This window comes from Cariama cristata, unplaced genomic scaffold (genome assembly GCF_000690535.1).
Source record: "Cariama cristata isolate BGI_N322 unplaced genomic scaffold, ASM69053v1 scaffold31800, whole genome shotgun sequence".
NCBI classification, from domain to species: Eukaryota; Metazoa; Chordata; class Aves; order Cariamiformes; family Cariamidae; genus Cariama; species Cariama cristata.
Window position 1 is genome coordinate 1 of NW_009595838.1, and position 71,313 is coordinate 71,313.

The 71,313-nt window shown below is 39.1% G+C and overlaps 1 protein-coding gene across 1 annotated transcript; it reads right to left on the reverse strand.

The window, feature by feature from the left end:
- Positions 1-14,086: 14,086 nt before the first annotated feature.
- On the reverse strand, positions 14,087-53,733 carry TRIQK (triple QxxK/R motif containing). The gene is made up of 3 exons (XM_009703607.1): positions 53,656-53,733; positions 24,419-24,504; positions 14,087-14,636 (listed from the first exon to the last, which is right to left on the reverse strand). The coding sequence occupies exons 1-3, from the start codon at positions 53,714-53,716 to the stop codon at positions 14,523-14,525; spliced, it is 261 nt and encodes an 86-aa protein (XP_009701909.1). The 5' UTR covers positions 53,717-53,733; the 3' UTR covers positions 14,087-14,522.
- Between the last annotated feature and the right edge of the window lie 17,580 nt (positions 53,734-71,313).

The window sequence follows — 71,313 nt, forward strand, 5'->3', positions numbered from 1 at the left end:
CCTCTCCCTGCATTTGGCTTGCGGCACCACTGGGGCTCTCGGGCCAGGAAACCCCAGCGGGGCCATCCAAAGCCCACTGACGTCAGTGGAAAGACTCCCACTGACTTCAGGGGCTGCATCAGGCCCAGGTTGAAGCAGAGCCATCTTTCCTTCAAAGCTTTTACTTGACAGTTCATAGGCTGGCACTGGCCACGCATGAAGACTTTGGGGACTTGCTACAGTGCCTGCAAGGCGAGCGCTGACACCACTGCTGGATCACTCCTTTCCTCTGATGCCGCAGATAAGAGTGCGTCTCACAGCTTCCCTTTCCCCTCCAAATCAAAGGCAGCGACTGCAGCTGCACAGACCGGTGAGTCTGTTTAGTTTCTGTGGGCCAACAGCCACCAGCTGTAGAGGCTGCTGTGCTTTTTGCTGGATGGGAGCTTTTAAATCCAATAGACAATGTGTACAAATATTTCCCATATCAAAATTGTTCCATATCTTCCTAAGTTAATTAAATGCTAATTTTCTAATGAGGTGACAACAATGGCAACAACCTGTTATCAGCATGCTAGCTAGTGCCCGTAACCCGAACACAGAACTCTTGTGCTGTTATTAAACTGCATTCCTATATTAATTAATTACTTTTGCAGCTGTATTATTCTGAAGCTGGACAGAAATGTGGATAGTAATTAAATGAAAAAAACCCCATTTACATTATTTGGAGATTGTGGAGTTGCTTTGTGGCATTCATTATTTTGCTGTGTTATAGAAATCCCTCATGTGTTTTCATGCCCACTGCATGCTAGTTTAGCAAGAAATGGTAGAAAGAAAACTCAGGATAAAAGTGCTGTTCAATATACATTGAGCATAAATTAAGGTATAAAAGCTTCCTGAGTTGTGCAATAAGAATGAAAAAGCCATCAGAGTTCAGACTGAAGGGTGGCCATATATCTGTCACATCTTCTTACTCAGAAAAGGACTTAGGCGCTTAAAACCTGGCAGAGGTGAAATTTATGTGCTTACATCCAAAACGGAGATTCAGCTGTCTACTTCAGGAGGTTTCCAAACTGTCTCTGACTTCAGTTGCCAGTACAAAATGTCCCCAGACATCTTGAATTCTGGTCATACCGAAGAGCTCCTCAGTCTTAAAAAGGTCAAGTTGCCCAACATCCAGTTCAGGCAGCAGCTTAGCTGGGACCAAAAATATGTTCCTCTGTTTATCTTGCCCCAGGGCTGGTTTGAGTGCCCTGAAAATTCCTATTGAAAACAACTCTGAAATTGAATTTTTCATAAAACACAATGGCAGCTATCAATTTCCTTTGAAATATGGCCACTAAGCTTCTGCAGTATTTGAATGGGATATGAGAGAGACAGTTCAATGCCTCACTCTGCCTGGTCAGAGCTTATTCCTTCTGTGATACACTTTAGTCAGGAGCCTTCATCTCCCTGGAAGTCAGCGTGAGATTTTGTCACCCCATCTCAGAGAAAAGGAGTGGTAACTTTCATCAGAACTGTGATTTAGAGATGCGATGGCGGCTCCATCTTTGACAGAGATGGTTTAGGCACCTGCCATCAAGAGAGCATTCAGATGGTGGGGAAAGGGACAAGTCTGGATGATGGCCCAGAAATTCAAAACCCTTTTAAAAACCCATACAAAAGTGGGGGAAGGGCATGGAATGTCAGACAGGCTCCTGACTTCCCTATCTCCATGTCCTGTGATCAAGTTAAGGCAGCATGCTCCACCATCAGGCACCTCCAGGTGCTATTCATGGACTCTGGGCACCCAACTAAGGATCAGGGACTGAGAAATTGCATACTGCAATGGTAGAGTGTTGTGATGGGTAAAACCTTCATTGGTCTTGAATTCTTTTTAAGCCTAGGGTTTCTGTTTGGGAACCTCCCAATATTTTTCCACATCAGCTACCATGCTTCAGAGGTACAAGGGACAGATTTTTCCCCACTGTTGGAGAACAGGCTATGTTAACAAAGATTGATCCAGATTTTATTAGGAATTAATTGTACAAACCATGTTTAGATAATCAGGTAGCAGATTTCCATGTAGAACATTTTACAGCCATTCTTTCAATGGTATGAATCTTGTCACAATGAGCAACAGGTGAGATGCACCTGTAAACCATTTCTCTGAGTGCTTCACACAGTCAGTGTAATGATGTCCTACAACGGAATAATAAAGCCTGCCAGGAAAATGAAGCCATAATGTGAAATTCATGTTCAAAACTGTTTAAAACAATTTGTTTACTGAATTTAGACAAATACCTCCAAACTGTTTTCATTACATTTAGTGCTAGCTGAGTCAAGGCAAAAAATACAAGGCTGATAATAAACTATAAGTCCATTCACATTAAGCAATAGGTAGACAAATACCTTTGCTGTATTCCTCTGTGTGCTTCTTTCTACTCCAAACGTTGATAAATAAATTCTTATTATTCACTGCTAGTAGTTGACAATGATGATAATAATAATAATGACAATAGCAAAATAATTTACATTTAAATAGAGTGTTTCCTCTCAAATCATTCTACAAACTTTGCAAAATGATGCGGTGGGACAACTTTACCCAGTTGCTGAAATGCAGCCACCCCTGGAGTGAACCACAGTATCTGGTTAAACACAGATAATGTCAATGCTGTGTGACAGATTAGGATTGGGAGAAGGGAGAAGTACTATAACAAAGTAATAATGAAAGGGAAATTATTTGAGTTGAGGTTTGTAGGAAGACCACAGCTAAAACCCCTTAGCTTTGGAGAAAAGTTCTGTGGGGTGTTTAGTAATTATTAGGTTTTCGAGATTTGCCTCATCCTAATAGCAAAATCTTAAGCTGTACAGCTCTCCCAACACCATACTGGAGGAAGGAAAAACCTGGCTGTGACGGACCAGTACTGCAGCTTCCCTATGGCTATGAAACGTGTTCTGAGCAAGTCTCGGGATGAAGCCTGCCGGCACCATGCAGCAAGCAAAGTGAACTGTTTTTTAAGATGCCTATTTTCATCCCAACCTATCACATTTATCTTAATGAATTTGGTATTATTCAATGTGGTGGATTTAATTAAAATATTTAAAGTATTTAAATTATTCATTATTTAATAATTAGCAATAAGTATTTTAATCCATGACTGAATAATGCATACAACTATTCAATTCCTTTTCGGAAATAAAAGTCTAAGTTTATTCTTTTCCCTATATTTTCAATTCAGAACTATTCAGAAGTCACAATTCTGCCATACTGGCTTTCTGCAAAATACAGTGGGTGCAAAACATCTTTAATGCAGCCCAAGAAAACACACACGTGTGTGGGAGACAGAAAGTGACACAGTCTCTTAAAGTTCTGCTGAAATCTCAGTGGTAGCTGGAGATACAGCTGTGTGAAAAACATCAGGGAAAAAAAAGTCACAAGTCATAAACAAACAGGATTTAATTATGCCAGAGCAAATTTAGAACCTTTACACCAAAACTTGAATTACTTTGGATATGCCCACAGAGTCTTTCTCAACGCAATATTCATGCATATTTACCCTTCCCTACAGGCAACAAACATGGGCTACCCTGGGAGCAGCTGAGGACAGCTCTGCGCCACAGACCCGAACACAGCCCAGAAGTAAATTTAATATTGCCATGGTGTGAAGTGGGTCAGTGTCTCACCAGACAGGTTGTTGCAAAAGTCACCTGTGGTACCATTGAGGATGGGGAGCAGACAGCCTGGAGGGCAGCAGCCCTTCAGAGGCATGTTCACACATCTGCAATTCCAACTGCCTTCTGCTCTCTGGGACTTCTGGTGTGGGCAGTCCTTCACTGTAGGTTCAGGATCAGCTGTGAATCAACCCTAAACCTCTAAATTCCCTTCATGTCTGACTGGAGCTGGATTTAGACACCATCCTGCTGACAAGTTGGCGTATAAGATCTGTGGCCCTGGGGCTTCAGCTCATCCTCCCATGTGCATTCAGGTTTTGCCTCCAGGGCATTGCTTGCTCAGGTCTACGGCACAGATAAGCCCTGTCAATACCTAAACTGCTGGGAAGGCTGATGCAGCAGCAGGGAGCACCGTCAGCCGCTCTGGCCCTGCAGGGACTCAGGACTCCCAGAGCAGGCAATACCACTGGGAGAAGTGCATCCTGAGGACATAGCCATGAACAGACTCCTGCCTTCTCCAAAACAAGCTGCCCTGCCGAAGGGGCTGCACCCATCCCTGTAAGCAAGGGCCACCTGTGCCAGCAGCAATGAATCAAGCCAAAAACCAAGTCATTAGGAACATTACAGCATTAGTCAAATCAACTTTGTTTTTCAGAGGGATGAAAGCCAGCAATAAATTTCACAAATAGTGGGTGTTGGTGGGTGGTAGTATTACGCAGAGGTTTGCAAGCTCTTTTCTCTTGTGTGAGCAAATTTTCATTCTTGAAGAGACATCCTGTGTGATTCCTGTTGAAGGGTCACACAGGGTTTGTTTTTCCCAAGCTCCCAGGCGAAGTGAACTGGCTTGCGGCTTGGGCTTCAGATGGAGAGGCACTGCTGTGGATTCAAGGCTCTGGAAGAAGGGGCTGCTCTGCTTGCTGGTTGCTGTCCTCATTTCAGGACCACTCTCACAGCCTTCCACATCCCTGATTATTCCTCCACTGGGACATAGATGGTCCAAAGCTTTTTCCACTGTGTTTTTCAAAGAGAACCAACAGTCTTTCCCAGAGTACTTTATCCCAGTTCCACCTCCAAAGATGGCTGTGGTCTGCCTCTAAATGATTAAGACTAGGATATAGCAGAGGTTTTGCAGAATATCTTCTTCCTCCTCCTCATTAGTGTGCCAACTTCAGCTCTCAGCCTATGCTAAGGTCAAGGAACACCTTGTGGGAAGAGCAACATAAGACAAAATCTCTAACACATGTGACAGGCTCTGTATTCCTCAAGACTTCTGAGACACAGGAGAACTTGGTAGTGCGTGAACGTGTTGCTGGTGGATCTGTTTTTGATATTTGGCTGTGAGGCATGTAATAGCGGGGTATCTATATAAGCTATAATTTAATGAACTGAGAGCTTTATTTCTGCAGCTCTCTAAACGGGCAGTTAGGTAGCCTGGTGTTTTGTAATCCTGTTTTACTTAATTAAAGTATTCCTGTCGGCTGGGTGGAAAGATGTGTTACCCTGTTACTAGCACATGATGAAAGGAGACAGACATCATTAGTGTACATGACTCCTTCCTCAGACTCCATCAGAGCTAGAGTGTCTGTAGTTCCTCTGGAACAGAATTAACATTTTTCTCATTGAAATGTTTTTTTTCTCTCATGTTCAGCTGCATAGATTTCTCCATTAAAGTATTAAACTGTTTGGTTATCTGTACTGTGCCTAGACTTTTGTGAAGGTTCATTTACAAATGAACCCCTGCTGTTAGGTTAAAGAAGGTTGATTTTAGCACTTGCAGTTCCTATAATCCTGAGTTGTTAATGAATCGACCAACTTTTTGTCATCCTTAGCATGAGAGATACTTTTCATGATCTTGACTCTTACTCCTGAAGAGCAAGATTGCACTGGAGTCCTCTCCTAAGTTTTCTTGGGTTTGTGCCATTGGAGGAGGGAGTGCATAAGAAGCAGCATCTGGCAGTACATCTGCATCGAGTCCCTGCTGACATCCTGAGATCTGTCTGCCCGGGCGCACTCCTCCTTTCATACGGAGCTTGACATATCTGGTACCCCACTGCCAGACAACCTCAGCAAAAACTTCTCTCTCCAAGGGAGGCTGAGTCACTTTTTCAGTGTCTTCATCTTGTGTTATCTCACTGCTAACCTGATGGAAGAGTATGCAGTCTCTTTTCAAACTGCTCACAGCTCTGTGGAAGTAATCTGCCAAAGAACCTTGATATGAGCAAGCTGGAAGGCCTGATCTAGGTGCAAAGATCAAACCCAGCCTTCTCCAGACCAATGACCCTGAAATTTTAATTCTTTACAAAGGACACGAAAACTAAGATGGTAACTGAGATAAATGTTGATGAGTGGATGTGACAGATCTGTTCCTCAAGGCTTTGCAAGGAAGTAGCAAGGAAGCGCTGAAAGCCTCCAGGCCAGCTCCATAGTTAGCTGATCGGTTGAAAGTCAGTTATGATTTTTTTCTGTTACTCTACATCACTTTGTGTTACACATTACTGTACATACCCTCTGGTAGACCGTTTCAAAGCAACTGAATAACTCACTGCTTAGCAAGGATACTTCAGTTTTCTTGTTTAAGTTCTGGGAAATACAAGATCATTTTTCTTTCTGAGTTGGCAATGACGATCCCCAACCTAGTGGTGGAATAGGGGGAATAACAGGAGCGTTCTGGAAGTTACTCTAGAGGTCTGTACTGTAAAGAATGATGAATATAGAATCATAGAATCATAGAATCATTATGGTTGGAAGAGACCTCAAAGATCATCAAGTCCAACCGTACACCTGATGCCACCCTGTCCACTAAACCATGTCTTGAAGTGCCACATCTAAACGTTTTTTGAACATCTCCAGGGACGATGACTCCACCACCTCCCTAGGGAGCCTGTTCCAATGCCTAACGACTCTAACAGTGAAGAAGTTCTTTCTAATGTCCAGCCTGAACCTCCCCTGGCGCAACTTGAGACCATTTCCTCTCGTCCTATCGCTAATTACCAGGGAGAAGAGCCCAATCCCCACCTCACTACAACCTCCTTTCAGGTAGTTGTAGAGGGCGATCAGAGGAGTGAGATGACAGAGGAGTGAGACCTACTTTTATCCTTTATAAGTGTGCAGTGTAATGAAAACTTCCCTTCTGTATTTCTATTATCTTTTAAATTTAACATGTTTTATGCCTATGCACAACTCCTGTGCTGCAGGAATGATTCTTGTTTCCAAATGCTCACAGGGAGCATTTTTTCTTCCTTCTATCTGTATATTTTACATGAAGATATACAAAACAGAAGTTATCTTCTTCTGAACATAGGAATTCATTTAGCAAGAGATATCTCTTCTGTGTATAAGAGCATAACATAGTGCAGCAGAAACACTTGCCCTGTGAGTTTGAGGGTGCAACAATCACAAGAAAGTAGATTGTCTCAGATGCATTGCCTCTCCATCACCCCGTAACGCTGACATAGTCCAGTCACAGCAGTGTGTATATGAGAGGTTGAATAATGCATGTAAGAGTCTCTTAAGCATTAATTTTGTTCTTTCAGTTGTCCTTCAGGCATTACCCACTCCATCATGATATCAACTTGAAAATTTCCTGATACAGAAAGTAAAACTTGTTGACAAGGAAAAATTTCAAAACCATTGCTCTTGTTAGAGTCATAGATCTGATATTTCTGTGGAGAATTTACCAAATTTCAGCATCACAGTCTTTGGAAAAAGTCATACATATTACAAGTAATTCTTATTTTGAGGCAACTCAACCAAAGGGAGGTAATTATAATTCTGTAACATTACAAATGAGAAGATACATTTGACCAAACTATATCACCCACAAACAAAATATTCAGACATATTCTCATGAATAACACAATCATGTTTACAACTTGTCTTATTTTAACATGAACTCACAAGGCTTCATGTGTAAGGGCAAGGAATGTCAAATGGCATTCACAAGAATGGAGCTGGTTTTAAAGGGCTGCACTTCAAGATAAAAAACTATACAGTGCACTGGGAAAATTTCCCCCACATATATTGCCTAACTTTAAATGAATTTGTGGCTTTGGTAATGATCTGAAGAAGTTGCTCTACTCTCTTCTCTGTTCAGCACATCCTGTTATTAGTGGAGTAACAGAGACACAGTGGCACAAAGGTAAAGTACTGCCTGAGAAGAGCAGCTCGAGAATCGCTACGATTAATGAACAGATAAACACAAATATGATTGTCTGCCTTTTAAGAAGGAACAGTCACGAGCTCATTAGGGCAGTGAGAACCCATGATATCGTTGTTAAAACAGCCTTGCTTTAAGTAGACAACCATAGCACCTTAGGTCATCTTTTAAATTAGAAGCTGAAGGAAGCCATCAAAAGGGAAGCAAGCAAAAACCTTACTTTGACTGTGCGGGCTGCTCTGAAGGCTCCTCAGGCAAGAAAGCCTAAATAAAGCTGCCCTGAATTCAGAATTTGCTGTCCCTCCCAAACCAGAGCAAGTCCTTCTCCATTACACAGTAATAGATACTTGAAGCCTCTCCAGCTTCAGCCGGGCGAGAGCAGGGGAGATGGCAGGTCACTCCCCAGCCCCTCCTTGCAAAAGGATAATGTCTACAGCATTCCTACCAAAAGCAGTAGGCATGAGCGTGGCATTCTTTGATGGGAAAGCGGTCCCACAGACACTAAGGGAAACAACTATGCAGAAACAAATTTCAAAAGGACAACAAAAGACAATTTTTCTGGCATCTCCCTGAGAACCTAATAAATAAAAGTAAAAAGCCTGAACATCTCAGCTTCTATTTATTTGTGGTAACAAATCAGGCACCAGTGATGGTAAGAGACTCACCCTGTAGGTTAAGCTCCACTCTGTTCTTTTTTGTAGCCTGTCCAAAGCAATCCAGGACCACAGTCCTACTCTAAACACCAGCAGCTCCCCACTGAGCAGGGGTGATGCTTTAGGAGTGCAGAATCAGCAAAAGGGCTCCCCTGCCATTTCCCTCCCTGTCCCTCCTCTCTGCTGACAGTACCACAGGAGAAGAAGGTGTCTCCAGAGAAATTGGGACATTGCCAGTATTAGTACATTTACATTTAACTCAAATAACAGACACAGAAAGCTACTCTGGCTTGGCATAATGTGATTTTTTTTTTTTTTTTTAATACAAGAAAGCAACAGCAACTAGCCTGACTTACATTTTGTATAAATCCCCCAAACTCTGTTTATTCCTTACTTAAATAAATGAACCATTTATCCAATAAGAGGCTGCTTCATTTCAGACATCTGTATCTCCTCCTGGCCCTTTTTTTTCCCTGTGAAGAATAAGAAGTTGAGGTAGCTCTGATTTGAAATCAGAATTAGCTTTTCTTCCACCGTTTTCTTCTTGAGCAACACGGTGAGTTGTGAGGTGGTTGTCTCCTGCAAGAATTGGCCATTTTACTTCGATTTTCTTCCAGTCTCATTCCCAGAGGAACTGCGATAGGAGAATGACATCAGTTTATCACCAAACTCCATACTCACCTCCTGTGGCTTCGCTCTTTAAAATTCCTACAATCTCTGTGAAATGGCAAACTCCCAAAGATCTATATGCTGCTCAGTTTTTCCAAGGTTCAGCAAAATGAAGCTCTTTGTAGCTCACATTTATAACTGAACTGAACAAACACCTTTTAGGGAGAACTTGGGCAAGGCATGAACTGTGCTGCAGGGCTGTCAGCTTTTATCTGCTTTTTTAGTGATTCAGAATAAGACAACAGAACCAAGTCTACTGTTTGACTACTCATGTATTTATTTGTGGTTTTAACATGCAAAACCAGTATAACAATTATAGAAATTAGAAAAAATATAGCACTGAAAAAAATATTCATGCAGAATGAGGGTTCTACTTGAACTATCCTCCACAATCACCAGTTAGTTGATTTGTCCCAATATTTATAGTTCATCATTACAACTGCCAAAACTGGCAACCACCAGGATTGTTGTCTCAATTAAGGACAGTAAACAGATTGTCCCATTTTTTTTTTAATGAAAAAATCTAAAATGTAATACTTCACAGTTTAACATGTTTAGTCATTTAAACAAGCTAAAAAATAGTGGTGTGACATCTGCTTGAGAGACACTGGTACCTAACATTTTGGCTGTCTCCCCACCAATTTGGTTGTGATTAAGGGGGATAAAAGGAAGAGCAGAGGATTCTGTCAATTAGATGCATTGATGAACTACAAAAAAGATTTTTCCACTCTTGGAAAAGTGTAGAAATACATCTACAAAAGAATGCATTACAGCAAACTAAGAGGATGATGGGGAAAAGTGTTGCAAAATATCTCCATCAGCTCTTTCAGGGAAAAAGATTGTAAGCATAAGATCACAATCTTTGCCAGTTTATTAATCTCATGGCTTCATTTCCCAAAGTGCAGGCATAATCCACTACAAAATCTTTTAAGAAGCAGTTCCAACTCACATTTCTGCTGTCTTATTGATGTGCCATATTGTTATTTTCTTAGTCATAAGCACCACTAATTATTATGCTACTACAAGTAAAACTTGAAATGCAATCAAGATCTGTAGTATCCTGTTTGTTGGCAGTCTAACTTGCCTAGTCTGCATTTCAAGCACAGGCCTTTACTGAGAATTGTCCTGAATGCATTTGACCTTCTCCAACTGGCTCAGTTATGTCTTACAGGCACAATTTCGTTTCAGAGTAAAATGAATCATCACTCTACCGGGAGCTGCTAGCAACATTTTCCTCCCTGAAAGGGCAGCATTCAAAACTTGGCCCTAAGTCAGCAGATAAGCCTCTTCCATGGTAGCAATTTTCATGGAAGTGGGATGAGTAGTTTTGTAGGGCTTTCACTGTGCCTTCATTTAGTAGGGTTGTTTAAAAACTGTTTTCAAACACACCTTTTAGGTCAACTGGCCTAGATGACACCTAAACGAACAGATGAGTTTGCTTGTGTTGCAGATGTTCGCAGTTACGTGCTGTGGCGTAATCTCGCAGTTTACACGTTGTCCCTGCTACAGCTGGTCTGATGCAAGGAAGGGGCCACGACTGATCCTGAATCATATGATGTCTATATGATATGCAACAGCAAACTTTAAACAAAGGGTTCTTCAAGAAAAGTTTAAATATATCTCTAGAGTCTATTAGGGAAATGCTTAACATGCCTCCTAAGCTTCCAGTAAAATATATTTATGGACTCTAGGAAGTCGAGTTAAAGCCTTTGCTTGGCAATGTTCACCAGCAGCACTAGTAAAACTACTATACTGCGGCTTCTGTCCTGAGATGGTCTACATCCTGGTTCTGCTTGTGTAGGGTGAAAGAGAAAAGCAAAACTGCTGAGGAAAGATTTACTGAGCAAAATCACTGCTGGAAGACTGTCGTGTCTTCCTAGCCAGAGACTCTTCCAGACAGGACATCCCCTCCCACCCACAGCATGAGGATCCAGTAAAGGCATCTCCTCCACAATCTCTGCTGGAAAGAAATTCAGTTGACTCCACAAGCAGAGGGCAACAACAATATTGATGTCTGCCCTTTCCCCAGAGGTGAATACCCTTCACAAAACCTGCCCCGTTAAGTCAGCCTGGCTGTGTAAATGGTGTGATCAGCAATCTCTCTTTGAAACAAGCGTATAAAAGTATTAGTTTTATAATAAAGTCAATCTGTCTGAAGTCGATGGAGCTACACAGAACAGCTTTGCCTGCAGAAAGAGATCTGCTCTATTGGTATTGAGGAGGATGCCAAGGGAAGTTCTCTTTATTGTCTTTTAAGTATTCATAGGCTACACTTAGTTTTAATACGAGTTTAGGGGCTAGAACTGCCTAGAATGATCCAGATACTCTAAAACTGGTGAGTATCACTGCTCATATTTGAACATTGTGCTGTTTAGATTGGTTTAATGTCCCTTCAAATGTATATATAATTCAGTGTGTCCAACATTAATAAGAGCACCAAAATAGTGAAAATACATTTATTAATAAAATAGACACCGAGCAACTCATACAAAGATAGGTGGTCCAAAAAGCAAGAGGCATATTTCAATCTCAGATAAAATTAAGGGCAAAATAAGCCACATGTTTGCAAGATTAAAATCAGTCTCTACTTTAAAATATCAGGCATGGACAACGTAGTGTTCCAGAAAGCATAAATAACTTCAGGTCGGATTCTGATTTCCCCTTGGAGTAAATCAGTTGTAATTTCAGTGAACTCAGGGGAATCATAAATTAGTAAACTCAGAATCAGACCTCATTGCTAATATTGTTATGCTTCTGCATTTTAGAAAACCAAGGATGAATAATTTGATGAGAAGTGGGAGTGTTTAGTTTTAAAAAACTATTGATGTAGTCCCATTAAAAATTATTGTGCTGATGAGAGAAAAAGGGTACTTGCTGCAATATTTACCATGTATTTCTATGTACACTGAACAGAAGTTTATCAAGTTTATCTAAGCAAAAGGAAATTTTCTGGTTACATGAGAATATTTTTCATCTAAATGAAAAGGCCTAACCTAAACGAAGCTTACAGACAAACTGCAAACTATGGCACTTGTGGGCAATATGGACTCATAAGCCACAAATCAGGGAAGCTGCTTCAGTCACACATACACATGCTTTGGATTTTTGTCTATGAGTCATAATTATGGGAAATGCAATCTTCCTGTTCTAGGAACTTCATGTTCATAAATGTGACAGTAAGAATAGCTTGCTTTTTAATGTAACTGATTCAGAAAGCAAGTTACGAGACAACCTGCATGAAGGGGATAACTACACATCTTTCTCAGGCCACACATCACCCAGATTACCACATGTAGACATTAAGAAAGCAATCCTTCCAGCATTTTGCGGAACAAGAAAATTGCTCATGCAAAGTAATAGAAGAGGTCTGCAGCTTCTGTGACATGTGGTGTGGCACTGGTGAAGTGAACGGCATGTCACATCCAAGGAGACAGCCTGTGATACGCTTTTCCCTCCACTGAAAGTCGGGCCATGTGTCAGACAATGCTTCACCATAAATGCAACATGTTGCTAAGTGTTTGGTCATGTGTGCGAGTATTAGCGGACTGCAAGTCATAAGAATGCATAAATGTTAGGATTTTGTGTCTGTAACAGTCATAATTAGAAAATGAGAGACATTTGCACATATATGTTTATGCTTCTCTTTCATATTCTTCTCGGAAGACTTGTGCTCTGAATTTCTAGAGGAGCTGCTTTGCATTGCACAAAGTGAATGAGGAGCATGACAGATAAGAAGTGGATCCTTAGAGACTCATAATGTATATGGTCATTGTTACTGTATGGTTTAAAAATTAACTGTATTGATCTAAGTTCCTTAAGTGGTGATAATGGGACTGTGTCAATTTAAAATAAATATATTTTCCATTATAAAATTTGCTACGATTTGTATCCCTTTGTCTTCAAAATCACTATAAGAAATCTTAGTCAGGCATTTCTGGAACAAGTCAGTAAATACCTCAGTTGCAACTAAACCTAACATTCATCCCTGAAATTGGTCCCAAAGACAAAGCCAAGCTAGTTCGCCAATAGAATTTCAGACTTATGATAACTTTTCAGGAAGTCAATCTGTGTAACCCTCTTGCCACATTCAGCACCAAGCGCTCTATGCTTTTCTTGGTATCAAAGCGAATCCAAACTAGAGAAAGACTGACCACATTTTTAAGAGGATCAAAACTGAACCTTCACAACCACGAGCTCAGTTATATGCCAAACTCGAAGTAGAACAGGATAAAGCCAGAATTTTACAGCTCCCTGCAGTTGCTTTGACATACTGACTTCTTCAAGTGGTTTGTGGTTACGAAAGGGATAAGAAATGTTATCTACAGTGCATATTCTGAAAGGTACTTTACAAGAACTGAAGGATGTCATGGAGCCAAGATTTTCCCAATTATTAGTATGCATGAAAAAAAAGGTTTCTTAATACTTATAACTTCTCACATTAGTTTGATGATTAAAATGATTGCATAACTGGAAAGCAATTTTTTTTTTACAATATCCCCTAACAGGTAGAGCAAATTCATACCACAACCAGCAGGAAGAGTATAATTAAAATACGATTTGGACTTCATATTAATAACAGAGCAATACACTAATTAAAAGCAACATCAACTGAACTTTCTATTTACACTAGTTCAGACAGCACAGGAGGCAAAGAACTTTGTTTCAGAGGCATATGTGAATGTTAGAGCTTCTGTCATCCAGGTGCCATTTCTGACAGAACACATGTGTGCTGAACAGTTGGCAAAAGAATGAAAAAGATTACTGCAGATATATGGGCACACAGAATCTGGGATGACATAAAATTAAGTCCATATAGGAGGTGACAGACTGCTTCTAAAAAGATTTTTTTCCCCCACAATTTCTTCCATCTTCGTGCATGTGTGTGTGCACACATGCACAAGAAAGATTAAAAGGGAGAGAAAGGATGAGGGTTTTTTTTGATATATTTTAAATACAAATCAAGACAAGACTTTTTATTTGGTATTTCTGCTTTCTTTTGGGAAAGGAAAAAGAAACTAATTTGGCTATTAGGAAGCTTTGATTCCTAAATTTAGTCAAGGCAGACTCTCCTCCTGTGAAGTCAGCATCAATACCCATGATAATAATAGCACCTGTCTTTTGACATCAAAGTTCTTTGCCTGAGAAAAAAATAATGTAAACAATAAACTTCATGTATTGTACTGATGCTCCTGGCTTTGATGTTAACCAAATACACTTGCTGGGCATGAGTGTTCTTCTCTTATTTTGGAGATCTGGAATGTAAAAGTGACTGACGTATTGCAAAACTTTCTTACGAATTTCGACTGCAAGAGATGGCATCATTTACTGTCTCACAGTGAAGGGACTGTGTGTTCCTATGTAGTCTTGTCGAAGCTGAAGAAATCTTGATGATAGATTCATTTTCATTGCATCTGCTAGTTTTCATCTGGATCCAGATCAAGGTCAACTTCATTGGAAATGTTAAGATAAAAGAAAGCATAGAAAGCCAACAAAAATACCAGTATAGCTGCAAGGACAAGGGCAACTTCCTATAGAAATAAGAGAAAAAAAAATAAAACAAAACCTGTTAGAAATAGTACCATATTTTCAGATAAATCAGGAATAAATATTATTTCCCTTCGATAATGCACATCAAAGTAACATCAGACAGATATAATTGCATCAGGCATTGACAGTTTAATGACTTCTTCTTTGTGATTACCATTTCAGAATGTTATAAAATCCATTCACTTAATAAAGACTTTGGTGAGTCTGATATACTGCCAGAAATAGGATATTTGGCTTAAAGATCTTCGGTCTGACCTAGAAACAGGAGCTTTATCTCCTTTTATTATGCTATACCTACTTTTTTAAAAGAAAAGAGAGAATTCATAAACCACAGTTTTGAACACAAATTTAAGTTATGAATTTACACTGTGAATTTTGATGTTTTCTAGCAATATGTTACTGCTTTTTGCCAACAAATTTGTAATTTTTTAATGAAGCAAACACAGTATGGTGGAAGTCAATGAAAATTGCTACCTCTACCTCCCAACCTCCTGGCATGCATTAGAATTTGGAGCTACAAAATCCTTCGGAATTGGATGGAACTTTTCTTCCTTCCCCTCTGCAATAAGGCAAAAAGCACAACAATTTGCACTTGCACTTGTCTCTCTTCCCATAAAATATTGCAACTTGCTGCATCTTCCTTAATTAACATAAAAGAGTCTTCCAAAGTATACATGATTTATAGCAGCTTTCAGAAGCAGAAAAATGTTTTTGTACTACACATCATACTCATTATGTGACTGCCTATCATCATATTCTATCTTAAGGCTGGACTCTGTTAAGCTCCAACTTTAGATCTCAAATATAATAAATCACAGTATGATCATCCTCTTTATAACACTACTTCTTTCAAAGTCACAGTATTTCACATTTTAAAGTTTTTATTTTCCTGGAAAGCATAGCACACTTCCACTTGACAATGAAACAAGAAATATAAATTTGAGAAAGATCCTTATGTTCCTTCAGTTCACAGAAAGTGCTACTTCCACAGCTAACAACATGCACTGCTTCATTCCTTATCATCATGATGTATTTTTAAAATCATGCACTGCAGTGCTCAAATGGAACAGGTTAGTTTGTACCCCCCCAAAACTGTTCTCCGTCTACAAAAAAAAGCAACAGCGTCCCCTCCAAATCTCAGCTTCATGTTAACCTACAAACCATGTACATCAGAATAATCCAGCTGTATACTTAAAAGGAGAGAAGAAAAACAGTTCAGTGACTTCATAACAACTAATCTGAATTGGTACAGAAGATGCCACATCAAACCTACTCTGCCATTGGGACTGAAAGGAGATGCCTACACCGCACCTAGACAGTCAGATACCCTTTACCATCCAAGGAGGGAATCTGACCCTCTTTGGCGTAAGATTCATTGTGTCCTCTAAAAGAAGTCAGGTGAATTCTCCCTAAAAATGCCTGTTTCTCCCCTTAGACTAGAAGGGGAGTGGAAATGATATCTCTGGTGGGGAGACCTGTACTGTAGGACAAATTCTATCCAGTATGTCTAGACTGGTGATGGATCTGTGACCAACTTTGTTTGCCCACTGCCATGAAGGAGTTAAAACTGTGTTAGCTTCATTTTTTTAAAGTCTAGCCCATAATCTGGCATTCTTCTATAGAACAGCATTTCATTTGCATTTACATGAATGCATTATATAGTTTATCAGAATGTTGGATCAATAATTCAACATATGCCATCTAATAAACTCTGAAATACTACCGCCTAGTTGGCATATGCTCTATAGGAGTCTTTGTTCTATAGAAACCTTTGCTTTACATTTTATACAGATGATTAATTGAGATGTACTTTAAATTTATTTTACCACATTAAAATTGCTCCTGTAAATTTGCTGAGGCTGTTTGCTGCAGATTTCAACTACATTTTCCTCTTAGAATTATATCATCCTCTGAACCTCATCCTCCTGATTTCATATGATTTGATTAAAAAAAAGAAAGTACATCTAATTCACTAATATATCAAAAGAAAGTGATTTTTGCTTTGTTGCAGTTGCAACACGTCAGTATCTCACAAAAGGGCATGGCAGCATCAGACAGGTTTCATTTATTTCCTTGTATCCACAGCTGTGCTCCCAGACCCATCTGGCCACACAGCTACTAATCTTAAGAGGATGTAATAAACAAGTGACATACAACTGCAAGCTCCATCTGCTCAGGAGAGTGGACAACAAAACCGTACAATGCAGGCACCATTCACACTTGACACAGAGAGCAAATTCATTCCAGTATTAAAAAGTTTTTTCCCTTGTTTGGATGCCATGCTTGCCACGCTTTCTGCTTTACAATAGGTTCACCTTTCTTCTCCCTCCTTCCCAGTCTCCCTTATGAAACGCTGTGGCAGCGGCAGGAAAATTTTGGGGAATGTTTGCATTAAAGATCTGTTTTCTAAGAAGTGGAACTGGGAAAGTCTTGATTTTTATTCTCAGCCTGCCCAGAAACTGCTTTGACGGGGGTAGTTCTTTAATTCCCCTGCCTAAGTTTTACAGTGAATAACACTGAGGTAACACTATTCCTTTCCTTACACAGGCATTAGGAACTGGGTGGCTGGATCAGTATTTATTAACTCTGGGAATGAAAAGCCTTATTGAAATTCCAGGTTTGAGAATTATGCAAGAACCTTAATTTTGCATTACCGAAGAAGGCAGAGTAAAAAAAATCTAAAATAAACAGACTAACAAAGGACACCTGGCTCTCAGCTAGGGATATGCAGTCTCTTAAGAATTGCATCCAGTTTATGAACTTTAAACATAAATTTTGCAATGTAAATAGCAAAGGAGATGCTACACCACTATACTGTCTTTGCAACAACAGTATATATTGTAATTTTAATTTGTTTTATACTTATCAGGCTTTGCTATTTGTATTTTAAGCCATGCATAGAAATGAAATGTTAAAATACTCCCCGCTCAGCATATACAGCTCCCTTTCTCTTGCACTTTGTGGATCATCCCCATCATCCCTCTGCGAAATCCATTTACTCAGAGGATTTCACCATGAATAATTAACCAATATACAGAAAGTCCTATAGAAATAAACTTAAAATGCTCACAGAGCTTTTTCTCCTTTTTTTCTTTTATAACGTGGTACAGTACGCTAAACATCCCTGCTCTCAAATCCCAAAGTACAGTCAAATAAGCCTTTAAAAGGAACAGAATTTTCTATTATATTCTCTTGTATTTAGAATAATGTCTGTAGAACTCTACTGATTTCAACTTGGTTAATTTTTTCAGTAACTTTTCCATAAAGGAAACACATGCCATTACAGCATAACATAGATTTAATTCTCCTATCATTTTTTGTCAGTTTTATGCCAAAATACTTGGATAATGTCCTCAGATTCACCCCGATGGAGCAAGTTGCAGAGTTGGGATCTAAACAAGATTAATCAGGAGATGAAAAAATAGGGGTGAGGAAAAAAAGTTGGCTATAACAACACAAATCCGGACACTGTGTATGGCAGCATCATATCCTACACACACAGAGAAATATCACACTTTCAGGAAATTTCGGATTTTTTTCTACATTTTTTATTGTCCTCCAAAGAGAATTGTACGTTTTTTGTCTGAAACCAGGTTAAAACTAGGTGAAAGAGTACCACAAATTGCTGTCTTTGAAATGGTAAACTATCCTTAGCTATTTCTGAAAAGAGATGAAAATCATGCTGACCAAGGATACCTGTAGAAATAAAACAAACATACATGGACTTGACAATCAACCTTTTTATCTCATATAATTTCTAACTGGAAGACTTTATCTGGACATTCACTGTGACCATTTTTTAGAGTTTCAACAAAATCATATTTAAAAATGGATGTTTACTTCCTTAATGCAGGACATTCTATGTCTAATACAAGGTAACAGAAGTAATTTATTAACTTTTATCAGTAATTTTTATGTTTTAGATTTTTTATTGTAAAAAAATTCAGATGGAATAAAGATCATTATTGTCTCAAATAATGAAAACAAGGTACTATTAGAGAGTCATCTAAAAGGCCTGGCTATATGATCACAAACCAACAGGATTCATTTTAATACAGCTAAATGCAAGATAATATATACAGGTATCAAAGATGGGGATAGTACTTACAAAGTGGAGGCCTCGGCCTTGAAAAGCTGTGACTCTAAAAAGGTCTCTGGATGTAGGGGGGTAACCACTCTCTCAGTGCGATCTCTGGATGTGCAAAGGCAGAGGGATTTCCAGTAGGGAGACAACTGGTATTTATTTTATCATAGAGAAGAATGAGAGGTAGTTTGGTTACAGCATATAACTATATATGCCATACACCTGTATTTAAGTAAGGCGCTTCACAGTGTGGGGTCCTTCTATCTTGTTTACAAGAACCTCTCAAGGTCCAGCTGCGGTTAGATAAGCTCACCCTTGAAATAAGACATCACTTCCTAGGAGCAAGAATGACTGAACATTCCAGTTACCTCTTGGGGAAAATACGGACTTCCATGGCTGTGAGTCTTTTATGGTCCAGTCTCTCAAAAAAAGTACACTTTTATTTAGCTATTGGGAATACTTCAACTTGGGCTTGTGTGAAAAGGAGGTCTTGGCTGCCAGCCTCGGAGTTGGCGAACTCAGCCCTCCACACTGGTTCTCTCCTTCAGGGCCCTGGGAAGACTGAGATTATTTACACGGTCAGTGCTATACTCTGAACCCCTGAAGTACCGTATTGTTAAAAGTAATGACACTTCACACTTCAGTGCTTCAGACTTCCCTATATAGGATCAAAAGTAGTTTTCTTCTTTTTCAGGAAATTTTCCTCCAATTGTATTGATTTCATTTCTGGGATTTGAGGTTTTGTTGTTGTCAACTATTCCTTGAAGTGTTAGAGACTGGTCATAAGTAGAGACCAAAGCCTCAGAAAGATGGAGTACTGCTCCGAGATAGTACAGAAAATCCTCCCAAGCTCCTACTTGGTGCATCTTGTTCACACGCTCAAACCACCATGATTACTGTACTTACATGCATAGGTAAGGCCAGGGTCAGATGGGAGCAATCTGATTTTGTTTTTCTCTTTGTACGGGTTTTTACCCCTCCTTTCCATTTCAAGGTCAGCGATCAAAGTCTGACTACCGGAATCACTGGCAACATCAGACTTTGTTCACTGGTGGCACATTAAGCTGCCCTGCTCTTTATATGAGGCACATAAGCTGGTAGAAGACTTAGTATTTTGGCCATTATAAAGTGCTTGGACTTCCTAGAAAGTATTTGGACGAAATTTTATGATCTGTAACATATAGAAGGCCAGATCAAATGATCTAACAGTCCCTTGCGGCCTTAATTTCTGCAAAGCTATGAAACTATATTCCCAACTTATCTTGGCAAATGTAGTTCACTAACTTAGCAGATTATGAACAGCGTGAAATCAGAGAATATCCTTTGCCAAAATACACTAGGAATGCCTTGTTATCTATTCATACATAACTTGTTCCAGATGAGATAAACTCTTAATAGCGAGCTAGCTAGCTACACAATAGATTAAATAGATATGCAAAAGAATGACAGACAGTAAGCTCTCACTTTTTTAGAAAACATTTTTTCCTTAGCTCAATCGATGTACTATGTTGCTAATAATTCTCCATGGAGTGGTATTCTGCAGCCGATTATGTCTTTGCGAGTGGATGTAAAATACTACTGTTCAGATTTGTGTCTACCTTTCAACAAGAGAGAAAACTTCATCATCTATCCCATGGACCACTGATTCATTCTTGCAGCCTGTGAAACGAATCTCTCGCCAAGAACTCGCATTACTTTCGGCCTCTGCATACCAAACCCCAGCTATCTGGGGCTGAGCTTCCACATTCCTCAAACCACTTTTGACTTACCACCCTCCTGCTGGCACCTCTTCCTCACCCACCAAGGGCAGAGTTAGCATCGATGGTGCAGACCCCTTGCTGCTCCACCTGGTAAGGATGAGCAGGTGGGCTTCCACCAGCATGGGGTCCTCGCAGCAGGACAACAAAACAACCACACAGAGAAGGTTCAGAGGCTCCCTTTTTGGTACTGCTACAAAGAATTTTGTCTTATCCAAACACGAGGAGACACACACCACACTGCTTTCTCTCCAAGTTGTTTCTCGAGACAGGGGTCCTGCTTTTCCAAGAGATACCGTATATTTTGGCACTGTCTGCGTTAGCGTCACATATATAAACAGAGCCAGCACAATAGTTCTGCTACAATATTTAATTTTTAAACATGTTTAAAGAGCAAATATTACACATACCAAATACTAGCATGGTCACCCTGCTTGAACTAACTTTTGATAGTTATTAGTGCTTAGCTGCTTCTCTGACATTATCAACACGGATAAAATCTCTCATTGGGGAAATTAAAAAGTACTAAATGCCAGTGACTGAAAGAAACTTTGTTACTTTAAACCTTGTATTAAAATGACAAGGCAATCAAAGTTTGACAAGACAAGCTAATTAGTATGCCAGCGACGAAATGTGAAGGATCTCCAGGGGATTGGTTCTGAAAAGTTTTATGTCATTTATAAAGCCTTTTTTTTTTAAGCGAATGTTGTCAGCTCTCATGGTGAAATACACAACAGCTGAATTTCATTATCTTCATAGAAATTAAAGCCTAAAATCCCTTCACGATTTTCCAGTCTTCTCGCCCCCCTCCCCCAATACTACACCGAGTCTTAGTTTACAGCCATGAATATGGCCTCTTCAGGACACTACCGCAAAACAGCTCCAGAGGTATCAAGAAGCATTAAAAATCCTATAGTTTTAAGTGTAGGTAAGGTACGTATTGTGTTAGGTATTTCACAGAATTATAAAAATATTCCTCTTTCCTAGAGAGCTTGTACTTTTACATGTATGATAAGGATATCCTTCCTCTACATATTTTTATTAACTGCAACTTAGCTTTTTACAGGAAAATGGTAATATATTTTGAAATCCTGCATACTGCATCATGTACTGAAACTTGGATAAACAAAAAAAATACATGGTCAATACACATATGTATGTGTTTTTTCAGAGATTTACAAGAACTTCAGACATTTCTATTTAAAGTGTTGCCTACTTATTACATTGCACTGTAGTTACACCACTTTTTTTTTTCCCTCAACACAGATTGAAGTTAATCAACTGTCACAGCACAGAATCAGGGCCTACATCATATGAAAAGACTAAAATCCCAGCCTTTGGAAGGTGAATCATGTCAATTATCACCATCAGAAAACTTCTTTAGTATGAAGGGACAACTGTGAGGATACCTTCCCAAAGGAAAGCTCAGGCACACTCAAAAACTCTGAATATTAGGAAACAATTAAAGGAATGCACACGGAAGCCTCAAAATAGTTTAATGAATGTACATAACCTGATGGGACCTCAACTCTGCTGACTCTTCTGACAGCCACAGACATGAGGAGCGGTTTAACACCCTACTGTCACACTAAGCAGGAGACTTCAAGAAATTCTTAATTCAAAATTTATCCAGAAGACAACAGAGGAGTATCTGGGATAGGTATGGAGGATGAAGGTAAGAAGATTGCTCTGGGACAGCTGGAGGAACTTAACAATGGCAAAACAAGCCCTGCCTGAGACAGGGGGAGAGGTTCTGGGGTTTCACAACTTGGCAGCCTCTTCTGGGGCAGGGAGGGCGATTTCCCCGCAGGCTCTGCAGGCACGACCGACCGCTGCCCGTGGTGGGAACCGCAGGGTGAAGAGCTGTCACTGCGGGATGGGAAGAGGTGTAAGTTTACCCCAAGACCTTAAATATGCCTTGCTTCTGTGCTGAGCACCACAGGGTCTGTCAGTAGAAGCGCAGAGTTTTATTTTACAGGGATTGCCCATATTCTGGTAGAAGTATTGTAACATTTAGTAAGCCTGAGGTTATTGGCATTAAGCAGGCTCAGTGAGAAGGATGCGCACAAAGGCCCTGCTTTCCTTCCCCCACAAGTATATCCCCGAAAAGTGCCCAACTCACCTTCAGCTCTGTCAGCTTTTCTCAGCAATTCGGAAGCAAAGCAAATGACTGTGATCTGTTTGGGGATGATCCAGAGTCATATTTTAAGGTCCAGGGATGCAAAAAATATTACAACCGGAAGACAATATTTTAAAGAATTTCTTCTGGTTTTTTTTAAGGCAGAGGCAGAATTGCAAACCTCAAACATTGTACATTGCAACTAGCAGAACCCCAGAAACACAACATCCCAAGACCTGGAGAGCACGTGTGTGCCTTGACAGCAAAACTCATTCTGACCTAGAAGTCAGCTGGTGTTCTCCTATAATATGCAGGAATATATTTGTCCAAAATAAACTGATCTCGATTTCTTTACTCACTAATACTCGATTCCTCATTATACATATGATTACACAGATGCTTTCTTATTCTCCTTCATTTTAAAGTAAGAATTACTTAAGAAAATAAGGAAACAAAACAGGTTTGGAAGGGCCAAGGTTCTTATTTTTCTCACTTGTGAAAGACATGCAAAACACTTGCACATTTTGAAAGAACTGGGCTGTACAGTAAAAGTCTCCAAGTAGAACATCACTTTTAAAAGGTCATGTCATTGAAAGTAAAACGAAAAGTAAAATTTGATAAGAAAGGAAGGAAAAAACATTGAACTCAAAAGGTTAATAATCTATCCTTTAAACAAAAAAGGCAATCTACTTTTTCTCATTAAAACCTGACACACAGCACTAACTGAGGAGATTATGTTGTGAAAACATACTGCATTGCACGGTAATGCTTGATCGAGATCAGCAATCAGAAGCAAAAAGAAGCACTGTTTCGTGATTATAATAGCAAATTCTGGAAGACAACCAAATACATCATCTGGCAGCTCAACAGCTGTTACAGCTTGGTAGTAATACCTTGGCATTTGCTATAAGCTATAACTTGAAAAAATTGATTTCTCATCTGCCAGAAACAAGAAAATGTTCTCCTTTTAACATTTCTGAAGTTTCTTTCACTAGAATACTCAGGTATTTGATCCACTTTTTCATTTTACTCGGTTTTCACCCTTGATGCTAAGATAATTGTATATCAATTTGATTCAAAAACAAGTTTGAGGGAAAAATACCGGATGCAACTTAAATACACAATGTGCGTTCAGATAAATCCCATTTTGATGACACACAGGGTAGAAGATAGCACAAAATATTCCTAATTGTCCTCCTTGCTCATATTCACAGCTGTGATCAAATAGTCATTATTATACTTCATACCTGCCCGAAAAAGGGACATATCCAAAATAAAGTTCAGTACCTTTCCCTGTGTTTTACTGTCAGTTAAGCCTTCTTTTTCCAAGTCAGAGGCAGTACACAAGGATGTAGACTGAGATAATAACACTGAGAATTTACAATACTTAACAAACCCAGTCTTTAAATTACTCCTGGGTACAAGATAGGAAGAGGAAGAAGGAAGATGTTTATTGTAATTTTTATAACTATATGAAATCGTTAAAGCATTTGTTCTGTGTGTAGAGAGGCTCCCTGAAAAGATCAATTTTCTAAGCATATAGTACTTTATTGACCTTAAAGTAGCTATGCATCATAACAAGGACATGGACTACTTAACATCTTTTAGCATTCCAACTATTCTAGTTATTTTAGGGTTAAATAAAAGTAGTCCATCATAAATATTTTAGATTCTGGCATTGCACTTGTATTTTGAAATCTCATAAACAATATCTCTCAGAAATCGATGTTCACACAGTACATCTATGGGGAAAAGAAACAACATATACACAAAGGTGGGATAAGCTATCAAAGAGATCTCTACCTTTACGCCTACTGCAGTTTTCTTGGCCTCTGCTTTTAATCTTGTAGCTCTTAACATAGGTCTGGTTTTCTTATAATCTTGTTTTCCTAGAGTAGAAAAGCACATTTAATGAAAATCATGCAAAAAGAATATAAAGAATGTCAGCAATTATTTCAGTTGAAAAGTCAGATCTAACATTTTGAAAACATCCCACAGTCCAGCACCTTAAACAGGAGCTACTCTGTAAGACAGGGGCTCAATCCATGGAACAACGGTCCTTAACACAGACAATGACAGCAACAAGCAAGAACCGACAAAACAGCCTAGAACCTTTTACTCCAGAGGGACATCAAAATACACGTACGGATAGCCACCCACTAGTACAATGTTTATTAAATTGTTCAGTAAGCATCAGACAGCAAATAAGTAGATTAAAGGTGGATAATGTTTTTCCCTCACATTTCAATCAAAACAAAATTTTCATTATACTTTTTGTTGGTTAGTCATCTCTAATGCATATATAAATGTGTAATACAGGACATTATGGTGAGTGTAAATGTTTCATCATTCTGAACCGGAATATTATTTGCAAGTATCAGAACTAGGAGACATGCGAGTCAGTCCGAGTAAGTGCTAATAAAACCATTGCTTCATACCACCTGCTTGTAGAAACATGTTACATAGAATGTTCTACAAGTGTCTTAGACGGACTTTTTAAAAGTTACAGGGACTACCTCTTGCAGCCACAAAGAGTGCAGCCAAGTGTTGGATTACTGTGAGTCCATATGAACTGAGTTCAGAGGAGGAGATGCAAGTACTTAGAATGGGCATAAATCATTTATCTCAATAATAAACCATAAACCACTTGATATCTCTCAGGGATATTTTTGCTGTCTGAAGGGCCTGTTACTGGTGTACTATGTACTATTAACCACAGCTTCTTTAAGTCAACAGAAATCAAGGTACAGACAGTACAGATTCAGTCATAAAAGGAGGAGAGGGAAAAGTGGAATCTGTGAAAAAACTGCTCAGAGGGGTAGAGCTTCAGTACAACTGCTTTGGCTTTTTAAAAAGGCCTTTTCCATTTTTTCTCCCCTAATGCATACATGCCTTTTTGTCCTTTTTGTCTCTTTCCAAAGGCGAGCTACAGTGGTTAAAGCAGAAATATTTGGCCATTTTTAAACCATTAATTTTACCTAGCTGTACATTAGCTTTCATTATTGTTACATTCAAATAATTTAACCTTTCCTCTAAAACAGTGCCCAGTAGTTTTGTGTATGCAACACTCCCATTTGCTCAACCAGATGTGATCTTACATTCATAATCAATAGTGCAAACTTCTAATTTTATGGTCACCTTCAAAACTGCGATATTATAGTGCAGTGGTGAAATGCTGAAACATGAATTAGAAAAGTCAAGTCTTCTTCAGTGATATACTGGATGCGTGGTAACACACCTCTGCCTTTATCTACTCTCTCTATCGCTCTGCGCATATTCAATACAGAGCTCCTCTCTGTAGCATATTGTGGATGCTGAACTCGCTTACGAATTTGCTTTCATTGTATAATCTCTCCTCAGCCCTAGGGATTATATATTGTGAAGGTTTCCGTATTATCCTTTGGTCAGATATTATTCATAAAAGACCTGAAATAACTTAGAAAATACTCAATGACAGAAGGAAAAATAACTGAAACCATATCTATTGAGAAAAAAAAAAGAGCATATATCCATGGAACCTTCTTAGAGGACAGAGTAAAGAAAAGATGACAGAATGACTATTTATGTCTGATGCTCCAATATATTAATCCAGTCAATGTATCTCATTTGCAGGACATGACCACTGCAGCATTATTCTTCAGAAGTCAATGATATCTGATAATAGGATGCATCAGGAGTAGAGCAATTTTTTGAACAGTTAGTGAAAGAATTGCAGGAACCACCAAAATGGCTAAGTCATGAGATGAAGCCACCCAGAAAGAGAACGTGTTTCTTCTCCATAAAGTACTGCAGTCGTACTTTTGCTATGAAATAGTTAAAGAGCTGTCAGAATTTCCATTATAAATGGCAGGAGTTTATAACTCATAAAAATTCACTCCAGGCTGAAATTTGGCACAGATATACCCCAGCCTTGAATTTTTTTGTTTGTTTGTTGGGAGCCAACTTTCAATAAAGTGATGCAGCTGTTCTTACTTACTTGTGAACAAACTACAGAAATTTATCCATCTGAGATGTTTTAAGCAAGAAAAATACCTTCATTTAGAAGTATATAACTGACAAGGACTAAGTTCAATTTCAGTTCTCATAATTCAGGTTTGCTTCTCTCCCATCTAGGGTAAATAAAGCAGGGCAGTCAGAGGTTTCCCTTCCATGGATGCAACAGCATTAGATAATGAAAACTAGAAAGCTTTGTAAGGCATATTAGGAAAGAGAAAGAAGTCAGCTCCTGAAACCCACCTCCCCTTCCTCCCATTGCCCATTCTTCCTCCTCCTCTCCAAGGCTCAACTGTGAAGGTGACACAAGCAGGGGTAAATACTGCACAGGAGACCCAGTCTGTGAACTATGTCTATCAGCAGGACCAAGTCTATTCCAAGAAAAAGGAACGCTTACTGGTCTTCTTTCCCTTGGTTTCAGGCACTCTGCTACTGTTTATTCCAGTATCGTGGCTATGGGTAAGACTGGATTCGACTCATCTAGAGAATACTTCCAGACTCATATTAAATCTGATACAAACAACTAACCTCCCTGTATAACAAATAGGCTATTTTAATAATGACTCTAGAGCTGGCAGTTCTCCAAATCTATGCACCTGCCATTAATTTACCACTCTCCTTGCTAAATGTGATAGCCAAAAGGAAAAAAAAAATACGGTAGGGAAGCAGTCTGAGTCCACCAAGTGCAAAAGTTCAAAAAGGGCATCTGTGGAGTTCTTTGTAATGAAAACCAGATTCAGCAATTGTACTAAAAGACTCTTAAAACATCTGAACTTTCTGAGGCCTTGGGAAAGACGACTGCACTACAGGACTATAAAGAACTATGAAATGCAAAGCCCCTACCACGTGAATACTGATCATTACCACCTGGAAAAGAAGCAGAAATAAATAATACAGGCTCCCTATGTTCTTTGGGGCCTGCTAATTCAACCAGTTGGAATATGTATATTCACACTCCCAAAGTCTTCTAGTTTTGTCTCACTTATCCTGCAAGCTTTCTTGTACATTTATCTGTCAGAGTCATCAGCTTAAGCTGTTTCTTCTTCCCAGGAAGTGACGGTCAAACCCAGTTAAGATGGACTCATCAGACAAAGCCCCATTTGTCTGCTTTTCCCAATGTCTATTCAAGACACTGAGCTTTCCTGAGGGAATGTATGAAGGCAAGAAGAAGAAGCCAAAAAGATAGAACTGGAAAATTTCCAGACTAAATCTTACTTTCCTCTTCTACTTCTCATTATTATTATCAATTCATCATCTCATCTCTTCTCTCAAACTCCAGTGGCAGCCTTCTTTAACTATTTTTTACAACTACCCCATTTCCCTTTTTTTTTTCTTTACAACTTTTTCTGAGTCCATCACTTTCTTTCCATATTTAAGGCCAAAGAACTAGTCCATGATAAGGCAACTTTTCTTACCGACTACAGCCATCATCTCTCTGCTTGTCCTGCTTCCTGCCAGTCCCTCCCAAGACCAGGTGCAGAGATCATCCACCTTTCCAATTCAGTGCTTGAAGTTGCCTTTGCCCTCCAGAAGCTCTCCAGAGCTCACCTTTTATCCCGCCCCTTCCTTCCATCTTTCTTGCACAGTTCTTTCCATTCCTTTGGTGGCAAAGTGACCCCAGTAGCAGCTGAACTGAGTTGTGCCTTGTTTACAGATCCTGCTTGGAAAACTTTCCACAGGTAGAAATGAAGACTATTCCACTGGCTGTAGGATTAGAAAAGGGTGAAGATAAGGGTGAAAGACGGGGACTTTTTGAGCTACTAAACACAGCTGTATTGTGAAAAATGCCAAAGAGTCTCCCTCAGAGTGAATATTAGGGTTTCATACAATATGCAACATGAGTTTGTTCCTCCTCCTGTAACTAGGATTAAAAATCTATGGATTTCAAAAGAATTTTTGTGATTTATCTCTACTGACAATGGAAATTGAGATCCCATATATGTTCTATTCAACAATTTTAATAACAGATTAGAAACTACCTGACCTTGTATATTCAGTATTCTTTTTACCTAAACATCCAATGACAGCATGATTAATGCAAAACTTGAACTAAATAATACACATGAGCTAGACAAGTTTGTTCAGTTCTGGGTGACCATTTTTTTTTTTTCATTCTACAGAAATACTGTGACATTACTAGGTAGTATGCATAACACTGTACTTTTGCATATGTACCAAGCTCTGTCATATATGTAACTGAGAATGCAACATGCTGAGCACTATATTTAAGAAAATTGACTACATTTAGGATTGTGTTTAAAGATGCTGCCATTTAAGATACAACCTGAACAAATCTATAGAATAACTTCACGACAAAAAAAAAAATAGATTCCTAACCCTTCTAGATATTTAGTCTTTCATTCTAACAATAGCTCATTACTGGAATTGAATAACAGACTAAAGACTGCCGCTCTGCTTTTCAATTCATCAGGCTTAAGCAGAAACAGGACTGCATCTTTGGCCTTTGTTGATGCTGCTGTCCAAGCTTATTATCATATGAATATCTAGTTATTGTTTTATAAATGTTCACATTTCGGGAGCTCCCTGCTTTCTTTTCTCTCAGTAGACTTTACAATATCCACCTTCATTATCATCATGTGGCAGCATTGCTCTTTGCCTGCATTTGCTACTTTAAAAATTAATGCACTGCTATTTTCTGAATACTGTACTGTGTAAGCTGCTTATGAGTACATTATGCTATCAAGCAAGCACATGCAGAAAAGCTTCCTAAACTGTTATTCTTTCAATGAAAATACAGCTGGTTCTGCTTCAAAGGCACTTCTTTTCACCTGCAAATGGACTTGCTCCTACACTTATTCCTCAATTCATTGTCTTTTATTTGTGTCTGCAAATCTTTAATTGCCTTTAATTAGAAAAAAGTAAATTCAGTGCTTTAATCTTGCAAATACATTCAATCATAATTCTGTCTGGGATGAATACCAAGTTCTATTCACTGACTGATCTTTATAACAAAGGTATATAAATTTATTGTCCGTTTATATAGACCACACCAATTAAGCCACAATGGAAAAGCAAATAGATAAGAGTCAAAATATTTGAAATGAGAAATGTGCAATCTAAATTTAATTACTCAGACAAATTATTTGAAGATGAGTTATTTACAGCATGCCAAAAAACCTGACAGATAGTAAAATTTGCTAATCAACATTACAGATTTAAAATTCCTTTCAACACTTTCAGTATAATTCGTAACAACCAACAAACTGCTGTCCTGAATCTTTCTGTGCTGGTATTATAGTCATAATCAAAACATTAGTAAGACATTTTCCATACAGTAGCAATCCATTTCATATGTTAAAGTATTGTTTAAGGTGTAATAAAACTACAACTACTGGGTAAATTTTAGTTACCAGTAGTAGTTTAACTAAAGTACATTAATGTAACTCATGCTGAAACCTGTACTAAAATGTATCCATAGCTAATTAGAAACTAGCGAGACTGTGGAAAGCTTTACTGTCAAACTGGAAGTGTGAAATCACACACCTAGTTAAGTTGAAATCAATGTTCTTCTTAAGATTATTGATCTGAATTAGTGAAGGTTCAAGGAACCCTCCACAAAACCACACAAAACAAATACAGAACAAGAAAATGGTCCTCTGGTCTTTTCAGGGTTTCCACCATCGGACTTCGGGCATCCCCTCCTTTTTCCCTGCTGTAACTGGGGGAAGGGAAAAGTCAGATCTCGCTGGCAGGGGCGAAGGTCCAAGATGGAGGAAGGCTCAGTCACACTATCCTCCACAACCTCCTTACATGCAAGACATAGAAGGTCACAGCCATTGCACCTGACTTCAGTTTTAGGTGATTGATTGTCTAGGTCTCTCTTTACTTCCCATAGAAAGACTTCTCCAAAGAGTGAGTGACAGCAGTCTACGTCAGCCTAAAGTGCTCCGTGGCAGCACCTATTTTACTGTCATCAATGACAGAGAAAGCCTAGAGATGTTCAGCACCCAAGTCAGATGAGTTGGTTTCATCTCTAAGGTTAAGCAGAATGAATCTGAGCCAAGGAAACCAGATCTAAAGGACAAGAGGAGAAGGAGAACCAGTTTCATACATGATTTTATCTAGACTCTCAGGACTTTTGTCGACATGGCCAAATTACCTTTGAAGTTACTATCTTGAGTATTACTAGTACTATAGAGAGAACACCACAGAGTCACAAAGGGACTGTAAAATGCATCTAAAATCACAGCTTGATTTCCACCCTTGCTCAGCTATGCCATGGTGGTTCCCAAGCCAGTCAGCTATGTCTGTACTGCAAAGCCGCTGTTGTGAAGATGTGCCATAATTATCACAGTGCTTCTTCAGAACCATACCTGTGTACCAGCTATGGTCCCTGGGGCTTTAAGCGACAGACTCACAGGATACTTTAGGTTAGAAGGGATTTCTGGAGGTCACCTGGTCCAACCCTCCACTCAGTTCAGAGCCAACTTCTAAACTGGATCCAACCTGAAATTTAGCTCCAGTTGCTCAAGGAGCTCGTCTAGCTGAGCTTGTCTAGCTGAGTTTTGAGTATTGCCAAAGGTGAAGATTCCACAGCCTCTCTGAGCAACCTTTTCCAAGATTTGACCATCCTTCCAGTAAAAACATTTTTTTGAGTCTTAGGTTAACAGAAACATTTTGTTATGTCTTATACCTACTCAAGAGTATGTCTGTACTCAAAAAATGCATGACACCCCCACCGCCCCCCAGCCTCTCTCTATTTTATTCAGGTTTAATGGCAGCTCAAATCACTGACCATTTTTCAGTCTTGAGAGACGGAACAGCTTGACACTAATAATACATTTGCAAAGGACACATCATCATTTAACACAACATTAAGTGCTCAGGGACAACTTTTTACCATAGACACAATGTGCTCTGAGCTCAGGGTTGACATTTAATGCTACAAAGATAATCCAACCAGTCATTCATGAGAGGTAAATTAATTTTCCACCAACTATATTTCAACTTTAAGCCAACAAGAAGGATGCATTAAAATGAATAATTTCCTTTTATTCTGCATGCAAGATTAAATATATATATATATATATAAAGCATTCTTAAGTATACAAAAATATACCCATTTAATTATTGCTATCTTTCCTTGATTCCAAAACAGAAGTCTGGTAATATTTGTTAAATATAATATTCTGACTGGAAACAGAATCCCTTAGAAAATCCCTCAGAATTTGCTCTGAGTTGCCATGAAAAGCAGTATTTCATTAACAAAATGCTTTACATTTAAAATTTGTATTAGACATATGTTGATTGCAATGAGGAATTAAGAGCATATTTAAATTAGCACCTTTTCTGATACTTCTTTTAAAGAATTTTTTAAAAATCTATATAAGCAATTAAGAAAAGAAATTCAGAAAACTGGTTATCAATAATGTACAAAACAAAAAATAACATCAATACTTAAAATCAGCTAATTAGTCAGATAATTTCATTGTTTTCAATACCTGTAGAATATACTCAATTAATTGCAAGACCATAATAAAAGATCTGAAGAACAGCACTAAAAATATTGATGGTTACTAGATACTATTTGATGGGCAGTCCTTTTTCACTCTGTTCAACGCTAAATCATCATTTACAATTTTTGCTCAAGCCCAACAGGTGCATGCCTACAGCCATTAAAAAGTAGTAGCTCCATGGAAAAGGAGGATCTTAACACACATGATGGCCATTCAATTAACCTTACCAACAATCTCCTTAACATTTCCCACTCAAACAGACAACTATGAAAACATTAAATGCCTTTCTTAAAAATAAATTAACACAACTAATTTGAAACAGAACACGGGGTGGGTGTTTCCCTTCTTTTCTTCTCAACCTACATAATATATGTGCACTGATATGCACATGTAGTTTTCAGCACGTTTTTATTACTTTGCTATGGAACAACTACTACCAGTTGCACTTTCAAACAACCATGTTTTAGTATAAATTCTGAAAATAAGAAAAGCAAAACAAAAATACTACTGCTTAGGAGTGAAATATCCACCATTAATGCAATTAAAAGCCATCTTTTTATCGAACATTTGATTAGATAATTTTTGGAGAACGGAAACTATCATACTATTTCTCTGACGATGAGAGGTGTGAAAAAGGCAGCATAAGGTGTGTAAAAGGGACATGCAGCACACAAAGAGTCTTTCTGCCTTACTGAGACAAACTGCTCCCAGCTCCAATTTGGCTTATGCTGATTTTCATTAACTTTGTTGGCTGCAAATAGAAGAAAATGTGCTATACCTCAAAATAAGTGGAAACAGACTTATGGTCAGAGCTTTCTAGGAAGAGGGAGGTAGCATGCAGCCCCATTGTTCCAGAGCTGTGCAAGTCCTGAGCGTGCTCTTCTGGTCTTTGCCATCACTGTCCCTAGAGCCCTCAGACTTTTCTTAATATACCCCGTTTGAAGGTGTACTCCTAGCTCACTTAATAGGGGAAATAGCTGAACAGGAGAGGATCTGCCAGTTAGAAGCTAAGCAACGAAGACAAGAGAAAGAGAGATGGTTACACTGCTGTCACAGATATCGACTTGGAGGACACATCCAGCAACCATGTTCCGCACAGGGACTACAGAGTCACAGAAAAACAGGTCCTTAAAAATGGAGATGGCCCAGCCTCATTAGCTTTCCGCCGGTGCTTCACTAGGTTTATAATGAAAAATTTCCTCATGTCCAATATCTAACTCAAATCTCCTGTTTGAACTCTTAGAACATTACTTTTTGTCATATCTACCACAGACTTGGAAGACAGTCGATTTATTCCTTTCTTCTTTGCATAAGGCTTTTATATATTTAATGACTGCCCTTACATCTCTTAAGTCTTATGATCTCCAGATTGAACCAGTCCTTCAGTCCCAGTCCTTCACTCTTTGTCTTCTGGGCTCCTCTTGCTCTCCTCTGTACTTTTTTCCTGATCTTTGTACAAAATTGAACGCAGCACTTCATCTGAGGCCTTATTGGTATCCTTTATGTATATACTCTTCTCACACATTCAATCACAGTCTGCCTGTGACTCTGCTCGCTGTTACAAACTTTCTCCAAAATTATTGCCTAAACATATCTTACCCATATTCAGACTGTAGGTTCATTATTTATACCAAAGTTAAGAATCTTGCCCTTTTCCTTGTTGGATTATATTCTATTTTTCCAAGCCTTTTCATCAATTTCTCAAATCTAGTTTGAATTTTAATCTTAAACTCTTATCTCTTTACTGTCTCCCATACTTGTATAATTTGCAAGCTAAATTCATCATCCCACTTGCAATTAAAATATTGGGTCCAGGACAGACCACTATGGATCCATCATTATAACTTTACAAACAGACAATAAACCATTAATAACTACTGAGAACAGTTTTCATACCAGTTTGGTTCCCATCTTGCAGTAGCTTTACAATGCATGCATCTCTAGTTTGTTTACCAGAACACATTGTCAAAAAGCTTTGACAAGGTCAAGGCATATGGTACCTCTTCCCCATTGATAAGGTTTGCTACTCTGTCAGAGGAGAAAATGGAACTGATTTGAGAAAACACTTAGGCTGTTGCTTACCTCCTTGTTGTACTGTAGGTGCTTACAAGACACTGTCTGTCCCTGTCCTGAAGAGTTTACTGTGAAGGATGAGGAAGCTGCAATCAATAATTTATGAATATTATATGTCCCATCTGTTTGCTTGCTATTGTGATGTTGGCTTTATAATTACTAGAGGTTAGCTCCAATAAAAGTTAGCCTGTGCTTAGGTAGGAAGGTAGGAAAATACTACTAATAGTTCTTCACCGAGAGCACTGAAAGACAATAAAGGAAAATATAGAGACTGATGACCAGGTCATCCAATTCAGTTGCCTACAATAAAGCATACCCATGTAACAGATGTTCCGCAAAATATCTTCTCTGTTCTTCTTATCTCCGCAACTACATAGCCAGAAATTTCTCCCATTGTCTTACATAAATTATTTTCTTTTGACCTTAAACAGAACAGGAACATCTGAGGTTACAGGAGAAGTCAAAGATTCCCTACTGGGGTATTTTTTTAGGGAAAAAACCACCACACATGTAAATGATTCTAAGATCATGATCAAAAGTAAAGCAACATCCACCTCCCTCTTTCCCCACTGAAGAAAACCCCTTCAACAGCCCTAGCTGACCTGAACCAGCAAGACACTCTCCAGACCACATCTCTGGCAATAAATTTAACCTCTTGAGCATACGAACAGGACCAAACCAACCACTGCCTGAAAAATGTTTTCAATACCAGTAATCTGAAATTTATTCCCAGTTACTCCGGTGTATATCATGCTACTGCCAGACAACATCACTGAGTCATTCACAACAGTGGTTGCTGAATAAGCATCACAACATCACCAAGTACTGTAATAATAATATTAAACCTTCCGCATAAAGAGTCAGTGGTGTTTCAGGAGAGGAGGCTCTCTCTCCCTCTGTAGTTAACCCCACAACACCTGATGTGTCCAGCCTTATTAGGCAACCAGAGCCTGTCCCTGGGGGATGTCACAATGGGACTGTGGGACCACACAGATCTGGAGCCATCCCTTCTCCCGTGCCCCTGCTCCTCCACGAGCACCCTCCTGGGAGTGACAGACCTCCCCAACCAACCTGACCAGCCGTTCTGCTGTGGGACCTTGCCTTGAGGAGGGATGGTGACAGCTAGTCCAGGAAGGGAAGGACACAACCTGTCACCTACAGCTTCTTTTTCCCCAGCTGGAACAGAGAGGTCTTGGGGGTGGCACAGAAAACCTGAAAAACTCAGGCAACAGACAAGGCCATATGAAACAGAGTACAGGACTTCCACTGCAGATACCACATGGCATCCATTTCTAACAGTTTCACAGTTTTCTGTTCTCACACATGATAGGAGGGCAGTATTTGAATGGTATTAGTACATCACCCAGCGTTCAATCAAATATCTGATTTCATGAAAAACAAAAAAAGGCCTTGCAGCAATCAAAGAACATCGACAAAGTTGCATGATGAACCAGGGACAGAGCTTCAGAGGCAGCGCAGCTCAGGAGAAGCTAGGGTCACTTCTCTCTAATGCCTGCCTCGTTGAGCTGAAATCCCTTTTTAATGTTAGCCTGCATCCTTGCTGCCAAGATAAAAAAGTTTCTTTGCTTCAGATCAACTCACAGTTAATTTGCCACTGGTCACAACTTGCTAAAGAAAAGCTTCCCAAGTCTGAACCAAACAAAGCCTGGACTGGAGCTAGAACTTGTGGGTAATGGACTAAATTTATGGATTTAGTCCAAGTATGGGATCCATGGTGTTCACCTAGGAGTGGAGAAGCTGCAAGAGGTGAGGGGAACACGCTATGAATAATCAGAGCCACCTTTAAAAAAGGAAAGAGTCAGGGAAGGAAGAAAAGACATCTGGGTGAAGAGACTTGCATGGGGTCAGGCATCAGAAGAATGGCACAACCATGATCCTGAATGCCTTAACTCCTGATCCAGTGTCTTATCCAGTGGATAATGCTTTTCTCAGAATTGAAAATAAATTGGATGCTGTCTGCCAAGATGCAGTAATTCCTTACTAGTAAGTCCTATCATTCTGGACCAGCTGTATATTACAAGACCATCCCAGAATACAAGTTGTAATTTATTAATTCTGCCTAAGTAAAAGGTTTCCAGTAATACCGTCAGCATTTGCAGTTCTCACTTCAATGAAGCATATTGCAAAGGATGCTTTGTCAGACCTATATATCACTGTCACTCCAGGAGTCACTGCACTGACAGTCTTCGCAGAGGTGGATGTTACAGGATACTGTGAAAGTGATTATGTAAGACGGAAAAGCAGGTTTTTGGAGTCTCATCCCAGCAATGCAAAAATCAGAGGCTTTTAATGGAATTAGCGGAGAAGGGAACATCTCGTGTACACATCACCATTATCCCTTGGGATCCTAAAATTACTTGTATGGAATAATCTCTCCAACTCACTCATAATTTTAGCACTCCTAAGAACTACATATCTTCAGTTCGCCCATAATTTAAACTTCTTTCCTTCAACAGAAACACCACCTGACAGGTCTTAACTAGAAGTGAATGACAGCAATAGCAGCTTACTTAGAAGTGTAAAGGAAATGCATATTTATGAGCACCCAGAGTAATGGTTTATGGACCTCAGAACTAAAGGTGCAATAATGTCTTGAAGGCATATTAGGAGACACAATTTTACCTTCAAAAGCCAAACTGGGCTGAAGCCAGTGATGAGATCTGTATTTGTGTTAAGATAACAGGATAGAGGAGCCTGGCTAACTTTAAAAGTTATCTTTATTTTTCCAGACATACTACTCCATCCTTTTATTTTCCCTTTCTGAAGGCTCATAGAAAAGGAACTGCATGTGTGTGCATGTAGTGTATTAAAACATGTAAAATAATGGCATCTTACTCCTGACTTCAGGACTGGGCTTGCTGCCTTACAGGCAAATGTCTGGTGTCATTCACAAATACTGCAATCTTCAACATATAACGAAGAACAGCTAGGCTTTATTTCACACCTTCTCTTTAGGCATATAAATTTGTCAAGTAACTTAAATGCTCTATTTTTCCACTCACTTTGCCATCAGAGTGATGGTAATGAGTTTATCTGAGACCTTTTGATTTTAATTCGTCATTCACACCAGCATCAAGTGCTCTGTTGATGTTTTAATGAATAAAGCCAGTCGGTTTCAGTAATAGTCTTATTTTGAACATGAGTACGTTATAAACAATTTCAATAGTGAAAGGCATGTACTAGGGCAATTTGTTCAAAGAAACAAGGATTGCTCCAAGCATCATTTTTTTCTGAAACTTTATTCCACAGGATGATCTTTTAAGCACATTGCCTCTTGTAGGAAACATACAAAAGCTGCAAAGACTGCTGAGGAAAATAGCCTACCATCTAGAAAACTATTTGATTAGAGTAGATAAAGCATGGAGCTGTTTTCTATTCCTGAATCTTCCATAAAATTACTGTATGACCTCGGGAAATCTCTTTTCCTTGCAAGACTTTGGTACTCATCAAAAACTCTGAGATCCTGGTGTAATAGAAGTAAAAAATACTCATGAGTGTTATCTATTAGAGATTATTCTCTGATGGCCTATATTAATTTCTTTTTAAAGATTTTAAAATTACATTTACAAATATAATGAGAAACAATTTTAAAAAGTACCCAAAAAAGTAACAAAACCTGCTACTGACCCTTAAAGTCAATTTCTTATTCATTAAAAATGCATGTTAAATATTTACAAACCCATGCACAGAGCAATTTCAGTTTCTGGAATTAAAAGCATACAAAATTAAACAGAATTAAGCAGAAAACTAACTTTTAGCTATGCTTATTTCCTCACAAAGTGTTTATATGGACACTGCTCTGATCACAAAGGTCCTACGTAATCCCACACCCGGTTCTCCCTTCCCTTGCTGAAGAAGTCCCTCTGTCCAGAGTCACCTAGTGTGGTCTAGAATGCAATACAGGACACAGAACTTCAGCCATGCACCATTAGGTGACGAGTGACTTGGTCCTAGTTCAAGTGCATCTCCCGCAGGAGAGTCCTGATGTGCGGCATCAGCAGAGGGAACCCCCCCATCTCCTGCAGCGGTGGGCGCCCGGCAGACAGGACAGGCATTGCTCAGGACAGATGAGATGGGTTATTTGTAACCCACCTAAACAGTTCTCTATTGACATTTCTCGCTCTGATTGATTCCGTTCTTTAAACATACCAGACAGGACACATTTATTATACATAGCATGTAGAGTGAAAAACAGTCAATGCGTTTCTTTTTCAGAGTAATTTTTCAGTTCCTCACAATGTAGAGGTTTGTCTCGCATTCGGAGTGAATTGTTTTTCTGAATGTCTCATTTTATAGATAGACAGATAGATACAGAAACACAGAACAAAACAAACCACACACCCTCCCCATGGCCTGCTTTTCAACAGTTCAGTTCCTCAGAAGAAAAGAGAGACAACTTCACTTTCAGTAACAACGCAGTCCTTATGACAGACATACTTTTCCTAGATCCAAGAAAAAGCCAGCGGATCTGATTATGCCAAGTTCTAAGAATTCAGCAAAGGGATTTTGCATATGCAGAAAAGAGGATGCTAAATTATTAAAACAAAATTACTGCGACTAACATTTGAGTGAAAGATGCATGCAATGAAGATTTTTATCAAGTTACTTCTTAGTTCTTTTGGTGAAAAACTCAAAGGTGTGGCAGAAGTACAATGCTAATTTAATGCTCGTGTTCTAATCAGTAATTTTTTTTCTTATGATAAAAGGGGTACAGAGTAGGGCAAAAGGACTTACTGACAGTTCACTCTGTGGTGTGCTAGTGCTTTATTTTTTATTGTTTTTCTCCACAGAAATATCATAGGAAAAGTCTTTAGGCACCCACCTGTATTTTTAATACACGTATAGATACTAGCAAGTTCAAAGGCAGGCATTGAAAAGTCAAAGAATGAATATAAAATTGTCTGCTCCTAATATGTATACCAGAATACAGAATTTTATGAATTTTGACATTTTATGATAATGTATGCTGCTCAGAAGCCCCTTCCTCTTTCAGTAGCTGAGTAAATACAAATGCTAAGACTCATTGATCAAGTTGTATGATGTGTCGTAAATGAGGCAAGGGACCAATGGAAGATGACAAATGTATTTATGTTTAGGGTAACAGATGAAGACCAGAATATCTTTTCCTCTCTCAGTGACATTTTCTGGGTATGACCTTGGACATGACATTCATGTTTTGATTCATCAAACGTGCAAGGAGCCCTAGATAACAGTCTTCCTTCTTTTGGGTTACAAAAATTGCAGAGATTTGATGAGGTAAAACACGGCAATAGTCTTACCTCATTCTTCTCCAAGGCCAGCATCCCATGTCACAATCAAACGGTAGCCTTAAATGATATGTCTCTGTGATATGTTAGTGACCAATAGTCCACATAAATACATGTGCCTTGATCACTTTCTACTCCAGGTGTTTACCCAACGATAATCCATTCTAGCCAATATATCGACCTATTCCAAGATCTACTGAGTACGAAGCTCTTTCAACGTCCGCCGTACTGGTGTGCACTTCCAAGATCCGAGCAATTTTATACTGAAGATTTCAGTAACACTTAGTGCTGTACACCCACATGATTTTCTTTCAAATTGTGCTAAGCTAGGTTAAAATTATTTTGGGGAAATGACTGATTTTGCATACGCTGCTCAATAAATAAATAGATAAGTGGAGAAGGAAAACTCCACCTTAAAGAAAGCACTTCAGTCAGTGATGTATGCAGTGCAGACAGCCCATATTACCATGCCCTTATTCCACAACCTTTGGCACCTGCTGTAAACTGTTTCCAAACTCTTCCTGTTTACTTACTGAATGAACGAAATGTTCCCAGGTTCCTTGACAACCTACAAATACTAAGTGTTTCTCTTCTCTGCCGCCCTGGAGATGAGCTAATTGCTAGAAGTATTTTGTATGAACCATTTTTTAGTTTCCCATTGACATTTTCTCATCAGAATGCCTGAGTCACATCCTTTTCCTACCAGTGGGACATGCTGCAACAGCTAGGGCCAAGGGGTGACACAGGACAGTCCAGTCAAAGATGTACACCTGGAGATCCTCCGAGAAATTGCAAACGATATTTACTACTAGACTATTAAGTACTGCACTTCTATAACAGAAAGAATAAAAAGAGCAGCAACACCAAATGTACACCCAGCAGCTTATTAAAAAAACTGAAAAACAAACACGAGAAGATGATGCTGTGGAAATGTTTTGATAGTTTCACCACACTATGCTGAGAGCACAGGCACTGAAAAACAAAAGTTAATGTGATGATCAAAATGTGCCCCTTTTCCCTCATCTTCTTTCAGCCTGGACTTTCAGCATGAATTTCGTATTCTCTTCAATAAAAAGGAAAAAAGCCTGTGAAACTCAAGATTATGTTTTCAGCTCTCTTGAAATCTTGATTTTGGTGAAAATACTCGGTATTAATTTTTCCACAAGTAAAACTACAGTCAGAAAGTTATGGTAATCCTTCCAAATGCATTTTCTAGCTATAAATATCTTGGAAAGCTGCTCCACTTCACAGTGAAACTTTGCCCATATGGAACATACGACTAGGAAGGACTTGGTGAACTAGTGAAATCCAGTACTCTCTTAGTGAAGGCATTCACATCATTCAGTTTTGTTCAAAACTGATCATAGAAAACGATCAGTTGGGAAACAAGTTAGAGCTTTGAGGATTTTTATGTCTTTAGCCCTACCAGTAGGACATTACTCAAGAAGCTCAATCTCCTACGAGTAAGAAACTGCCTTCCAATTTCCAGTTATGTTTCTTTATGGACAATTAATACACAGTTACAGGTTGGATATATATGGACTGTTGTCTTTCCCAAGGGTTTACTCCCAAAACATTCACTGAGAGGAACTGTATTTGTTTTAGTTAGTGTTCAGCTGTGCTAAACAACGCTCTTCTTGGTCACCATAGTAGTTCTTTCAGCATCTGTTTCACTTTCGATTCATCTTTCTTAAACATGGATGAACAAAGCAGTACTCAGTACTTCAAATGCACTGTCTCTAGCACCCCATTTCATGGCTTTAATATTTCTTATTCCTACTTGAAATACATACAAGGATAAAACACACTTTTTTTCATGACCATGGGTGATCATTGGAAACAAGGGGACCTTTCCTCTAAATTTCCAGCTGATGAATTGACAGCATTGGTAGTGAGATAGCTGGTCATCAAAGTAAAGATACAAGCCATGTTTTAAGATGCTGATGCAACCCACCCTGACATTCCCATACAGCAGTGTACAGCAAGTACCATATCATTAGTGTTTCGTTTCTTCATCTGCCCATGCACAGGAGTGTACTGAGCAGCTCTGAGAACCTTTTCTGTGGTAGGACTTTATGCCAGTACCACTCTGAGCAAATATTCCCAGCACTTCAGAAACAAATGAGAATAATAGCTCAGAATGTCAGAGTAATTCAGGATGGAAGGGACCTCTGGAGGTTACCTAGTCTAACCAGAAGCTAGGCCAGACTAACTTCAAAGTTAGATCATGTGGCTCAGGTCTTCATACAACTCAGTTTCAAAAAATTTCCAGAGATGGAAATTCCACAACTTCTCTGGGCAACCTGTACTGGAGTTTACCCTGCTTTATTATGAAACTTTTCCAAAATTATTGCTAAGTTAGCAACACACAGAGTTCTTTGATAGTATTTTGACAACAGACAACAAACAAATTGCAAAGAAACATAATAAGCCTTTCCAGTATCTCAATGTTATTCATTTTATCTTCACACTTACAGATTGGATTTTCCTCCCAGTTGCAAGGATGAGCATCTGAAATAACTTTGCTAAATTCAGTAGTGTGACACCCGTCCCAAATCTCCACCACCGTAAAAACAGCGCCTTTTGACCATAGGAAGTGTTTCTCTTCAGACTAAAAATTACCTGAAAGGTAGCTGGATAAAGCAAAAAAGTTAACACTGAACTATGCTTTTTAATTTCTCTTTTTGCATCAGTGACAGAAGTAAGATGGGGAAGACAATCCTCTGAGGACTACATCTTTTCTGCTTTTGCTACAGCCAAAATATTTTATTCTCCCTCTCTGAAGATTACATGAAAGCACTTCCCTCTTTGTCCTTTCCATGACAATTACTCATCAGAATTTGATAGTTTTCTCTACACAAACACAACAGGTCGTATTTGCTTTTTCCATTAAGCCATTTGGACCGAAACTCCTCCATGGAATATATCCTATGGGGTCTGTGGTTTTCCAAGCTGCCTATCAAGATACGCGGAGCCTCCTGTGTTACAGACATGAGTCTGATTTTTCTTGTAACTCTACCAATCGTTTCCATCTGGTATTGTACTTAACAGGTTGATTTTCTGAGACACTTCACACTATGAAATATGTTTAGGATTGTACCTTCAGTTCTATTTGATTTGCAATTTATTCAATGTTTCTCCCTGTGCAGTTCATTCTAGTTTGCACAGTCCCCATCTATTCCAGAAAAGACACAGCAGACTGCAGCCTATCTTTTCTGGAAAAGTATTTCTTCAAGGATAACCCCATTAGTCACTTCCCTCCATTTCTTTCTAAGGTTCAGTAGGCAAAATACACTGTGCTATACCTGAACATTATGGCAAAGACCGTGCCAGAAAAAGAACTGCATTCAGGTTTTGTCACATCTTCCACATGTATGGAAGACAACATCATTGTTCACCACAGACAGTGTAAAATACCTCTAAAAATACATGCATTTAAACTATCATAGTTATTCATAAAGTAATTCAGCCAGTAGGACTGATCTAACCTACAGAGGCCACTGGACTGTAATCTAAAATGATTCTAAGAAGTTGGGGGAAGCCTACACAGGAAGCAAATCCTTCTCACACCTCCTAATCTGTTCAGTCTGCATGTTATACGGAATAAAGATTCTTCCTAGACTCACTTGAGGTGTGTCTTGGCTTTGCAATACGTTCAACAGCAATACTGGCTTATGGCACTTGTTGGCCTGAGTTTTGCCACATGCTTCAGTCCCTGCAGTGTGCCATCCCTGCTCTTTGATGCAGATTAGCTCAGTTAGTGCATGCAGCCAGATGATAAAGTAGATCAGGGAACTGATTCAACTAAAAAACTGCCCAGTACATCTTTTTCTTCAAGCTGGATCAAAATGGTACACAAACAGCTGTGCCACCCCAGAGGATGGTATAGTATACACTGTGACATGGTGACAGGAACAAGTAGAGAGAGGTAGGGGTTGCTAAAGGTCACTTTGTAATGTCAAACTGTACCCTCTGGCTATCTGTTTGCAGGTGTACCAATATATTATACAATGCTAACAGGAACTGGAATTCAACGGTCTGCACACTCCAATTGTTACAACAGTCCCAGGCACAGTTTGCGACCAGAGTAGCCCTCTCCCAAGCCATTCCTGCACATGGCTCAGGAGTTAACATGGGCCCGGAGCAATTTTCAATAACCAGTTTGCAAGCAGCCACTCTGTTTTAGGGATAAAAGAGTTCAACAGTATGGTCAGGCTCATTTGATGCCAGTTGGTCTCTGTGCCAGAAAGCAGTACCAGGCTTGTTTAACCTACAAGGGCAGACATGAATCACCAGCCCAAACTCAGACCTTTCACCCGCTAGAACAGAAGCCTACACAGATGATTCTTACACATCCCCACTCAATGCCTGCAAAACTCCTAGGAGGCCCCACTTGCATTCTACTTCAACTTAAAACTTCTTCCAGCTCTTCAGTGACAGTGACTGAAGGTCCCTCGGGCCAGATCTACACAGTTGCACACTCATTCTGCCTGTGATGCAACGTGAACTGGTTAGGTGCACGCCCGCTTCAAACCCGGAGATGCATTGCCATAATACACAGCATCATGGCCAAGTTAATCAGCGCTGCTAAGAGGCAGGTCAACACGAGCACTATGCTCAAGAGGTCCAAAGCTGAGGGATTTAATGTACCCTCCGAGTTCGGACTTACAACAGCTTCAGCGAATCTGGGCCACGCTCTCATCAGTATGCTGTAACCTTGAGCTGAAGGGACCATGTCTAATGCTGAGACACTGTTTCGCTCCATATGCTAGTTCATTATCCAGCTCCTCTCTGTTTTGACTGCCAACAAATAATGATGTTTTTCAACACTTCTCCACTAGGAACTGAATGCACAAACATCGCATCATAAATGCCACCCAACATCTGCCAGGCAGTTACCATCTTCCCATGACTATCACCTAGGCTGAACCTGAACAAGTGATTTAGTGACGAGCTGTGTCACATCCTCTTACCTATCACACCCTAGATCATCCAAACCCCAATTCTTACGAACAAGAAAGCCCACAGGCATTTGGTTAACATACTATAGGAAAATTAATTCTAACAAAAAAACCCATGCATTCTAAAATTACTGTTACTTTGTTAATGAAAAACCAAATATTACAATCAAGGATATCAGCATTGCTACAAATCTTACAGCACCAATGCAGATATGGTGATAAGTTTATTAATAGAAAATAAAATAGGGAAAAGGCAGGCTTTTTCCACCTTTCCTATTTAACAGGCAGTCAAAACTCTTGAAAACATTATTTAATATGCGAGTTATTTTAGAATAGTACCAATAGCTTGGCAGAGCAAAACTCACTCAGTCGGTCCCATGGTAAATGGAGTATCTACGTAGCTGCAATGATGACAAGGACCAGATTTCAAGCAAAGTATTTCAGAGATTAAACAACAGATTAGCAACTTGCCTTACATTATCTGTAAATTTATTAACTGCAACCAGAGCACTCAGTCAGGGCAGAGTATTTGATTTCCTACATTCCACTTCTTATTGTAGAGCTCTTCACTTCATGGTGCTTTGCTGTACTGATCCAACTGCTATACAAATGAAAAATCTCAAAATAACTTTGAATGTGTGAATACTTTCAATAGTGCTTATTTTTAAACAGCCTTTACCATCGAGTAAAAGCAAAAGCTAGTCGCATGATGTCTGTGTTTTCTGTAACCGTAAATCAAATTAAGCAACTCCCTTTTTATATTTTCATTCTAGCAGTTCAAGCTTACTAAGATCATTCTCCTGCTGCCCTATTACTTCATTTCCCATCCAACACTTAAAGCCTGCAAGTAATATGTAGAGCCCAGCAGACAATCCCATAAATAGTTCAAGACCTTGAAAACCACAGTGTAGCCAGTTCCTAACTTTCTTCCAAAATAAGGCATAATAGAAGCAAAAGCTTCCACTGAAAAAATATTTTTAATACAAACCAGTTACAGAAATCCCTGACAACGTGCAATTAATGGACCACATGATAGTAATCACCAATGTGAACAAATTCATTACAAAAGCCAAATGACTGTTCTTTGGTCATGCTTACCCTGAACACAGATATCTAACACATTTTTTAAGCCCATAAATAGGTGCAATACCTGCTGGACTACATAATGCACAGTCACATCCTGAAGCATGAAATACAAAAGCCCGTTCCGTTCAACACCTTGAATTGAGCCAAGGGGACTCTATGTCTTTCTTCTTAGACCAGTGCCCCCTGCAACGCTCGCCAGACTCCTTGCTGCCTTCATTTCTGCTCATCCAGACAGTGGAGGAGCAGTGCAGTTTAACAAACTGCCACACTCCATTGCAGGACAATGGCTGGACAAAATTGAACTGCACCAAAAAAATAGTGCTACATCTCATAGCATTGTAACTGAAGAAATGCAGTTACAGCTATGCATTATGTCCACCTTAAACATCTATCAAGCATACCTTGATAGATGCATATGCATTGGGCATTTCATTTTTATGCCCTCTGCGCTGCTGCCTTACGATGAAGTAAGAGGAAATCAGATTTGTAGTTCACTGCCCAACTCTCCTTGCATTTATATTGACATAATATTACCTACAAATATAAGCTCATGCACCACGCACAGAGAATGCATATATATGAACACTGTATACATAGAAAAATTAGTCTGAGATTTTTTAGAAATGGGTGTCTAAAGTTAGATTTACAGATTTGCATTGAGATACGAGTACTTGGAAGTCCACCCTTCACACATACGAGCTAAGATTTTCAAAGCCTGGTGAAAGAATTTCTAAAAATGTTAAACTGCTCTGCCTCTGAATGTAATATATACATGCTTATGTGTCTACAGTGAAATTTTTATGTATTTTGGAGAGGATGGAAAGAGATTGGTTTAGGTTGATTTTTTTTGACTGCAGAAATGAATCCCTTGAAGAATGGGTCAGAAGATGAGAGTAAGTACAAGCACAAATATGTATCACTGCTAGAGCCCTGTAGACACCAGGTACCTTACAGGAATTGCAAGTGCTTGAAATAACACCATGCTGCAATGAAGTTCAGCAATTGGAAACAGCATGTCAAATTTCACCTTCATTTACACATTTACATTACACCTATAAAAAAATTCGTAGCGACTCCACTGAGTGAAATGGTGATATTGTTGATGAGATTAAAAAAAGAGCAGACTGTGAGCCTCCATCTGTATAAAAGTACTAAACAAGTGTAGTATAAACGTATAGTAAAAGTAGCATAATCAAACAACTTCAGAGAAACTCTAGGCTTTTGCTGTGGAGAGGGGATGGGAGCCAAGAGTTAGATACATCACCTTCCTCCTTAGCATCCCTGCCCGGTGTGAGCACTCGCTCCTGCAGCCCCCTGGCTCTGCAGCCCCCCCCGTCCGTCCCTGCTCAGGCTGGGGCTGCGTCTGCCCGGTAGACGAAAACTAAATAATATCCATACAAACACAAGTACATATCCAGATCTACCATCACCTTTTATGCTCTAAGCCAAGGCAATAAAATATAGCTTTACTGCTTTGGACTTTAAAAAATAAGTGATCACATACTATATGTGCTTAAAATCCATCATCAGCCTTCACAGAACATATTTTAAAACATCCCAATCATCACAAAACGTGGATTAAATTAGTACAGCCAGACTAGGCTTCACTTCACAGAAGTGTTTTCCTCAGCTGCTCCTGCTTTAGTTTCCAAGAAGTGATGCCACTGGCATAAAACTGAAATCAAAACAGCAATCACTGACCAAAAGATCTAGTTCAGTTTTTGTGACAAAGAAATTCTTTCTTCATAAAACCTCCTCCCAAACAAAGGAAAAGAGACTACATGTGGTATCTCTGGCATATCACTGTGAAGTATGAAACCCAGCATAGCAAAAGATTCCAAAACTTGCCAACAGTTGCACATAATAGCAAAAGATGGGGTTTTTTCCTACTTCACTTTATTATGTGCATAATAGTACATTTTTATTAGAAAAATTCAAGGGAGTAAATGTAATGTTCCATATGCCAAAAAAAAAAAAAGGGCATGCCGTTCACTGGAACTGCCCATTTCTTGGGTTGTTTTTACACTCTAAATAAACAGTAGGAGAGGTCTCTTCCCTTTTTGTCTCAACTTACAACAGCACGTATTTGTTTCTGTACTCTTCCCCTCCCTACCTATCCCCCAGTAAATAGATAACTGGGAACAAACAAGGGGGGGGGGGGGGAGATAACTAATTAAAAAAATAGGTTGGAGATTTTTCATTCCATTGACATCAGTCCTGCTACACCTTTGCTTGTGACAGTAGAGAGCAATCTCAATGGTGCAAATACTGCCTTTTGGTCCTGCGCCTTTTCTTAACAGACAAAAGACATAGGAATTCCTGTTTTGTGACAAATGGTGCAATTTTGAAATTTTCAGCACAAATTCAGTCCAAACTTTTTTGCTGTTGCTGTTGTTGTTTCAGAAATGCAAATCTAAAATTTTCATGCTGATAACAAACATTTTCCGATCCAAAACAAAGCAATCACATTTTACTTCAAAGTATGCAATATATTTGGTAGAAAGCATAAAAATGTAACGCTTCCTTGTTTTGAGCTGAAAAGGAAGACTGTTAGCGGCCAGTTTGATCTGAGTATGTAATGGCACTACTCAGGATAAGGAAGGTGGAGGGACAGTAACTCTGTAAAAAAAATAGAGAAGGTGAACAATAGGGGAAAACAGAGAAAAAGGTGAGATGGTAGAGAGTAAGGACACTTCTTTCAGCAGTAGGACAAATGGAGATGGCAAGTGCCACAAGAAGGGTTTCCCTCTGGAAACAGGGAGCCAACAGGTCCATGCTCATGACTGAGCTGGTAGCTGGAGGTGGGAACCCCAGAGACATTCTTGCTGTCGCTAGTCCCCATCCATCTCACCAAGTTCTATTCCTTCGTATTGTCAATGCAACTGTATTACCACGAACGACTCCTGGTTTGGAAGTCTGGGGCTGCTTTGCTTCGCAATCACCCATCCAACAGCTGAGCTACTCTTTGCAGGAGGCTGGGAGACAACAGAGCCTAGCTCTGCCCACCACGCTCACACTGAGAGACAAGCTCTTCTCCACCTCCATTGGGGCTACAGTGGGTCCGTAACCCTTGGCACTAGGATGAGGTGCCTTCCTCCTGGATGAGTCGCCAGTTTCCCACACTGAGGAGTTTTTAAAAAGGGGCAACTTTACCCACAGAGTTTTATCTGTTAGTTCAGGTGGGTAGTTCTCTCTCCGCTCCTGCACTGCTACAGTCAGGGTCTCAGCACTCCCACCCGGTCCCCTTCACTACCCCATCGCTCTGCATGTGCTCTGCCAAAGAGCACCACCTCCACCACCGAGTCATTGTGCTCAGCCTAGCACCTTGTGCTTTCCAAAACAAAAAGAGAATTTATTTTCATTCATAACTTTTACTCCTTCCTGGGGGATGTGAAGAGACCCATTTACTCCAGAGATCCCCTGGGCTATGCCTATATAAGCTCTAGCCGCTAAAGGATCAAGCTGGCAAGTCAGAAGATGCAGAGCAGACAATAAGCAGACCTTTGAGTCTACAAATTGGAGGCTGAATGATTGGCAAACAACCTCTCCTCATGAAAAACTATGCTACAGCAACACAATAGTAATGGGAGCCAAAAGTATGTCTATTCCTGATTTGTAGACCAGGTTTTAGTTATGCTATAATCCTCTCAGTATGCCTGCTTAGGATCCCGCAATCACACGAGTCATGAACACTACCCACAAATCCTGCGGCTTCCATGCCGAGCAAGCGACACACCAGATGAAGGAGGATGGAAAATATACATGTGGAATTGTTCTGGGAACTTAAAGCACACATAACAGTAAACAAAGCAAATATGGTGCAAAACCTGTTGCTATTTTCACAGCATTTGCAGAGCAAAGCTGCATAAATGCAGAAAGATGCATACTGCCTCACACCTTTCCTCCGATCCCAGCAAATTAAGCACAGCAGCACAAACAGCAGCAGTAAGAAGGAAACGCTATGCAGAAGAGCTGCCCCATTTGCTGCTGCACTACAGGTATATGTTTGGGCATGTGAGAGATGGATGAATGAAGAGCGTTAAAATTGCTTTTCCTCGTGCCTCCTCCAGAGTCTCAGCTGCTCACAGGGAACTGAACAGGGAGAGATTCCCTCGGTGCCATCCTCCCTCCTCCAGGCACAGTCTAAGGCACTTTGAAAAGGTTGTTGCTGTTGTTCCCTGTCCCACTTGGGGACAGTCTTCATGAAGCCAGTGCCAGTTTGGTCTGATAACTAAAAGGCTGCCTCCGCTCCCTGCGGAACAGGCAGTGCCGCTGCCAGATACCGGAGCACTTGCTGAACAAGAGGCACTACAGACAAACTTTGGCTGGTGGTTGGAGAGATGGCTGAAAGCCAGCTGACAGAGAAGAGCAATATCAATCTCCATGCCGAGGAAAACCTCTGAAAATGCTACTGAAGCAAACAGCAACCGCTAACAGCACGGTGGCAAACAAGACACGAGTGATCCCGCACTCATGGAGGAGAGGAAAAGGCAAAAGGCTGAACTGAAGTGATCAACATGAACTTGAACCGTGGCACAGGGCAAACATGTGGCATGCCGTATGGAAACTCAGAACAAAACAGAAAGCTTGGAACAAAATGAAATTAAAAATCTGCTTTTATTTCAGATTACTCCACTAAACATCTAACTGAAAATTGTGTTGCAGTTGACACGACTTTGTGACATGTTGTTCCTTAAAGCCTGCCATTTTCCATCAAAAAAAAGGTATTAAAAACATTTCAATCTGGTTACCTTCTATCCAGCAAGGCTAGAAAATATTAAATCGTGAGCTAAAAAATAACACCACAGCATTAGTCAGCAAGAGATAGCTGTTCAGCCAGCATCCGTCATAATATTTTCAAGAATCCATAGATACTGAATGCCTTGGAAAGCAAGGATGGCATTCACTCCAAGCACAGATTTAGAACTTAAAATGCGTTTGCTAAATTAATTTTTTTTAAAGACAGGCCCCATGCAGCCTCTCCCTTTGCCCACTGTTTCTAGATATAATCTGTCTGGGAAAGGGTGATCAAATGTCCATCTCCAAAACAGATGAGCCTGGAGCATGACGGCCTTCCATATTCTGGAGGGTCTTCTAATGAACAGCCTCACACTAAAGCATCCCTGAAAAAGTAAATCTAGGGCTTATTTGATGAACTTTTTTTAAGAAAAAATGGAAATTCTTTTTGTATAATTTCTAATAAGTACCTGAATGAAATCAGATCATGAAGAATTAGATCGAGAGGAGTGAAAATTAAGGACCTGGAGCATCTCTCCTATGAGGAAAGGACGAGAGACCTGGGACTGTTTATCCAGGAGAAGAGTAGGCTCAAGGGGGACCTCATCAATGTATATAAATACCTGAAGGGAGGGTGCAGAGAGGACAGAGCCAGGCTCTTCTCAGTGGTGCCCAGTGAAAGGACCAGAGGAAACAGGCACACACTAAAACATATTAAGAAAAGTTTTTACTTTGAGGGTGGTCAAACACAGGAACAGTTGTCCAGAGAGGTTGTGGAGTTCCCCTCCTTAGAGATACTCAAAAGCCTTCTGGGACACTGTCCTGGGCAACTGGCTGTAGGTAGCTGTGCTTGTGCAGGGGGGATGGACCAGATGACCTCCAGAGATCCCTGCCAAACTCATCCATCCTGTGATTCTGTGATAAACAGATGAATTATCATCACTTACACAAAACTACATAAGATGAAAAAATCAAGAAGTAATGGCAAGAAAAAGAAAGATTTGCATATTCATTAGGGCAAGAAAAGTTCTTTATTGGACAATATTTGTCAATAATACACCTATTTGTCCTATAGTACACCTAAAGGCATAATGAGACTAGAGGGATTGCTCCACTAAGCTCAGCTACAAGGCCTAAAACTAGCCCAAAATTCTTATACATAAAACACAAACAGACCAGTAACATTAAAGTATAAAACCATATCCATAAATTTTCACATACCCACCCCCCTCACATTCATTAAGTTCAGACAACTAATTTCCATTGGCAAACTCCGTAGCTATATCACTGAATGACCAGAATGGGAGCTGAAACAATCATCATCAGAGCAAAAGGCAGTGGATAGTCTATTTTAGTTCTTGTTCTCTGTCCTCTAAGGAATACTACGATCACAGACACACCTCCTAGGTTATACAGTTTATTTGCCTGCCAGTGTGAGATTCTTCCCTACGATAATTTTTAACACTAGCTTTTGCCAAGTTAAGAGCAATGCATCACATCTAAGGAAAATGAGCTTATTATGACCCCCCTCAGACACTGTATTTTGCAGTACCCAATGGATCATAGTGCTGCATCGTGTAACAGGGAAGGTGCCAAATTGTTCAGACAACATACTAGCCTGAAACTGGAGAGTCAGCTACATAACAGGATCCCTCTGAGTGCTGGGCCCCAATATAAATATTCCCGCTCCGTTTGCTACAGCACAGTGTTCTCTCCCCTGCTCAAGGCACAGCTTATCGGTCCTAGCGTCTCATGGGTGTGAGATGTGTAAACACAGTGCCACACGGTAGTAATGTGCAAGAAATAACCCAAGCTGTGGAAGAGGTAATTTTGTGAGTCTTATACTTAGATGCAGCTTTACACCTTCTAGGTCCTCCAACAGCCCAGCCTGCTCTCCAGGCATCCCACTGGAGACCACCAGTCTCTTTCACCCTGCAGAGGACTTCAAAAAATAACTACAACCGTGGTTATCTGAAAGTGTTCGCAAAAGGAAGAAAAGCAATCCTAAAGGAGCTGGCTGAAAAAGATGTGACCACGATGAAAAACATGCGGAAAAAATGCCAGAAAGCTGATGCAATCACCCTCTCTCCAAACACCCAGTTACACAGGACGAGTTGCCCCAAAGGTGAGCTGGAGGGCTCCCACTTCTTACCAAACCCATTTAGGTGAAATATTTGTGGTGCCATCTTCTGCTGGGTAATAGTTTCCTTGCAAGGCTTTCTACTCAAAACCTACATGGCACAAAAGCAGGGAGCCCATCAATTTAAACATTTTTCCAGTATATCTGCTTCCCATCCTTAAAGGTACTCGGAAGTTTTCAGTCACATTTTTAACTATCTCGAAGAACGAAACAAGGAAGTTAGCCACACAAATTGCCCAAGATTAGGAAATATAGAGTATTCCACAGCTATCTAAAACAAATAAAATAGAAAACAGTCCCCTACTTTCAACTTTAAATGCAGAAAAGACTATTAAAACAGTTATATTAAAATAATAAGGCAGCACTAAAAAATTAAGACATGATAAAAATAAGATTGTTCACATACCCCTAGCTCTTTCACCATCAGAACGTACATTATAAACAGCCTTTTTTTTCCCAGACACTTGCTATTTTTCTGCATATTTAAACACAGATGTGGGTGCTTAGCAACTGTAAAACAAAGTAATTTAGTTATATAACTGAGTATAGATTAAGGTACTTCATTTTATATATGTACTTTAAAAATATTGTGTCTGATTTATAATATTATTTAACACCTAGAAAAACAGAATCCTCATATATGAATTCTAAAAATAAGTCACTTACCTTTGCATTTAGCAAAGAAATAGGGATTTGAGTCTACTATGTGGGTATCTGTCTAAGTGTACATGTCTGCATACATGTGTGTGCATGTGCATACTTCAGATACAAGTTACCTACATGTACAATGGGTAAGAACAGAAAAAGACCCAGGAAAATAAATGATGAACATGTTAAAAGCATTGCATTAGTGTGAGAACAAATGTTGTTGTACAATATAAAGGTCTGTATCATTCAGTGTATCAAAAATTGTTACAAAGCAGGAAGAGTATTTTGTTAGAAACGCCCGTATTTTAAACTAGCGACAAACAGGAAAATCAGGAACGTTCCAACAGTTCAGAAACATCGTGGAGCTGCTGCACTGCAGTATTTCACTATTATTTCCAAACACAGAACACGGACTTTATCAAGTTACTCAAAACACTGTCTCCATAAAAAGTTTTGCTGAATGAATTAGTCAACAGCATATAAAAAATGTTTCCGTGGAATGTGCATTATTTTGCACCACTTACAAGCAAAACAAAGTTTTTGAAGAGGAATAATACATTTTGGTACACTAACTGGTCTGGCTGAAAAAAAAACAGAGTTTTTTTTAAGCACACAAACTTTTCTTCAGATCTCTTACCTATTTGTTTCCTGTACTGGTCAACAGGAGTCCTTGCTGTAGAGGCATCTTTTCTACCCATCGTTTTCAATCCAAAAATCACTGTCAGTATTAGGAAAAAAAAAATGCATTATTCCTAAGGAAATCAATTATTTATAACATCAGAAAAAACTGTAACAAGCAACATTTACATGATTATACAGAAAGACATAAGCCTTCCCAGAGTACAATGAGACACTGGAGTTAATCATCACTATTCTGAGACTAATAGATAATTCTAAACATACCTTTTTCCCCATTGCATGGGTTATTAACATTACAGAATGCCAGTTAGATTGAATAAAAAAAGAAAGAAAGAAAAAATATTTCAACTGATTGTACTGTAATTCAGCATTTGGTACCACTGAATTACATTCCTATATAATTTTTTTTCTTTAGTAGATCAGGGAGCGAATGTAGTATTGTGAGCTGCTTCTACTGTCAGCAAACACATTTACACGACGCCCAGGGGTCTGAGGCAGGACTAGGCATGTGTGCACCCACAGCTGTAACTGCTCCAAAAACCCACCTGCAGATGCAACCTCCCAGCCACCTTGAGCAAAAGAGAGGAACAGATACCTAAAACAGAGCAACCCCACACTCTCCTACCTTCCTGCCACAGGCTCTAGAGATCTGCGAATGAAAAGAAAGTGGAGAATAAAAATGAGAGCTGGGGCTGTGCCCATTTTACACTTCTCAGCCAAGGTACTGAGAGTTTAAATCACCTCCAGTGCGTTCAGTTAACAACCATCCTGACTCTTGAATGAGCTTCTTGCATTGCACAGCGCAAGAAGGTGACCCTAGGATTGCACAGGGAACTGCACTACCATTCATTCAAAGATGGTCTTTTTGGTACTTTGGCGCTCCCACACCATTCATGTAACATCATCTGAGTAGTGTTCTGGCAAACTCCCAATACACCCATTGAATGTGCAAAAACTTATAGTCTCTTATTCATCCCCTCACAGGGCTGCCACTCAAAAGATACAGTGAGATTCTACAAACATGCTCATTTCACCTCTTTTTCCATAGTCAAAATATACCTGGCTTTTATAGTCACGCTTGTTACTCAAAACACTGGTTTTCAACCATTTTGGCTGGGCTGAAGACATCACTCATCATAGTGACGATAAGCCACACCATTTGACCACCTCTAGGACACAAGCATCCCAACATCAACCCCTGCGCTCACAAGAGGACGGACACTTTCCAGAAGTGTCAGATTTACCATTCAAGTGCAGAAGACACACAACAGCCAGCGCTTGCCTTTTCCCAGCCGGCCTTGGCAAGCACAGTGCCAAGGGCAAACTTTGGCTGAACCGTCCCGGGTAGCCACAAACCATCTGCAGATTGTGCACACATGGCCTTGGAGTATCTGCAAGAGTTTTACTTTTCTGCTAGGTAGAACCAGCTGCATTACAGTAAGATGAGCTTCCCCGGGCTCTGCCAACACACGTTGTCTGGGAAGCGCAGCCCTTGAAGGCATTGCGATGCCAAACCATGGGCCAAAAAGCATGCCAAGGTAGTGCTGAATGGGCTACCGTCAGCATCTCAACCTTAAACATCCACCATTATTTCCTTCATAGCTTCAAACAAGGTTTAAAGTATAGCTGCAGGAATGATCCCACCAGTTATTCGTGCATTTTAAAACCACAAAGTTTCTTCTTTTGTTTTCATCTATTCTATAAGAATTATTGGCATCTAATGGCAAGTGACAAATCCAGGCTCCTTAATTTAAAGTGTGGGACACAGGGCATAAAATAAACTTTGGTCCTCCAAAGTCAGTAACCATTTTTAAAGGTATTCAGGAATAATAACAAGGTACAAAAGACTGCCATTATTTTTTAATCCGAACTGAAAACTCAATTATAGTGTTCTAATGTTTCCGTACATTACTTTGGTTTAATTCAGAGAATACTCCCATTTTATGTAAAACACATCAGCAGCGAACTGTAATCCACTGGGGTTTTTTCCCCTCTATTATCCTTCCCAGCTATTCTCTCAACTGAGTTATATTTCTCACATAACGTTCACATCATAATAATAAGAGTGGACAATAAAAGTACCATTTGAACTTTTACCTGGTTGAGGAGTTCGCAGATACATTTTTACACTGCAAAACTAGTTTTTGGCTTTTTTATACTACTGGTAGAGACTGTTTTGACTTGTCTTTTGCAATTTCAATAGCCTACTAATGTTTTGTAACAAAACATCAGCTGTGAAAGATGTTTGCAGTTTTAGCAGTGCCAATAAAATACAAGAAGAAAATAAAGGCAAAAATTATTTCCTGATTTAATATGAGCCACAGAGATGCTCACATTTGCCCTCGTGGCTCGGTGTCACCAACTCGCGTATCTAGAACCTCGACTCCTCTTTGTTCTTCAAAGAGATGCAGTAATCATCATTCATTTCCACCGCTTTGATGGTTAGATAGCAAACGCCCGAGAAACCCACGGAGACATTAGCACATACAGCCACAACATCTAATAAGACAGCTATTTGCATAAAAGATCAGCCACAATTTAGAACGTGTTGTGATAGATGAGGAAAGGGAATAACAGATCTATATTAGCATGTACGAAACCAAGATTGTTTTCATAATTTAATTCCTCAGGGACTGTGGCTCATCACCTTCTCTTGTAAAGAATCCTGCATTCCCTGAGGAAGCAACTTGCCACGAGCCAGAGTTCAACTAAAATATGGATTAATAAGAGATAATATTTATTATTTATGAACCTTGCTGTAGGAGTGGTTTTCAGCGTAACTTTCTAATCAGATTTCCATAAAGCAAAAGCCTGGAACCTTTATGAGTCCCAAAACAATTTGAAAAGCACCTTTTCCCCATTTAAAATAGCAGTGGTCATCCTAGAATAATTGGTCATCTTAACTTTACCGCAAACAAAATTTGCGCTCAAGTTTTTCCAGCTGTCTCTGGCCGCTCTGTTGCCTTCAACATGAGCAAGTGGAGGATCTGGCTTTTCCTGTATTTCTTTGCCAAACCAAAAGGATAGGCAGTCCATCCTGCTGCGTGCACCCCAAGCAGCCTTCAGGTCCCTGGAATTTTAATGACTACATAACCATTTAGAAAACACGTAAAGAAGCTTGTCACTGCTCTTTTTACAGGCTGCTAAAAATACTTCAGGAGTAATTTCAGATCATTTGAAGGCAATGCGAGCCCTCCTCAACTTTCAAGCTTTTACAAAACACGGTTTTAAGAAAACGAAGTGACGCCCAGTGGAATGACTTTTTGTTTATTACTATTTCAGAGACACTACAAGATCAAGAGACATCTTTGTTTTTGTGGTACCCCTCACTGTTTTTTCACCCCCTTCCTCTTCCCCTCTAGTAATTCACCTTTGAAGGCTTACACTCTCAGAAGAACACACGATTTTTCTTTTCCTCCTCTTCTATTCTTAAGCAGTGACTGATAATAATTAAAACACACAATAAATTGTCTATTATCACCTCCAACTGTCAACAGCATTTTGTGAGATAAAAAACAGTTCTGAATGTCCATTCAAGGTCTGCCCACAGGAGTGTTTAAATCCTAACTCACTATTCTTGATGCATACACTACTTGTATCAACCAAAAAAACCCAAAATTTAAAGCAATTACTCTAATGAAATAGAAACATACTGTGAATGACTTCAGAAATACTAATAAAAAATAACTATAGGGACTATATAGCACAAAGATTGCACTTCGTGTATTTATGGTGCAATACAAATGATTAACAACAGTGATAAGGCTTAAAGTGTGAGCCAGTGAAACTCAAAGATCTACATACATGCATGTGTACAAACTTAGCGTGCATATTTGATAGGATGTCTGAATTCTTCAACAATAAGCTGCCTATGGGCAGCTTAAAGAGGGCGCATTAAAGAAATAATCAATTAAACAACTGGTTTTGTAGCTGAAATATAGCTAGTCAGTTGACAGAAAAGAAAGTAAAACTTCAGGATAGAAAATGTAAAAGTACTGGACCAAGTCTTCAGCTGTAATTGAAAATGCAGGTGAATGCACAGTGAATATGTGTATATCTGTATATATGCAGAAGTACCTTATCCTTAATTGCAAATGGATATCTAATTTAAACCTTCCCCCCCTCCCCCTTTTTTTTTTGATGCAATGCAGGTTGGTAATTTGAACTCATAATCCAAATAATTTTTTAATATGATTCAAAGCTTACTGTTGTCAGTGAAAGAATTGGTCTTTTACTAGTCAGTTCCATAGCTCATAGTTTAATAAATAATGGACATTAAAACCCTTACAAGTTACAAGAGAGCAAAAATAGCCTTTTATCCTCCTCTGGCAAAATCCAAGGAGCACATCAGATCCTCTGCAAACAACAAGTTATTCCAAAGCACGAGTAGCATTGCATTTAAAGTGGGAAGCTGTCTGCATGTAGGTATCTTGAAAATCATTGCTCTTGTTTATTTTAATGGACTTTTTTTGGTGTATTGCTGAAGTACAGTAACTAAACAATCTGTACAGCAGTGGAAGAAATGCAGTGGAAGTAACCTGCAGCCAAAATTGCAAGAATAATGCAGCTGAATTCTTTAACCATACCTTAGTCAAGAGAAATAATTTAAAAACCTTTACTACTACTACTACTACTTAAAAAAAACATACAAACAAACAAAAATACATTCCTGTTCTATTGATAAGTTTTACAGTAGTCTTCACCATTCCTCTGGAAAGTGTCTCTCAACAGATGAGACCACTATTTCAAAGGAAAAAGTACCCGCCCATGGTGCTTCTTGCAGAATCTAGCTCTACTTTCTTTGGGGATTTATTTCATTTTCTTTCAATAAATGGAATTTAACATTTCTTTACTTAATTTAACCTTGAAAGCAGCAGAGGTGATTTAAATTCAGTTAAATTCTGGAAAATAAATCACAAATCCAAGATCTATAACTCCAGTTGGAAAAAATATTGCTAAAATAATCTTAACTTTGCACACAAGAAACACAAACACTGTACCATATCCCAAGACTAAAACCATCCAGGAATTACAACTTTTATTCTGACACCTATCAGGCAGTCTCATAGCTTCATGTAAGCACTAGGAACAAAATGCACATTGTTATTTCCAGTAAGTGCCCTTTGCACTCTAGGGAAAGGAGCTGCTCTGTTGTTTGTTAGTTACACAGTACCTACAAACCCCATGAAATTAGCTCTAAATTTATTTAACAAAAGCAGTACACAAGTACTACTACTACTACTACTACTACTACAATACTCAGCACATTCTCCTGGATGTTTCAAAATCCTGAGGCAGTATATTATGAAAAATAAATTTCACCAGCAACTCAGATTAGTTCCAGCTAGTTTCAGGAAGGTAAGCGAGACAGCCAAGTCATGCAGGAGACCACCTCCACTCCCTTTATAGTGAATGAAGAAAGAGCTGTAAAGGATGGTAAGGAATCCAAATTGCCTCCAGCAATCTTGATTTCTTGTTATGCTCCTAAACCTCCTCTAAGTACCTAAAATTTGGTGGGATTATTTAGGCCCAAATATTTGCATTTGCTCCTCTAGCAAAACTACTTACTTTTGGTACATGTAAAATGTTTTTAAACATCTGAAAAGATTATCATTAAATGTATCCATGACAGCCAGGAAAAAAGTAAAAATTTCAAGGACTGCAAAACCTGACCAAGATTTTTTTAAAAGATTTCATACTTATGTAAATTTGGTTTTATAAGCAAGAAGAGGCTATTAAAAATGTCAGAGGTTCCTTCCATTCCCCGTAGAGCACAGTTTGTCACCACTTCTACGGGAAGAAGAATCAAAGTGTACTAGGCCAAAACTCACTTATAAAACCCATTACTTATACAGAAGATACCTGTTTAGCAATTGGTGTTATACTTGTTATAAAAACACTATGACATTTTGCAGAAGAATATTCCTATTTGTAGCAATTCTATGCACCTTCCATTTACTTTTCATGATTAGGATTTGTTACTTGTCTTTAGAACCAAATTCCCTACTCGCTTCAGTGCTGAGTAGAGCTATACCATCTGTGAAACATATATTCATTTTAATATGAAGACAGATCTTCATCTGAACAAATTTAAAATTCCAAATGTTCAAAGATGAACCTTTTTTTTTCATTTTTATGAATATATGATGGAATTGGTGTGTCAAGAAAATATCCTTAAAGAAGTTCATGAAGGAAAAAAGCACACATGTGGTTCAATTCTGCCTTGCCAGACAGTTCAAAATGTAGTATTTCCCAGAGGAGAGAGTAATCTCTGATAAAGGGAAAATTACACAATAAAGAACACCATATGGAGTATTTCAGAATAACATTCTTCAAAATAATAGAATCTGTTTAAACTCTTTTTTGAGGGGGGTCACTACAGTAGAAATCAGAGCTAAAAAGGTTGGGAAGAGAACAGGCATCCAGACCACTCCGATGCCCAGAGGTACATCCACCACCAAGGACGGATACAGCCTCCACGGGAGCGACCGCAGACACTGCACAGCCACGTTCGGAGGGACCCACCACCACTACACCTGCACAAGAGAGAAACGAAGCACGTGGTCTCTGCCTCACAAGTTAAAAGTTCATCAAGAGCGACAATGAGAAACAATGATTTGCTCCGTCTCAGTAACTGAAGCGTCAGCAGCGAACGTTTTGCAGTTCAGTTAAATCCAGGCAGTTTTATTCCCTCTTTGATCCCCACCACACTCCCCTTCAGCACTCATTTCCTTTGATGAAGTAGGGAATAATTTAAATAACAGGTATAAAGCTAGAGGTCATAGACCTTAAATTTCAAAATCAGCTAAGTCTGCCTAAGCACTTCACTTCTAATATGTTATGAAGTTACAATTCTTGAATCTAATAGAGCGCCACGTGGTTTCACAGAGGGCTTATTCCAAAACCCTAGAAACTTTGTTTTGCCCTGCTAGATGTTACAGCAGGGGAAGAGCTACTTATTTCCCTTCCTTAAATCAGAAAATAGCGTCTCTCCTCTCTTTAGTTTTGGGAAATGACAAAAATTCCATTTTTTCCAGATGTTACTCCTTTCCTGGTGCTGCCACAAGTCATAGCTTGCTATAAGCCTGGGTGCTTTAATTACATACACTTGTGAATTCCTCATTTGTAGATTTTAAGCTGAGGCTCATTTCTGACAGAAATGAAATTCTTATTTCTTCCTGAAGTAAGAAGAAATATTTAGGGAGTAATTATACTTCCCTTTAGCACATCCATCTTAAACTACAGTTCACAACCATCCAGAGGACAGAAAGTCTGTTTCATGGCATTTTCAATATTGCAAAATGGGGTAACGACCTTCAGCGAGAATAAATCTTGTAACTTTTGAAGTTATTCACACACACACACACAAAATTGTGGAATAATAAGTAACTCCATATTGATCGGGGTTTTTTGTTTCTATTGTGCTTTTTTTTTTTTTGCTTGCATTATCTTGGACCATTAAAAATACAAAATTTCTGAATGAATTATTTTAAAATTGAAATAGTTTCTTTGAAGTAATATATCAAAACAAGACAATTAGAAACTGCTGGAACTTTTCATTTCCTCTCATCCTGTTTTTAAAACAATGCTTTTCAAAGTACGTTAGTCTAAGTTTCAGCTTTGCTTTTTCCTCATTAATTCTAATATTGATAGCTCATCTATTTTGACTCCATTTTCATTGAAATTTGTCTATCATTTGAGAAGAAAACCCGCTCTCAGCAAGTAGTCCAAAATCAACCTAATAACTGAAAATCAGAAGATAAAACAGCCACAAATAAGCCACACAGGCACAAAGCCGGGAGGCAGACAGATGTGCCCTTCTGTTATATATTTCAACATAGTACAATACCATGTCCCATCACACAACTTCAAGTCATAGTAATTGCTAAAACTGGGCACCACATTTATGGCCTAATGATTGCCTCACTTCTTACCTTAGGCAAGCATGCAAAAGTTGAAAGCAGGCTACAAATGACAGCAGCAAATAACACTTCAGTACATACAGACCTAATCGTAACACTTCAGCAAAACTGAATTATTAGTTCCATTACTAAACCTGGTGTTCAAAAGAACTTAAAAGGTAATCTTTCTATCCAGCGTTCAAAATGAATGTGTTTTTTTTTCCCTTTCTCGGAAACTACTGCAGCTCGATAAGTATTAAATAGACAGATCTATGAATGAAGAAAAATAGTTTTATGCCACTTTTGTTGTCTCACATGCTGTATTACGCATTCAGGAAAGCAACTCAGCTTAAAGAAAAATAAACCTATTCTAGTCAACAGGCAAAAGAAACATTAAGTGTAAAGAGTTTTAATTTGGAGGTTTTGGCAATTATATTTTCTTCTATTTTTCAATAACTGATTAAAGACAGAATAACCTGTTAATCTTCCCCACAAAGATCAGAAGATAAAGCTGACATGCATTTCCTTAGCCTTAACACAATACATAATTTTTTGTATTTTTTTTTTTTAAATTGTCTGAGGCAAAAAACAGTAGATAAACCAGTAGCTAACTCAGCGTTAACATATCAAATGTAAAGTTCAGCCCTACAGCACTTAATAATGAGCTTAATAGTCAGGCTTAGTGAACAGCCCCATAGATGTTAGCAGCAGCATTTTCAAAACCAAGTCCTACTCTATTGGTTTGGAAGGATTAGGCCATAATTGGGTGAAGAGTTTAATACGTCTTAAATAACATTGGCTCAGTAGTTTCCAAAGTAGTTCAAAAACAGTAGGCCAAGCATACTCTCTGCAGATTAGATCTAAATTGCTCAAGACTTGGCTCTCCTGAAACCTACCTAGAGATCCCATTAAAGGCAATGATTTTCAAGATAAAGAAAAAAGTAATAGTGTGCATGATACTATCTCTTGAGGAGCTTTATGTTCTATTTGGGCAAAAAGGGAATATAAGATCATTGATCTCTATCAGAAATCTGAATCTTGAACAAAAATTGAATTAAAGGAATGGACTGAAATCAGGCTAAAAGTTTTATATGCGGCAAAGGAAAAAATAAGCTTTGACAGCCATCAGAAAATGTGGTAAGCTGTTTACTTGCCTCCTTTTAAGGCAGAGGAGACAAATGTGGAGTGCAGCTGAGAAGAAAAGGCAACAAAAAGAAAAATCGTCAACCAGCAGAAAAGCATCAGTTGAAACAGCAGAAAGTCATGTGAATGTCTGAAGGTCCTGGATGCAATCATTTGTGCAAATGTCTGCTTGGGGTCTTTTCATGGCTTTACCCGTAAGACCACAGGATGGGAGAAGACTGTGTCCCCATCCATTCCCCCTGCTCCTGAGCAGTACGCGTAAAATTCTATTTACTGTAAAAATATTAGTGAAATACAAAATTGAACACTTTTTCATGAGTTGCTGCTTTTGCAGATGGCACATTTTTAAGATCCTGGGTTCTGATGTGTGAAAGGTTGGCCGCCTCTGCTCTAAACGATACCTCTGGTGAGAGATTCCTATACCTCAAGCTAGTTAGGAATGGAATGGAATAGTTATGAGACCCCTAAAAGAGATCATTTAATGAGTAGCTATCAGCTTGTGAGCATTTCTTCAGAAACTCTAGCCTGAGATAAAACAGCAGATGACAATCCACTCCATTCGCTCTAATTTCCTGAGCGTGTCTCTAAGCACCAGGGGTTTGCACGTGCCCTTGGCTAGAGCCAAAGGAGACTGTGTGCTTCAGCACTGCCATAAAAAGTTTTATTAGGAGGAGGGGGATATACTGCCTGAAATCTAGCCTTGTAGAGTGCATACAATAAAAAAACCTGCTACAGTATACAGTAAAATGAGTTCAGACTGCTTTTCGTAAGAACAGACAGATTCAACACCAACATCACAAGAAACTGCAGGTCTGTTCTCTTCCTGCTACAATTGCTCAGTCTGGCCACTGCTGTACCAAAAGCTGTACAACCCTGTAACCAAGCTTGTAAGTTCAAGGAGAGCTGGGTCAAGTCTGAAAAGGATTTTAGCCAAGTTGCTTCTGCTTTTAACTTTTGAAATACTCTATCCCATGCACTCAGCTTTTCAGCCATTCCAGTTGTTTCCATACTGATTTTTTGTGTTTGTTGTTTTTTTTTTAAATAATATTATTATTTTTAATGAAAATGTATACCAATATAGTACAGGGGAAACATCTTTCCAGTTCTTCACAATTTCTAGCACTGATACTGCTTAAGTCTGAAAGCTCAAAAGCAGGCAAGAGACAAGTTTGGTCAGAGAGCCATTGCCCTGAGCTTTTTCCTACACACACCATTCCCTCCCCTTGAAGGTCTCCTCAAGGTACAGTACATATTCTATAGAGTCCTTCTATGGTCAGGATACAGAATTGAACCAAGCCTATACAATATACATTACTTGTGTGCAATAAAAGACAGAATGCAAGTGCTTTGAATTCTTTACTCTGCATATAAGGCTATGTTTTAGTATGGTACCCACATTTAGATCATAATTTCCATGGGTCTATATAAACATGCATGAAAATAAACAGGCTCTCTTCCCATGTAGAACTGGAAGAATTCATCCAGAAGCTTTGCTTTGTAAATCACTTCAGATGTATTTTACTGAAGCCATAAAGGATATTAGCAAGTGTGCTGGGACCTTTTGTTTTAAATTATTATGATCTGTTACTCTAACAGAAGTTACTAATATTATTTAACCCCACTGGTGTACTTAAAATGAAAATAGTTTGAAGTTTTTTTAAATAGGTTTTGTCTCTATAATAATCATTTTTCCAAAAAACTATTTAGCCTGTTGGACTGCTGCTTTGTATACCCAGAAAGATACTGAAATAATCCAGGCTTTCAAATTATCCTGTATTTCAGAATAAAAAAGTAAACAGCAATCTAAGAATGCTTTGTTAACCTTTTCACTCCAAATTACAGAAAGATTCATTCATAAATTAAACAGGGTATGTCAAAAACTTCCAAAGAAAGCAACATCCATCCTTGCTCTGACCATTTGCTGATTGCAGAATCAAAAAAAAAACCCCAAATTATTAACTGCTGCAATTCTTTGTGGTTCCATTAAAACCATACTTGAGTTTAATCACACCAAAGTCTAAAGTTGGAAAAATATTTCACAGAAAGCTTTCCATGATGCATATACACCACAGAAAAGAAACAAAGTTTTCCACGCCCTCTGTAATAGGACGAAATGACAAGTTGGCACAGACGCAGCATAGCCTTGCCTAGGACACTCAAGGCTGTGCATGCAGGGGGGCTCTGCGGCAGCCCGGTGGGATAGCTAGCTAATAGAGCTTGGTGAGGTCCAACATGGGTGAGGCAAGGTAGACGTGTGGTCAGAAACATCACAGAAAGCTTGAACCCACTCTCAAGCCTACCTACCAGAGGTAGTACCATTAGCAGAAGTAAGTCTGTGTCTTCCACGACCTTCATTGTGCCTTCAAATTTTTCAGGACATGTTTTTCACTGAAATAGAACTAGATGCAACATTCCAGCGCTAGTCTTATTAAAGGGATTTAAACCAACATCCTGCCTCTCCCCCGACCTCTACCAGGCAGCACCAGCCCTCCTTGACACAGCCCTGCACTTGAATCCCCTTCGGCTACAGGAGCCTCCTCACAAACCCGAAGTCCTCCCACAGTCACAGCTTTATAAGATAAAAATCTTCCATTCTGTACACACATCCAGCATTCCAACATGCAGACAAACTGCATTTTAACAGACTCATGTTACCATGATCTCAGCCATGCTTTAAACTTCATCCTTTCTTCATCAATCCAGCAATCACTGAACCATCCATCGTTTGTCACTACTGCTTTTATGTTTACACACAGACAACTGACTCAAACAGCGAAAAACATCACACGCAACATAAACACGGGGGGAAAGTCCCCACAAGCTCTCATCTGTTGACAGTGGCCTCCAGCCATTACTTCTGAGTGCTGGCAGCTCACCAGCTCTTTATCCATTTTATTGTTACTGTACAGTCCTAATTTTTAAATTAATTTTAGTTGGGTAACAGTAAATCAAGGACCTAATCAAATTTAAATGTTAGCTATACAAACAGTGTACTTCCAGTTTGACAGCCAAGACACAAAAACAAAACAAGTAATACACTGCTTCAGGTTAACTGTTTCCTTTTGGCAAGAATGTAAGTAAAACAAAACTGGTCTAGCAGTGAAGTGATGTAATCTTAATTGGAGGCAGCATAATCAGCTCCACATACAATGAATGCAACACTAAAACTGCCCACTGGACAATTTCTATGGCATACATACTGTATGAAAGAAAGATCTATGTTTTTTAATAAGATCTTTTAGGCATGATCACTTTTAGGAGCAGACAAAACCATGAGGTGAGAGTTTAAGCAGAGAGGGTGATATGGTAAAGCCAAGTACTGAAATGTCCTCCCCACTGACTTGGTACAGTAACGAGCTGAAAACATAGGTAACTTAAAATAGAAAGTTTAAAACATGTTCAACTGAAAACTACAGGGGAGTCTCATAAACAAGCTTTGGGTATCTGAGAGGCTTTAAGATGTTGCTGACCCTGGGTGCTTAATCACCTCTCTGCCAGGGGTGAGCAGACTGTAAAAAAGGGCAACAAGACGGGGTACATTCTGTCTCCAGGACCCAGGATCCCACTCCCAGCCTACGCATCAGCACAAGTCACCCAAAAAGACATGTGAGTTAAGATGAGGGAAGCAAACCGAGGTGCAGGTATTGCTGGCTCTTCCGTACAGAATGCAATCCAAGGGGTGGGGAGAAGACGACCAGCTGGCAGCATCTTAAACCACGGCATCTAAAGGCTTCCACAGCACATCTGTCAGAGCCATTCGTGAATAAATTTGAGCATAAGAGTTTGTAGAATTGAGAACTTCATATGTAAAGATTACAATGAAAACACAATAGATAAAAGCACAAAAATCTACAAAGGCTGATTGATAATGTAAATGTGAGAGGGAATTATCATGGGTAAACTTAACCTTTTCTTCATTTACACCACACAGCACAGCCGGAGAGAAAACAATTGAAACTTTGAAATCTACTACATTTCCAACCCAATCTGTTTCCCCACCATAAAAAACAATTCATAACATAAAAGGTTATTTTGTTCCATTATTTATTTTATTTCAATGGAAATACATGAGGATAAATTTGGCTTTCTGGCTATAGGCAACCAACTACAGGCAATGTAACCCCATCTTTATTTTGTTCTTACTCAAGAATAGAAATAACAGCATTAGTAGCTGACAACAAACTTATGCACAAAAGGGTGTGCTTCAGTTTGCCCTCTGGATTTTAACTCCACAATACCATTCTCAACATTAACCTAATGCTAACCTTTGCTCTTTGCCTCTCTCATACTTGCCCTTTCTGGTAGAAGTGACTTCTCCACCGTAAGCTTCTGCTGTCAGAACAGTCTTTCCTCATTTATTCACTTCACCAGCACAACATCTATTCCTGGATTTCTATTTCACTCTTCCTCTCCTGACTATCTCCCATCCTTTACACCTATTGGGTTTACATTGGCTAATTTATCACACCACGTCATTCCAATTCTGTCTTGGTTTTGATGATGAAACATACTGGATGAAGGACTATGCCGAAACAATCACACCACTATAATAAACAATATTTTGTTGACGTATGCATTATCATATTTAGTACTCCAAAAAGTCCTAGGACACAACAAACTTGTATGGTATGAAGCTCCATTGTATCACTGCAGTATGTAGTTAGAAAGGCAAAATCAAACTTATAAAACTCACTAACTCTGATTTTTAGCCTTGCTGCTAAAAAAGTGCAGAAGAAATGGGAAACAAAGAGATTAGCACTGTACATGTCAAGAATGCCTGGAGTAAGCGTTTACTCAACCCATCGATACAGGGGTGTCTATGTGCAGCTAGTGATACAAAAGCACCTCGGGTGCCTTGACATTTTCCCATGACCTTCAAACATAATTCTAATGAATAAAAATATATCAAGAATCATAGGCTCTTGCAGATAACTTGGGGACATTAAAGCTGCATTAATGCAAGTCCTGCTTGGAAAAACACATGCAAAGTGCTTTTTCTTCTTCTGTAGCAGTACCAGTGACCATCTATGTCTGTCATTACATGAAGCAGAGCTCCTTCCTAAATGGCAACCACCACAGTCTTTCCTGGAGCTATCTTTACTTCTTATCTTCTTTCCAATGGAGAAAAAAAAAAAAAATCTTACCTGCTTATTCTGTGTGTCAAAAAATACTTCAAGACTAAAACTGATTATTAAAGAGCCGTAACATAAATTGTGCTTCTTCATCTCCTCTACCAACGACACCATGATGTTTATGTTGTGCATAATACTGCAATGATATATGAGATCATCAGCTTGGTAACTAAAAACAGTTTCACTGTGCCTGTGATTGATAAACTATGGAAGTATTAAAACATTAAAAATGTTAATCTTTGTAATAATCTCCTGAAAAGTTTTTATATTAATTTAAACCATCGATCATTTTAATATTTAATCATTGCAGACTTCATTTGAAATGAGGATAGCCATTCACTGAAAAGCACTTCATTTTTTATTTTACAAAATGATAGGCTAGTATGTATTCTGTAAATCTGTTCAGATTTTTTCCTCAATAAAAAGTAAACCTGCAAGCAAATGAAAAAAATCTACAAGAGCAGGAAAAATTTATAGCAGAGTTTGCATCAGAAAACATGTACTCTCACAGTCCTGTTTCCCAGGAGTAACTATATTACAACCATAGTATCGTAAAAGGGTCAGAGGATTGAGAGAGACTTCTACTGTAAATGGAAATCATTAGCTTCTTTGTCTACACCTTACAACCACCTATATTTTGTTCTCTTTACGTATCTCATAATATGTAAACATAACAATTTACTTATGAAGATTAAGTACTTAATAGAGTGACTCGGCTCTCCAAGATTATATTAAACTGGTTCCGTTTTTTTTAACATGTAACCCCATTTTGTAACATTAGCTTGCTTTAGCAACATACACTTTCGAAGGTATCCTATCCTCGTCTATAATTCACAGCTTGCCTTGCCTAATGAAAAATTTAGATTAATATGGAAATATCCCAAAGGAAAACAAAACCAAGTCTCATAACCTAGTTATGAGAAAAATCTCACAGAAAGTTAAATTCCAATTGTGAATAACTATAACTAATCTTGATTGTATTTGGTTTCTTTTGAAAGGTTTTTAAAACTATATAGGAAACAAAAACTAATTCAGGGTCTCAAGAAACAAATTTCACAGAAAAATCCAAGGAAAATGTCTTCATTGCACAGCAAAAAAACCCTCTCATCTTGTTTTCTATGTAGAATCTACTAAAACTGGATGTTTCCTGGAGCTACTGCCATAAAGTACACTGAGCTTAAATCGTCCGTTAAGATTGGGCTGCAGGATTTGGCTGAAATATTTGAATGAAGTAAATCCTAGATATACACTGGGCAGTATCACAGGTTAATATATTAGCTTATGTGACTAGTCTTCATTCTGTATTTGTGACCAATAGTGAGTCAGAGGATTGTCCCGTACCAGCTACAAAACTGGCACACAAACTGGCTTCCTTTTCTGAGGAGGCTGCAGAGTGTAACACCAGGAGCTATGAAGTTAAAGAACTGGCAGAAGTGCATGGGGAATCTTCCAATGCATATAAACTTACTCTGTGTAGTCCAAGTTTATGAAAATAAAAAAACAGTAATAAAAGCACTGCCTTTATTCTTGATTTTACAAAGAAAAGTATGTATCTCGTTGCATACTACCCTTTGCTAAAGTCTGTTTTTAAGGAAAGATGTATGGAAAAATCCTGTTCATTCAGTGTGATGCAGTAATTGAATTCAGGAACTCAGCTGCTTGCATCTGAAATGGAAGCGACAGTCCTGTTTTTATGGAACTTAACGGAAACACATATATGTGTTTAAACCTTGTATCGATATACATACAAAGTTAATTATAAGAAGAGTTTTACCAATACTAACAGGAATTTCTGTTTTAGTCATTTGAAGTAATCTTTTAAAACCCAGATATCTGAAGAGCTCCCACATCTGTGTTGAAATAAGAATTTTCTATATTGCTTTTGCAGATACAAAATACTTTTTTAGACAGACTAAGAATTCAATTGTAGAACATTGTTGCAATCTCTACTTGGTTAAATTAATAAATCAAATTCATAGCATTACAGGACTATTGATGTTGGAAGGGACCTCTTGAAGTCATCTGCTTGGGCTTATCTACCCCTGCTCAAACAAGTTCAGCTAGAAGACTATGCATAAATTATAGAATTATAAATCATAAAATAAATTACAAAAAGGATTTACATATTGAAGCAAGAATAACAGAAAAAAGTGAGCAACTGCCCTTTCCTAAAAAAATTGTGTCAACTGTTTATATTAGTGTGATTAATCTATTTCAATTTTAGTTCAAGACGTCTACACTTCGTCTTTGTTTTGCTTATGCTCACACTTACCGTACTGACCTGAAGTAGGCTTACGTCTTCATGGCTTCCATTAAGACAGAAAACAAGTCCTAGAAGGGTAAATTATACTAATTCATGATCAAAGATATTCATGCCAACAAAAGCATCTGCCAAATTTTTCCTTAGTGTGCAGACAAGCTATTTTCTGAACAATGAAGTTTGTCTCCAGCCCATTTTGTACCAAGAGGTGAAGTGATTCAGCCAAGGAAAACATGCCAAATAGCACTACTTAAGAAATGTTTCAATTTTCCCCATGCTTGTAGATTTTTGTGTATCCCTTAACCACCGCTTTCTACGGTTTTCCACTGCGGAAGTCAGACAACAGTAGCAAAGGCTGGAAGAAAGTCAACGTGTCTTTAGTAACAGGTACTCTTCCATTCTGATTAGCTCTTTAGGAACGAGCCTGGTCCCCAACACCAAAAAACTTCAGATCTATACAACATCTAATTGAATTACTGTGTGTGAATGTGTGTGCTGTACATACAGTCCAGTTATACCATAAGCTCTTTCAAAGAGGCTTTCTGGTACTATGTTCTGTCCTCATAACTATGTAGGCTGACATAAGGCGGAGCAGTTTGAAAGCCACACGAATACACAGGCAGAAATCCCTGCCAACACTTCATATTCAGAAATGTTGTGGCTCCCATATCTCTGTCCAGGATTTTCTGAGCGTAAGCATGACCAGTGCACTCTGCAGCAAACACAAAGGAGTCCAATGTACCCGGAACACATCACGCCTGCAAAGTAAACACAGCCAGCTCAACAAGCCCAGGTTGTATCAGATTTACTGCATACGCACAGCCGGCCGACCACATACGGCCCTGTCACACACCGCACGTGCAGCAGCTCCAACACGTCCTGGTCTCACCACACGTTGGGGGGTCAGCCTACGCGCACACACATAGAGCAGCTGTTTGTTCAGCTCCCAGACACCCAGAAACCCCACACAGACGGCGTTTCACAAACACACGTACCCAACCACACTGCACTGGTGGGCATCACATGAGGAGTTGAGCTCATGAGGGAAAGCTATGGGGTGTCCTCACATGGAGGCATCACAGGCTTCTGTCAGCACAACCAGCCTGACAGTCCCCGGGCCAGACCTCAAACACAGCCCGAGGAGAGCTCCTGGTAAGGAGTTTATTTCCCTCCAAATTGGCCAGTCGCAGCCTGGTGAGGAACTCAGCCTGGCACCACCT

What these genes read in the sequence shown, in the direction of transcription:
- TRIQK (XM_009703607.1), bottom strand. Translation starts at nt 53,716, where the DNA reads ATGGGTAGAAAAGATGCCTCTACAGCAAGGACTCCTGTTGACCAGTAC. An exon ending in CCAGTACAGGAAACAAATAG is followed by an intron (nt 24,505 to 53,655) that starts GTAAGAGATCTG and finishes TTTCTACTCTAG; the next exon opens with GAAAACAAGATTATAAGAAA. An exon ending in AAACTGCAGTAGGCGTAAAG is followed by an intron (nt 14,637 to 24,418) that starts GTAGAGATCTCT and finishes TTATTTCTATAG; the next exon opens with GAAGTTGCCCTTGTCCTTGC.